Source organism: Watersipora subatra, chromosome 2, assembly GCF_963576615.1.
Source record: "Watersipora subatra chromosome 2, tzWatSuba1.1, whole genome shotgun sequence".
NCBI classification, from domain to species: domain Eukaryota; kingdom Metazoa; phylum Bryozoa; class Gymnolaemata; order Cheilostomatida; family Watersiporidae; genus Watersipora; species Watersipora subatra.
The window spans coordinates 17098149-17170237 of record NC_088709.1 but is presented as its reverse complement, the minus strand read 5'-3'; the positions used below and the strand labels follow the sequence as shown (position 1 = coordinate 17170237).

Here is a 72089-nt window from a genome sequence, read left to right as displayed (position 1 = left end):
GTTTAGGCACCCATGTTCTGGTTTTTATGCTTCACAGGGTTAGCAATTGAGTGAACTTGTCTTAAGTATGTCACGGGTATGTAATGATTGAATATGATGGCTAACTCCAATTGTCTTGGTCATGTCTGGTACAGGTCTGACATCTTTTAATGGTTTTCTGGCATGTCAATCGATGTCTCTTCCCTCATGAGCTACTTCCACAAGAGGTTTGTGTGTGTGGTGTGTGTGGTGTGGTGGTGGTGGTGCGTGTGTGTGTGATTTATTTCATCAAGTACATAGTACATACAATTGCATACATACAAAAAAGAAAACGAAGAAAAGTTTTAAACAATTGTATATCAACAATCAAACAAAAGTAGAGATTATGGGGCCAGTGCGAAATAGCAGAAGTAAACCAGTTGCAGGTCCAAGTTGACAGCATAAGGCGTAGACACTAGTGTTCACCAAGCAGAGCTAAGATGGGACCTTATCTTCATCTTAAACTCACCAATAGGTTTAAGGTTTAATAGGTTTCTAAGCTGTTTGTAGAATAATATATGAAGACTGTCTTTATTGCTGGTCCTCTAATGTTTTAGGTGTCATGTTCGTTGTAATAGTGTGTATGCCTCCGGTGTTTAGTCGTTTCTCCATTGTGCTGTCTGCTTTTGCTAATACTTTTATACAACAATATCATAATTATAAAAAAACTAAAGCCTGTTTTTCCGATTTTTTGATTTTGTAAATATAATCGATAAACCTATACTATTCACTGTTTAGTAATGAAATCAGCAAACGCTATCTTCCTCACTAAATAAGAACATAAATAAAATCATGAAGGCCTACGCTCCTCCATTGATATTGCGCAGTATGCTCACAAGGCCTCATGTTCATCACAGAATATTTGAAATAAACTCAGTAAGGTGTATGTTTCTCATGCAATAATACTACAAAAATAATCATGAGGACCTATATATATCATTGGACGTTGTACAACAGTCTTGCTTGGGCATAAATTCTTCACTCGATATTGTGAATTATGCTCCAAGTGCCTATATTCCTCACTTCATATTGTGCATTATGTTCAGAGGGCCTATGTTCCTCACTTGATAATAATCTAAATATAATCATTAGAGCCTAAGTTTCTCACACAATAGTAATATAAAAATAATCACGAGGACCATGTTTCTCACTCAATCTACTATATAAATGGCAATATTTGTTTCTGTGTATTTGTCCACCTTATAGAGCGGTCTTTTCTTTTTTCGAGTCAGGTCGTACAGTGAAATTTATAAACAATTTATTTCAGCATAAAGGATGTTTAGACCGCCTATTGTTAAACAAAAACAGTCATGTTTTGTCGAAATATTTATGCCGAAATAGATTGTTTATAAATTTCACGGCGGTCGTATGAAGCCAACAGAAGTTCATGTGAACATTTGTCTTTTCCGGCTACCGAGACAATTGTTTTCGCTTCGAAAATTACCTACTAAATTTCTACTTAAAAAAGGTAAGTACTTATCATTCAATGTTGTATTGTCTATGAATTGCCACATCTCCACTACTTAAAAACGTTGCATTTGCCAGTGTTGGTGATAGTAAACATGTTCATTTCCTTCTACGGCTGAGTTACTTTTATTTTCTTCCAGCTATGAGTACTACAGCTAGTACAGAACTTGCACGAGTACTACTACTGCATTTTACCTACTAAATTTCTACTTCAAAAAAGTAAGTACTTATCATTCAATGTTGTATTGTCTATGAATTGCCACATATCCACTACTTAAAACGTTGGATTTGCCACTGTTGGTGATAGTAAACATGTTCATTTCCTTCTGTGGCTGAGTTACTTTTTTTTTCTTCCAGCTACGAGTACTACAGTGACTACAGAACTTGCACGGCAACTCCGAGCGTTGGGATAGGCGACGGTGAGAAGAAAGAGAGCAGCTGGTAGCTGTCACCCTCCATTACGAGTAGCTACATTACGAGAGCTTCTCAAGAGTGCTCTTGTAATGTAGCTTTTCAAGAGCAATCATTGAGGAGCTCTCTTGAGCACTTTTCTCTTGAGCAGTTCTCTCTGGAGCAGTTCTCTCAAGCACTGAGGAGAGCTTGGGAAAAGTGCTCAAGCTATAATGTGTGTAACTTTTGATAATGTTTATGATGTAATGCTATTTCAAGTCTAAAATCAATTAACTTATGGTATTTGTAAAGACTCATTTGTCCAAAATACATGTATATGAAATTAATCCATCAATGAGATATCTAAATAAATGTTTATGAGAACACAAGCTTGGATAGCAACCACTTACAGTGGGTTGTATGCAATTCAAGCGTACTCAAACATTAATACTTGACTCGGCATAGCAAATGTAAATAGGACAGAAATAATGAAAAGAATCCAATTATACACACTACTATGATTTCATTTATCGTTTCTCGCATATTTATTTCCTGTCGATAAAAGTATATAGACATAACTGAATTGAGCTCTAAAAGAGGCTTTTCTAAGTCAACTTGAATGGTTAAGCTAATGTCCTGTAGTATTCTATCCGTTTGTTGAAATATATGAATCGGAAATTGGAGGTTGACAAGTACGTAATTTCAAATCAATAATGGTTAGACTGGTTAGGCTCTGGGCTTAAACCATGTACCATACACTGCCTAGAAGTTTCAGCTTGTTCGAATGCATGAACTTTTAACAATGCTGTCTTCAATCTTTTGTCTAGGTGAGTAGATAATATCTTTATCAATCTTTATCAATATTTTTTCAATCTCTATCAATATCTTTATCAAAATCTATCAATTTCTTTATCAATATCTACTAGTATCTTTATCAATATCTATCCATATCTTTATCAATCTCTATCGATATCTTTATCAATCTCTATCAATATCTTTATCAATATCTATCAATTTCTTTATCAATACCTACTAGTATCTTTATCAATATCTATCCATATCTTTATCAATCTCTATCAATATCTTTATCAATCTCTATCAATATCTTTATCAATATCTATCAATTTCTTTATCAATCCTACTAGTATATTTATCAATATCTATCTATATCTTTATCAATGTCTATCAATATTTTTAATAATCTCTATCAACTTCTTTATCAATGTTTATCAGTATCTTTATCAATTTTTATCAATATTTTTATTAATTTCCAGCGATATCAATCTCAATCAATATCTGTGTCATTTTACATGTATAGCAATATTGTTGCGGTAAAGCGTCGCGACCGGGGCCGTAGAGCCGTCGCCTTCCTGCCATTGAGAAAGTGTGTTCACCGATGAGAGCACTTGGACAACCGAGTAAAACTACAGAAAACTGAGCATAACTAAATAGAAAAGTGGGCGAAGTTTAACAAAAGACGAAATGTTTAAAAGAAGCAAGACGCTAAATCGTTTTGGCAAAGTCGTACTGCACACACACTCTCTGCATGTATGTTCCTGGTTTATTGCTTGAGATTCATGTGTTCCTATATATATTATACAAATACATATGTGATATATATATAACTAGAGTGTTGGAATAAGTTAATGTTACTTTTTTTTTAGATTGGTGTTTTACTCTGGGGTCACTCTGACCACTTATCTATTATATATACATCTATATATATATATATATATCTATATATATATATCTATATATATATATATATATCTATATATATATATATATATATATATATATATATATATATATATATATATATATATATGTATGTATATACATCTATGTATATATATATACTAGCTGTACTACCCGGGGTAGCCTGTGTAATAAAAAAGTATTTGGACAGAAAATTGACTTGTATTTAACATATAACAACATTTACCATTTTAACTTTTAAACTACATATAATGAGAGAAGTGTTTTGTTTAGTTGAAATAAATTAAAATAGAAAATAAAAACAACTGTAAAGGTTTTCAAACTTTGTCAAACAACTGTAACTTTCAAACTTCATCCCATGAGGAAAAAGTTTTGTGCAGGACAACTAGATTAAAATTAAATAAAACGACTGTAATGGTTTTAAAGAACTGTAAACTTAAAATTTCAAACTTGAAAGAAGTGTTTCGTTGAAATAAATTAGAAGGAAAAATAAAAATGTAAAGGTGTTTAAATGTAAATGTGAAATCATTAGCAAGTAATGGCTAAATATAGTCTATCTTACTACGATTACAGTCAAAAATTATTTGGTCTACAATTATTCGATTTCAGTTCGTTTCACTGTTGGCATGCAAAAATTGACATGTAGGCTACTATCATAGGCTATAGGTACTAATCATCATCATTAAAAATAGTGCCAAAATACTATGTTAACCTCAGTAACTATAGGTGCCTACAATGACTTTAGTGCATTTTGTGGTTATGATCTGCATGCCCAAGATAATATAACATTACAATGTATTACGTGGAGAGTTTTTACCTTAGAGACAGACGTGTAACATAAATGCTGAATCTAACTTATATGAATTTAGTTTATTAAACATATAATTGAAAGAAGTTTTAGTATGTATTTTAGTAAACCTTAAACTTTTAACATTAGTTTTATCATTGCGAAATGTTTTTATTTTAACGGATACCGGATATACCATAAAACGGATACGGATAACTCGCCTTGGCAAGTTCAGCGATGTATATCTTTTAATAACGTATATTATCAGTACACAAATCGCCAAATTTTAAGTTTGAGATAATTTATTGTCGATATCGTGGAGCCGAATAAATTTGCCTTAACGAAAAAAAGACGAATAAGCTTCGCGTTGCATATACTTGGGTCCCAAAATATTTCTGAACAGAAGCATCGTAACTCGTGGATGCAAGGCTAAACTTATTGGCGCGCATGGGGTAGGCGGTATATAATAACGTAACTGATCACTATGTCGTTCTGGCTTAGTCGTAGAGCGTCCATCGGAGAAGAACTTTGTCGATGCGTTCGTCGTGAGTTCAAATCCATCAGAAATATCAAAGTTTTATATCAAGATTTTAAGATCTATAGCTGGAGGGACACACATATCCATACACATATCCAAATACTTTTGAGAAATATATATAGACTAGCTGTGCCTCCCGGCTTTGCCCAGGTATTAAAAATAAGCTTATAAACAATGACAAGTGATGAGAGTTGCTTACCACTTGCTATTAGCCTGGCACAATGCCAATGGAAAATTGTATTAAAAATCAACTTATAAACAACGGGAAGTAATAAGAGTTGTCTGCCACTTGCTGGCAGGCAACTCTCCAGCAAGTGGCAGGCCATTGCCAAGTGGCCTGGCAATGGCCTGCCACTAAAAAATGTCCATTGCCAATGGAAAATAAGCTAGTGGGCTTCTAATGACTTTACACCATTACATTGCGTCAGCATTGTCCAGCTATGCTATTCTAATAATAGCTATAGCTGGAGGGACACACATACTTTGAGATATATAGATATATAGAATATAGATATATATTAGTGGCTAACACTTGGTGTGTTTATTGCTTGACTGTCTTGTGAGAAGTAAAGGTAACCAGCAGTTTCCTATAGAGATTGATATACATATCAATCTCTATTAATATCTATATCAATCTCCATCGACATCTTTATCAATTTCTATCAATATTTTTACCGTCTTTATCGATATTCTTGTCCACATCTATCAATATCTTTATAAATCTTTATTAATTTTGTTATCATTCTTTAGTAATATCTATATCAATCTCTATCAATACCTATATCAATTTTGATCGATATATTTATCAATCTAGAGATAACTGTTTTGGTTATAACTGTCTGTCTTTTTTATTTCTCTGTCTATAATCAAATCGCTTAGGCTATGATAAATGTGTTTATATTGCGTATACATTTTGCAAAGCCATTATTTTTGGAGCACAAATCAACATCATTGAACTAAATTAACTTAAAAAAATCTTTTCATTTGCTGCGTTTGTTCATCGCAAATAGTGTGAGCTTGCATACAACATTGAATTGTAGCTGACCAAGTTAAGTACTTACCTTGTCAGTGCATAGCTCTTTGATGCGTTGTGAGGCGAGAAGACGATTGATGAAATAAGTCATGTTACGTGCGCAGCATAGAAACAATTTTGCTTATGGTAGTCAAGCATAAGAAAACACTCCGCAGCTTTGCCAAATGTCTGAACGTCTTCTACCGATATCTAATAAACAAACATGATAAAAAAATTATTTTGGCGATTGCAAATCGTATGATATTAACTCACAAGGAAATCTTATGTGGCGGCAGGAGACAAGCAGGCCTAAAGCCAAAAAAGGCCCATGCATCAGGCCAGCCGAGTTAAGACCAGAGACATGGATAGACATTGCTGGAGAGACTGAGCAGGTTATCAACTTGGCCAAAAATACTGCCTTCAGTAAGGCAACCGAGTCAGCTGCCGAGTCAACCCTAGAGGCCAGAACTATAGCCGAGTCAGGTTTTTGGCAATTAAGGGTGGAGCGTGCCAGAAGAAAAACATACAAGGAGCGTCAAAGGACCAGAGAGCAAAGCACCTAGAACCATCATCTTATGCAGTTTATTGTGTATGCTTTTAGCTGTGCTATATACATTTGTAAAATATATATATCTTTACACCGGTGGCAGCCGTGGGATCTCATAACCCTGAACGATCTCATATCCCTATCTAAATATGTATGTACATTCATGTACATACATAAATACATACACGTATGTACATACCTACATACATATGTACATGTAAATGCATGTATATACATGTATATACATATACACATGTACATACATACACACATACATACATTTACATACATATACACATGTACATACATGCACACATGTACATACATGCACACATGTACATACATGCACACATGTACATACATGCACACATGTACATACATGCACAAGCACACACGCAAGCACATACACTTATCCAAAAAAGATGGCACTTTCTGCAAATATTTTTAGTTATTCATCTTGGGACAACCTCTGGAGATTTTTATTCTCTCTATAATCCGGAACTTTCTCTGTATAACTACTATAATGCTCTAATGACCCTGCCAGCTTACAACATGTCGATGTGTTTTTGGTGGAAAGCGGAAGTGTACGAATTGACTTCATCAACTGAGCCATTCGTCAGCATTGCTGCTTCAAGTAAGTTCACATAAGCCCTGAGAAGTTTGCTAGAAGGTAGAACATTAGTGTTACACAGGTTGAAGGACAATATGGATTAGTTTTAAGCTGAGCTGAGGCTGTTGCATACCGCATAAAAATAATCATCAAAGGTGATGATCAGTGAAGCCTTGTTCAAGTAGGTCATCACCCATGAAAAGTCACGTATTGCATTTGTCAATAGATAGCCTATTGATTGAGGTTGTAGATAGTTATGTTGTGATTTACCATGTTAATATGTTGTCAATAACTTGACAACTATGAGAGAGATGTTGATCTCTCTCATAGTTGACTTCTCTATCTCGCTCTCTTTATTATACCTCTCTCACTCTCCTCCATCTTACTCTCCTCTCTCAAAATTTTCTCTCTTTCATTCTTTTCTCTCCCAGACTCACTCACTGCTCTTCTCTCTCTCTCTCGTCTTTCACATTCTCTCCTTTATTACCCCTCAATCTCCCTATTTTTTTAACTTTTTGTCTTCCCTCTCTTTCTCTCTATATTTCTCTTTTCTCTTATCTTTTCCCTCACTTTCTACTGATCCTCTCCTTATCTCATCATTTTCTCTATCTCTCTTTCTCCCCCCCCCCCTTTCTTTCTTTTTTCCTTCCTCCCTCTCCCTCTCCATCTTTCACTCTCCTACTTTATCTTACTCTTTCTCAAAGGTTACATGCAGATAGCTAAGTATCTTCTGTAGTGTCTGGCCAAGTGATCAAATCAAAAAAAGTTCAAGTTCAATGCCTTGTCTATAATTATTATACAACTTATTCAATCACATGTCATGACAATAAAAGTTAACTAATTATTTATCCAGCACTGACCTGGTGATCCTGACCTGGTTTGGCTGGTTGTGACCTGACCGTGACCTGATCGTGGCCTCACCATGACCTGAAATACTTGTAGTCACTTTATTGTTTCAGCCCCCCTCCCCGCTATTGAAGCAACAACTTAATGCTTGATCATCCTAATTTAAATATTTAAATCATTTTGTAAAATAAAAACATACATATTTATGTAATCAGTTTTCTAATGATAATGGATAATGATAGACAGAATAATTACTCGCCCACCACTGCAGCAGTATGAAAATGACTGTTAGAAAACATGTTCAGACTGCTTAGAGAATGACCTTGACAATGTAAAACTCAACTATCACCTAAGTAAACTCATAATAATAGCCAGCAAGACTATTGAATCAATTGGGCACATACTTATCACACATGCCAATCTTTAATGGCTTCACGCTTAAAGGTTGACTTGCAACAAAATTCACATTACAGTTATTTGGTATCATAAGATTCACCATGTCTTACTCTGTTGTGTTGTAGGTGCAAAGTATATGGGAATGTGATTACAAGCTCTTAAAAGCTCAAAAACGAACAGTTAATCGCAGCCACACGAGACCGCCGTAGTTTGGATTCGCTTTCCAAAACGGCTCAAATGGGACGTAGTTATTACATGATGGTTTCTGTTTACACTTTCATGCAACTTCATTCGTCGAAATATTTTCACAAATATACTTCACGCATTCAATAAAACCATGTCTATTGTTCTTACGCGTCTGTTTTATCATCATTGTAATGCTGTCACTTTTAGCACTGATATCTTCTAACTTACCGTAAAAATTCATTTAATTTTTAGCCTTAGCTTGAAGGATTACATATCATTGTCTGATAATCATGACAAGCCTGTTGGTCACCTGTGATAATCGAAAAGTGCTGCAGAAATTATTTGCGAAGTATTGGGTCACATGATCAGATTACGACTTGCCGATTAGACCAAACCGAAACAAAACTGTAAAGTAGCGAGCATCTATATTTGATACGGGTTCTTCAGTAAAACCCAAAGTGTTTGTCATAAACTAGTGCTACGATAATTTTTATATTGAGCCTTTTATTGGCCTTTCAATTCACGTGAGAACATTACGTGACAAGGCAATAACGAAATTTCATGATTATGTCAGAGAAATAAAGAGATTCCAATCTTTGGCGGCTTTTCGTTTTTGAGCTTTTAAAAGCTTGCAATCACATTTCCACATATTTGGCACCTACAACACAACAGAGTAAGACATGGTGAATCTTTTGATACCAAATAACTGTAATGTGAATTTTGTTGCAAGTCAACCTTTAACAGATGTCATGGAGGGCTGCCATTAAGCCAAAACCATAGCACAGTTTTACTCAAGTCGACTGGTTGTGTGAGCGAGAAAGAAATAATGATATCATAAAGTCATATCATCTCTCTCTTGCAGTGGTGGTAGTACGAGAGATGACAACTTCAATTGAGTTAACAATTCCCTTGATTTACTATTCTGTAGGATATAGATTAAGGTGTGTTAAGATTTAATTGTTAAGTATTTACTAACAGACTAAATTACAGACTGAGTCTCCTTATATACTGGTTTTGCTCCAGCCTATTTCAGGCTGTTTAGTCATCTTTTCCGAAATCCAATCATTTAGCCCAAGTCAAGAAGAGCCGAGAGTCGCCCTGGACGCAGCACTGACTGGGCTAAATTGTATCATGTCTATTGTTTAATATTTATTGCAGGTCATCACAACGCAATGGTGCTAGAAAGGAAAACTGACAGCTTAAGAATGAGAGTCCTACGACGTGGCGCAGTTTTTGATCTTTTTAACCTTTCATCCAGCTTTGAATGGCAGCACCATTGCTGTCAGTTGATATATAATGACTCATCATTTTGGATTCAGGTATGACTTGTTCTTAGCAGGCTTCTTTTTCTTAAGTTCTCACATAGCTCACTGATGTAATTTGGAAATATTGCCCACAGCCACTATGATACATGGCATAAAAAATATTATCTTTGCAAGAGGTGACTGTGGTTTATTAGAGCAATCACAAAATGTACGCCTTGACACTATGCATGTATTCTCATTAATGCTGGCTTGAGGGATTAGTTCTAGCTACATGACAAAGAGGGTGTTACATAATACATTACATAATATGATGCAAACTACATCACCCCTTGATTTGTAAATCACAACCAGGGTAATCAGAAAATATTAATAGTTTACATAATAGCATAACATACATGTATATCTGAACTGACAATACAAATCATCACAACCCAAACATGGCTCTAGTGTTCATAAAATTCTCCATATCTTTCTGGAGGTCGTCTGTCTCTAATAGGTCTGGTATTGCCCACTTCAGTATTTTCGCTGTCATGATCACTGTCACTCTCAGTATCTGAGTCTACGGAACTATTGTCATTTTTACAGATGTTGAGATTATCAAAATCAAATTCAACTTCCACAGCATCGTCACTTGACACCCTATCACTGCTCGTATCCTCGCCATTACAATCAGCTAACCGTATTTCTGAAATGTGCCTGTTTGTGCCATCAACCTCTAAGACTACATCAGATACCAACGCAGTTACTGTTCCTTTTGCCCATACAGTAGTACATTTAGCATGCACTGGCTTAACATATACTGTGTCACCAATTTTGTACGGGTTTCTTAACGCTCCACGTGAAAATCTTTGTGGCTCTGCAACAACGTCAGGATTTCTTACTGCGTAGGAGTATAGCATTTGCGAAGGTACAATACCTCGCCTGTTTGGGGTATTGTTGTACCAAAATACCATTCTGTTAACCTCGTTTCCTGAACGCGCAGCCATTCTTTTAATTGTCCTATGGTTACGTTCGACAATGCCATTACCAGATGGCCTGTAAGCGCAACTTAACAAATGATTTACGTTCCATGTTTTAAGGATGCTAGACAACTGCGCGCTTTTGAAGCATGGACCGTTGTCAGAAAGCAACTCTTGTGGGGGACCCCGCTCCTCAAATATGCGTACCAACTGTGCTATTACAGAGTTGGCAGTCTCATCTCTCAGTTTTAACCATATTGCAAATCTGCTAGGGCCGCAATCCAAGATGGTCAAATAAGGTATTCGGCCCACATGTGTGATGTCAACAGCAAGTCTATGCCACACCTTTTCGACTTCCAAATTTCCTCTCTCCCATCTCACAGGTGAAGGATCAATTTGTTTGCAGATTTGACACTCTTTCACAACCCTTTCAATCACATCTTTTGAGGCTCTGTCACCAAACCTCTGATTAGCTAAGTAACTCATCTTGTCAACTCCTAAATGGTGAACTTGATGCATGTTATATATTTCTTCATCAATACTTGAAACTTCCTCCGCTGCTACGCCCACACATGATACTAGTGGTTTCAGCCACTTTTTGTTCACCCTCGTTAAAACATCAGCACGATTGTCCGCTGACTTGACTAAGGACATTTGTAGAGTGATGCCATATTCTTCTACCAATTGCGCAATAACCCCAAGCCGCCTTTTGACTATCATTTCTGAAAATCCACTGACTTTGGGGCGATGGCTTTCTGTGATAATGGAATTAACCCAGTTATACACTGATAATGAGTCAGTGACAATCGTAGCTTGTTTTACTGATTGTCACGCGAAGCCCTAGAACACGCGCTTCACGTAAATCGACAGGCTCTTTTGTGACTAGACCAAACTTTAACAAATGGCTGCGCACAACTTCGACTGGCACTACTGACTTATTTACTAAAATATCATCGATATAATGATCAGTACCAGCAGCAACCGTAGGATCAAGTGACAACACTGTTGACAATATTTTTGACATAATCTTAGGCGCTGCATTGAGACCAAAACCTAGTCTAGTCATGACATACAATGTTCCATGAAACATAACAGCTTGAAATCTCTGCAAACTACCATCAACATGCAGTTGTAAATATGCTTTCTTTAAGTCTAACATGCAAGCATCACTGCCTAACTTACGCCACTTGCGGAGTTTGTCTTGGCATACTGCGGTGTCCAAACCAGGATGACTGCTGACATACCCATTCAGTTCTCTGCTATAATTCATTACAGGTCGTACCTTTGTCTCTTTATTAGGTTGTGTAGCTGCCAACAATGGAATAATGCCAGTTACAGGTCCATGAAGCGCTTCTCGGTGTGGCTGCAGCCATCCGTTTTCTATCCATTGCATTACCTGTTTTTCATATTCTTCTCTGACGGCATCATTTATAGCGTATTCTCCACATGTATTGGACAATATAGGCTCTCTACTTAACCACTTCCAAGCAACTGTCCACTTGTGACCATCAAATTGTGCTTTAAAGTCTCTATCATCTATAACTATCGGCGGCTGCTGGTCATCATTATGACTGACAGGACTAGCTTTGTTACGTAGCATCACGCCAACTGTTCTTAACTGTCTTGCTCCAAAGAGTACACCTCTATTTTTATCTATAGATACCCCGCCTAGCTTTGCAATGCCATCCATTCCCAGTATCATCTGGCAACCGCTTACTAGCTTCGGAGCAATCATACACTGAACTGTAATTTTACAAGAGTGATCCAGTTCTATATCAAGAGTTGTCTCACCCTTGCATGTAGTGATATGTCCATTTAACATCATTATTTGTCGCTGAGGACCTTTCGGCAGCAATCCTAACTGCTGTGCCCACTGTTGTTGTATAATTGATTGCTCACATCCACTATCCACCAATGCTTTTATCTTTGTGCCTTTTATCCATACATAAACAAAGGGTAGCACCGAGTTTTTTACATTGGGGGAAGAGCCGGTGCATACACTTCCCCACTGGCATTTCCCTGCATCTGGAAACAGTTTTTCTGGATGTGACCAAGTTTATTACACCGGTAGCACCTGACCTCACGGCGCTGCCAATGCTGCCTCCTTTTCCCAGCAGCACATGAGGTCGTTTCGCCATTTCCTGCAGTTATCATCATGCGGGCCCTGTTCACTAACTCCGAAAGACCCATGTCTTCTACAGAAGCAATAGATTTTAGTTGTGTAGCCACTTCTGTAGGTAATCCTGCCATGAATGCACATTTAAGCAATGGGTCAGGTTCTGATTGTCCCATCAAAGTTGTTAAACGTTTGAGATCTGCCAGATATACATCTACAGCTTCACCATCTCTTAAAGCTCGGTTTTGCAACTGAATATAAGCACTGAACCTGTCTACACTAAAAGCTGTCAACAAAGCTGCCTTTAGTTTAGGGTAGTCTTCCTTGATATCATCTTCTAAATGTTTATACACGGCAAATGCTGCTCCTGACAAGAATAATGGTAAGAAGGTTGTGAGGTCGTCCACTTTTTGAAGCTTGGCCACTAACTCTAGCTTGTCCACCCAGACACTGAAGTCACCGCTTTTACCATCCTCATATGTCTTGATAAGCTCGGATACCTTCACTGACATTTCTAGTGTAGTTTAGAGCCGAAATAGCTTGTGGTTTATTAGAGCAATCACAAAATGTACGCCTTGACACTATGCATGTATTCTCATTAATGCTGGCTTGAGGGATTAGTTCTAGCTACATGACAAAGAGGGTGTTACATAATACATTACATAATATGATGCAAACTACAGTGACAACCTTGATTGAATTAACAATTCCCTTGGTTTACTATCCTATAGATAAGATTCTATTCTATAGAATGTAGATTACGATGTGTTAAGAAAAGAAGGAGAAAAAAGAAAGAGAGAAGGGAGAGGAAGGAAGAGAGAGAGGGAGAGAGAGAAAGGGAGAGAGAAGAGGAGAGGGAGAGAGAGAGAGAGAGAGAGAAAGAGAGAGAAAGAGAGAGGGGAAGAGAGGGAAAGAGAGGAAAAAAGGGGAGGGGAGGAGAGAGAGAGAGAGAGAGAGAGAGAGAGAGAGAGAGAGAGAGGAAGAGAGGGGGAAAGAGGGAGAGAGGGAGAGAGGGAGAGAGAGGGAAAGAATTAGTGCACTATGGCGTGTGTTTTCAGATTTGGTTGCTTCTGGACTGCAACTGATAGTTTCAGTTTCACAATATTAACTATAACTTTTATTTCTTGATACAGAATGCTCAGCTTACAGCTGTGTAGGTTTCATCAAGTTCAGAGTGTTAGTGCAGGTTTGTAGAAGATTTTCAGTGTTAGAACCTTCTCAATGAGCTATATTGTGTAAAATTGTACTTTTTGAAAGATATAAAAACTAGCCTGCTATTACAATATTTTTTATAAGTCAAATAAAAATGAAGCGTCATCAGTGAAGAAAGTAAGGAATGTGTAACTTCTTTGGCCAGTACACTGTCAGAGAAAGTGTTTTTAAAAATTAATGATTTCATACAATGCATCAAGAACATTTGCTTGGCTACGACGCGTTACCTCTTTCCAAAAAAGCAAGACTTTAAAACAATGTTTTATGTACCCATGGCTCAACCTCATACTTTGCTCTTTCTCCTCTCATTACATTACTTTTTTACCAGGAATCATCAAAAATATGTTGACATTTATGGTGATGTACATACAGAAAAACTTTGGCATTCTTTCAGTGAATTCTCAGTAAATATATTTTTTGTTAACTTAAATGAGAGATTACTACAAGCCCTACAAGTATCACAAAAATATTTTCAGCTCAGAATTGAGAAAAGTAACATACATGTAGGCAGCGTTTGAGGAAGAGCAGACAACTCTCTTCATATTAGTCATGCCTCATTGCTATTTGATAGACTTAGTTGAATGCTTATGTAAAACCACACTCATATGTTTGATGAACAAGTCATGAATTTATCTATACCTGGTAAAAGGTAGTTGTTATTGTTGATAGTACTACCTACGAAGTGTGAATGATACAGCATGGAGTATAGAGTTCACTAGTGAGGTCAAGACCTACAATAGCCTCAGGTCTGATGAACCAGCAAGTCTTGTTCTCTACAATGAGCAGGACGGTTTTGGAGGTATTCATGTAGTATCTATACTCTACAATGAAAAGGGCAGTTTTAGAGGTATTTATGTGATATCGATATGAACAGGGCAGTTTTAAGAGTATTTATGTGATATCGATATGAACAGGGCAGTTTTAGAAGTACTAGCTGAATGTCCAGCGTTGCATGGGTAATAAAAATGTTTTTGGTACGGAAAATTTACTTTCAATCAACATATACAACATTCATGTATATTGAGGTATTCATGTGATTTCTAATATACATGTAGTCTACTTTAACTATGACTATATAGTCATATTCTATTCGATCCTTTATTAGAACCAAAAGCTCTCAGCTCTTGTTAGTTTAATGTTGAGCTGCAATATGCTAGCATAAAGCATTAGACATCCTGCTGTTTAGGCAGCTCTAAAAACTGGATATGTTATGAAAAAAAGGTTTTTCTTCCAATATACATAAGTTTACTAAACTATTATTTATTTTGCTTTTTTCTCATAGTCTAGTTTCTTGTGTATAGCATTTGCTGGTAATAATAATAATAATAATCACCAGTAAATGCAAACTGCAATAATAGTGAGTTCAAATCCAGCAGAGATGTGAGATTTTAGTTTCAAAATTTTAATTGCTATAGCTGAACAGACAGATATCCAAACAGATGATGACAGATGGACAGACAACAAACTTTGAGATTTATATATATAGATTATACTAGTATATATTGATTATACTAGGTAAATGCCTGGTGTTGCACGAGCATTAAAACAACTTGACAACAGTGGCAGGTCATGTAGTTGCCATGCATTGGCTAATTGGAGTATGCTAGTATCCGTATTGCTAAACTTACTAATAACATTTATGAGAGCAAGCTTTAGTGACGTTGCGCGAGACACAGAGTGGTTATGTGTATTTTAGCCCAGATAGCCACTCATATCTCCCCAATGAATCCATTGCATCCCGTGTGTGTAGCTTAATGGGTTGGCTTGTTACCTTGTGGACGGGAGGCTCCGAGATCGAATCTTCTGCAACACGGATTTTTTATTGCTAAATGTTAATCTCTAGCTAGAACGATGACGACCGACCAACGACCGATGGACAACTGACGGATGATGACGGCCAACGAAGACTGACTACGACGACTGACTGACAACAACCAATAAAGACTGTCGATGACAGATGATCGACCGACGATGACAGACGATTGATTGATGATGAACGGCAACGGACGATGGCCGACAACAGACAATCGGTGACAGCTGACAACAGACGATGGACAATCAACCGACAACGATAGACGACGTCAGATGACAATTAATGCAAAACGGCTGCATGGTCTGTAATATATATAAAAGAAGGGAAGATGGTCAGTACATATGGTGGCATGTAAACCGGACAGAGGTAAGTGTAGCTGGACAGAAAATGAACTGCAAGTGAAAACAAAACAGCTCAAACCAGTTAATAATTTTTAAGAGTGATCAGCTTTTAACCAAGATTATTTTAAAAGAAGTCTTTGCTATAATAAAAGTCGTGTCTGTCCATCTGTTTGAAGCCACCCTAAAAGCATTTAGGAAAAAATATTGCCCCATGCGGGAATTGAACCTAAGTATTTACAACCAAGCGCACCTCTATTCTACTTATCTGAAAATAATTGTACACATAGTTATTACACCTGATGATCTCTCACTGCTCATGGGACTGCCAGTGTACTAGCCTTTACTCTACTATGAGCCATGTCCGTCTGAAGCCACGCTAACAGTATTAAGAAAAAAGATACCACCGGATTGGATCGAACATAGAGCCTCAGCTAAGCACAGCCAAGCACAATACTATCAATGCCACTCAACTATCTTGCTGTACTTTGTAATAATTGTGCAGATTTTATTACACCTGAGGATCTCTCAGGACTGTCAGCGTACTAGTTTAATAAAAAGACAAAAATAATTGATAAAACAAATGTGGTAGTGTCTAGAAATTTTAGAACTTGATTAGAACAAACAATGTTGGATGTCAAACATTGCAAAATATAACTTTAAGATGGCTAAAGCTAAATCATACAACTGCGCTTTGGTTCAACTCAGATGTCTCAAACCTAAAAATTAACATAATATTGGTTGAAATTATTACAAATAGAGTCAACAAGCTTTACCAGACCATCATCATCCTTATCATCATGTATATACACTTTGGCAAATTGCACCACGGCTACTTGATTTGGCTAAAAAATATATGTATTATTTTAGCCAAATATTATTAAACTACTTAAATTATCAAACAATTTACTTCTTTCAATTTTCTGCATAACAAGTATCGATATGGTAGCCATTATTTAAAGGTTTTTCATTTTATGTAGATTAACATTAGGCCTATAATTATTACAACCCAACAACTATTTTTTCTGATGTAAATAAAATGAATCTTCTTTTGGAGTTGTCTGTCTTTAACGTATTTCGACTGCTTTGTGAACTTTAGTTGGAGCAAAAAATATATATTTAGCATATGGTCTTAATATTTTAATAGATCAGAGATAAAAAAAACCAAACTCGCGTTCCTTTTTCAAACGAAAATATGACAATACAGTATTATCTGCCTAATGAATATTCTTTCAAATATTTACAGGTGGTTTTGTCAGCTCTCAGTTGTCATCTGGCTGGATGGCATGCCTGAATATATATAGTCAAATCTTTACTTCAGAAGAACTGTTTGGTTTCTCCTCTTGCAACCAACTAGGAGATGTCTTCTCTCTTCAGCCTGGTGTTGGAGAGATACATGGAGATGTTACTTGGTATAAAGAGTTGCTTTATGGTAGGTGCTGCTATTGCCACTACATGTATTTATATTTATTGTACATTTTCTTTATTAAAAATTTCAAGTTTAGAGACATTAAATCCATCTGAATTTCACCTCATTTGAGTCTGTTTGCCAAGTTAATTTATATTTCATGGTTAAACACGGTGGAAGAACAAACAACTTGTGAACCATTACAATACCACACAGTTAAGCTGCTTGTCAGATATAAGGAAAAGGTTTGGTAAAAACAGTCTCTATCAATTTGTGACTCAACTTTAAGAGTTAAACATTAAGTTCTTAAAACAGATTCAGCATGCTTAATAGATATATATAAGTATTTAGTCGATAGCAACATGATGATTATTTCCTACTAGAAAATGCCAAGAAATAAAAGAAGTCTGATAGTTCTCACAGTTTGATAAGCCTGATTAACGTTCGGCACAATCATTACTAGCTGATGTTTGTTGTTTGTGTACTATTATACAGGTAAACAAGCTGACACTTCTGTCTACCTCTGCACCTTCAAGAATCAAGCAATGGCTAGTCTCACACTATCTACTCATACTACCAGGAACCAGTTAGACTGCATCACTCTATGCATGGATACCGACAGCTGTAGCTCCGTCAACTTTCAGACAGACACAAGAGTGTGTGAATTTGGTTCATTTGAACAATCTAAATCTTTAGCTGATCTAGAAGCTAAAGAGGGTTGGGTGCATGTGTCGCACACACTCTGCGCTTACAAACAGCTGACCTAAAGTCCAAATCAGATAGCATACACTAGCTTTTCACAACTCTCTTCACACAATGCCATGATAATCAGTGTTAGCAAAACTCACAGCCTTTCCTGATCAAGTTATATGCTATTCTTTTCTATAATCCAATTTTTCAAAACTGCCAGCCATGTGATTAGTTTAGATTGTACTCTTGTGACAGAACTTGCAACACTTTGTGACAGACCTTGTGACACCTTGTGAAAACTTGCAACACCTTGTGACATACCTTGTGACACCTTGTGAAAACTTGCAACACTCTGTGACAGACCTTGTGACACCTTGTGACACCCTTTGAAAACTTGCGAAACCTTGTGACAGACCTTGTGACGCCTTGTGACAACTTGTGAAAACTTGCAGCACTCTGTGACAGACCTTGTGACACCTTGTGAAAACTTGCGACACCTTGTACTGTGAGATTGGAATAAATTGTGGCAAAAATAAAGATCCAACTTTATCAAACGATGAAGCAAAATATATGTTAATGACTAACTATTAATCTCATTACTAACAGCCATGTTGAAAGCGGCAAACTTAATGCTAGATTTATTGAGCACACATATAGTTTACGTCAGAGAGAAGTGCAAAGAGATTCATGCTCCAAAAGGTATTAGGGGCTTCCTCAGTTATATCACTGTCTCTTGAAAGCTGGTTAACACTATATCGCCGTAAGACGGCGTTTTCCTTTCGGCGTTCATCATCAATTATGTAAACCGCAAACCGATGGCATCGATGAAGCAACGCAGATATGTCAGGAAAGTTTGCAGCTGTCAAATTTCTCAATAATTTGCTGAGCCTCAATGACCGCTTGTACAATGGAAACCATTTTGGCGATAGTAATTCGCGATGGCTGATAGTGTGATTTATTTATCTTCATTTATGATAGTTGCAGCAGGACTAGTAGTTGATTCAAGCATGCGAAAACAAAGATGTTTGTTCGGAAAAAATTGTAAAGAAAAAATGAGGTAGTCTACACTACGCCACGGAGTATTTCCTGATGTACATGCGCATGGGTTTGAGATAGTGTGAATATTGTTATCATCGACGATTACAGAAGTATTGTGGCGTCAATGCCGAGATACAATAATATAGCCTCAACCAGCCTTTACAATGCTCTACTCCTTATGAGCTTGTGATGAACACCTGAACACTGCTTCGAATGGGCTCTCACAAAGTCATAGAAATGTAATTTTTACCAAAGATGTGTTAAAAGGTGTAGAATGATCATTTGTTCAGCATAAACTATCTGAACTATTTGTATTGCTGATAGCATGGTGTTTGGTACTTCTACAAAATTCTTCTCCAATCTTTTTGCTTTTTTGGTTAGTAAATCTAAAGTACAGAGCAAAAATTGGAGAGGTTGAGTAGTTGAAAACAGAGACAGAATAGAGAGATAGAGATGTAGAGATTAGGGAAAAACAGAAGTAGGGAGAAGGAAGAGAGAAAAATCGAAAAGTGAAAATATGGAGTATGAAAAATAGAGATGTAGAAAACGGAGAAGTAGAAAGGTGCAAAATATAGCAGACCGCAACAGACCACAGTAGACTACAGCAGACCACAACAGACTACAGCAGACCATAGTAGACCACAGTAGACTACATCAGACCACAGTAAACTACATCAGACCACAGTAGACCACAACAGACCACAGTAAACTACATCAGACTACAGTACACCACAGTAGACCACAACAGACCACAGTAGACTACATCAGACCACAGTAGACCACAACAGACCACAGTAAACTACATCAGACCACAGTACACCACAATAGACCACAACAGACCACATTAGACTACAGCAGACCACAGTAGATCACAGTAGACTGTGACAAGCTGCAATCAACTATGATAGTATACACTGATATGGAGAAAAGAGCTTGTAGAACCTTCAATTGTGACAATACCCAAATTTTAAACACAGGTGCCAATACAATGTTGGTGCAATTATCAATTGTGTTCTTTCTGTCTCAAAATGCTTTCATTCAAATCAAAGTTAAAGTTTCATTTACAAGTAGATTGATTTTGAAGTCTCAAGATGAACATGCTTATATGCAGTTGTGATATGTATATGTTAGTAGCTCAGCTGACTGTAAGAGTTTTCTCTTAAAATTTAAAAATAGTGACGATTCCTTCGCAAGGAAAAAGAAAGGTTAAATTAGTGACATATGGACAGCTCTCTGTTGTAGCATGAAAGCACAATGTCGTTCATTGCAAAACTGTTTATGTTACATTGTGAACAAAGCTATGTGTAAATTACTATTGAATTCTTCTTAAACAGACAACGCCTATTAAAACATGAGCACAGCACATTCATGAGAAAGCTGCCTTTGCAACAATTTGAATCTCAAAGAAAATGATTCATCTTATGGTGAACAGACAACTTCTAAAGTAAAAATGAAAAAGTGGTGTTCATGGCAAAACTTACCTTATAAAAATGTGAACAGAATAATTTGTAGAAAAATATTAATTTGATAATGAGCAGACAACTTCTAGCTTGAAAATGAATGAAAAGTGGCGTTCATGATAAAACCACTGGTGATACAATGGAGGTAAAGTAATGTATAGAAAATATTAGGTTGATGTTGAACAAGGCAAATAAAGACTACAAAAGTAATTTTCATTAATTAAATTTTCTAATTGACATCTGGTTGCGCTCTGAAGAATAAATTACCTATGGAACAGCTGTGATCTGGGGGTCTCACACATCTCACCCGCAAACAACAGGTTAGAGTTGAATTCCTAATCAGTTCCCAACAAAGACCACCGGTGATAACAGAAATGATATCTAGCCTTAAAATTCTTCCCGCACAGCCTCTGTTCTGCAGAAGACTAAGTGGACATAACACTCGATCCTCGAGTAATTCTTCATACATTAGCCAAGTAACTGGCTTAGCATATTTTGTTTTAAAACCAAAACTACGCTTACAAACCTAGTCGAATATGTGGATAGAATAAAATTTGGCATATTTTAGGTTAGCCAGTATAAGATAAAGGATGGTTAGGGAGATAACTCAGGAAATCAAATTACATGTATATTAGGGGCATTACTATTTCCATTGTAATTTGATCTATGTAAGATTGCAGAACTCACAGATTTGTTGTTAATAAAAGGTGATCTTTGAATCAGTGTTAAACTGCCACAAATTAGAATGCGTAATATGATATTCAAAGCCTTTTATTGTTGTGTTAAAATAGCAGTTGTTTTGTATGTAGGCCTACCAACTTTTCCGCAATTGCAAAATTGTATACAATAAATTAGATGACTAAAATGTTGATAAATGCGGACTTAAATCTATAGAATTCAGCTTATTAGACTGACACTTTAACCAACAGAGCTAATGAGTTAATTTATAACACTTTTTGAAGCCTCCAAATAATTGGAAATCATCATTCTTTGGGCTTTTATGACTAAAAACGCGCAGAGGGAACAGGCGGATAGAAAAAGGCCAATAATAATAAAGATTCAGTATTTGCTGAAATTATTTCTAGATAGCATTTGTATTTTTATTATGAGTCTCATTATGGTGTATGGTAGGTATATAATGACATTAGGATCAAGTAAACTAAACATGTTGATACATCAGCGAGGAATAGATTACAGGGTGTTAAAGTGATAACGTATGTCTGAACTAATAAGTTTATGTCAGTTACTCCACAACTAACTAAAAGTGCTTGTAAATGCAGAGAGTGTGTGATGCATGGATCCAGCCTTCTCTCGATTCTAATGCAGCCATAGCTACAGATTGTCCAGTTGACCCGAGTTCACATTGCTTTGCCTCTGGATGAAAATTGATAGAGGTACAACTCTCTGTTTCCATGCATAAGGTAAGGCAGTTCAGTTGGCTTCTAGCATTGTGGACAGAAATTGTTAAATTAGCGACTGCTTTGTTCTGGAAAGTACAGAAGCTGGCTGATTCTTCAGTTGTCTTACCTGAATGATGAAGGGAATAGCACAATATGAGGTCCATTTTATACACATCTAGTATTGCTTCGCAACAGTGATAGTTGAATCTAATACGCATCTAGTGCTGTATCACCACAGTGAGAGGTCAATTTTGTATACATCGAGTAATGTATCACCCCAGTAAAAGGTCAGTGTTTCATACATCTAGTAATGTATCACCACAGCGATAGGTCAATGTTACACACATCTAGTATTGTATTACTACAGTCAAAGGTCAATCTTACACACATGTAGCAGTGTACCACTTTATGGGAGAAATCAGTTTTACATACATCTAGCAATATATCACCACAGTGAAAAATCAATGTTACGTACATCTAGTGTTGTTTCACCACAGTTCGAGGTCAAATCTACACGCATCTAATAATGTATCACCACAGTTAAAGGTCAATATTGAACCTAAGCAGATACATACATGTAAAATAAGCTTAACCTACCATGTTAAGACCAACTAGGTCACTTACACAAACAGTAAATTTCTTGATTTAGAATAACTCAGCTATCCTACCACTAAACAAGTTAATATCTTTGTAAACTGTGACATCTCCATGCATATCTCCAGCACCAGGCTGCAAAGAAAAAATATCTCCTGAATAGCTGCATGAAGAGAGATCTAGTAGCTTGTCCTCAGTGAATGTTTGACTGTATATATTCAGACAGATAATCCATCCTGCAGCTACCTGATGACTTTCAAATGTTCCTGGAATCAAAAACAATATAATTATTTGTCTCTTTTTTGTCAAGAGATGTTCATGACGGAAGATAGACTAGATCACTAGTAGATAGACTCGTAGATAGACTAGTAGATAAACTAGTAGATAGACTAGTAGATAAACTAGTAGATAGACTAGTTGATAAACTAGTAGATAGACTATGAGATAGACTAGTAGATAAACTAGTAGATAGACTAGTAGATAGAATAGTAGATAGACTAGTAGATTGACTAGTAGATTGACTAGTAGATAGACTAGTAGATAGACTACTAGATAGACTAGTCGATAGACTAGTAGATTGACTAGTAGATAGACTAGTAGATATACTTGTAGATGGACTAGTAGGTAAACTAGTAGATAGACTAGTAGATAGACTAGTCGATAGACTAGTAAGTAGAGTGGTAGATATCCTAGTACATGTAGATAGATTAGTAGATATACTAGTAGATAGACTAGTAGATTGGCTAGTAGATAGACTAGTAGATAGACTAGTAGATAGACTAGTAGAAAGACTAGTATATAGACTAGTAGATTGACTAGTAGATAGACTAGTAGATAGACTAGTAGATAGACTAGTAGATAGACTAGTAGATATACTAGTAGATAGACTAGTAGATTGACTAGTATATAGACTAGAAGCTGGACAAGTTGGCAGAATAACAGATTAAAATTGCATAAAACTCAGTAGGTATTTTGAAGTCTTTTACATCATATATTGATCTCGAATCACATCACAGGCCAAGTATCTACATTTAAAGCTCTATGGTACCATCAGCTTAATTTTGCAGTAAATTTAGCTTTCGAAACTTGTATTACTGTTTAACTCTAGCATGCAATCAATGTCGCAGTGAGTACAAACTTTAGATTATTGTTTGACTGTTATATACTTAGCGCCTTCATTGATATCAGAATGCCAATAGATGGGTAGTTGTATTACTACTACAACCATCTTATTCAATTCTTGTTAGTTCTAGTGGTTCAAAAACCACTGTAAAATAATTGTTGACAAATAACAAATAAGTTGCAACAAATAAGTTGTTAACAAGTTGTTAGCAAGTTGTTAACAAATAAGTTGCAAAGTTTTTGAAACCAATATTTTTACAGATAAAAATTAGGAAGGTGAGATTAATACGAGGGCTAATTTGATAAAAACATGTTGAATAAGTTGTTAGTAACAAATAATTGAATAATTAATTCACAGTTAAATCGTCAGTCTTACAGTCTAAACCTGAGTTATTCTGCTCCTCGAGACAGCAGCAGTGGTATTTTAGTAAAAACAGAAGATATGATAACATTATTTTTTAGAAACAACATTTGTCTGCAAGCCGAATCTTTACCAATGTCACATTAAAACTAATTCTAAAATGGTAGGGTTTGTAAAGTTTACACTACTATATGCTTACATGTTGCAGGTTATATATTATTTGTTATACGCTATATGTTATGTGTTATAAGGTAGATGTTATATGATAAATCCTGCCTAATCTGTTATATGTTATGTGCTATGCGCATGGTAAAAGGTACAGGAACCAATTTAAACAAGTTGAGAGTGGTAGCCAAGGATGAGAATATACTGTGATTGAACACATAATGCGATCTTACTAAGATAAAAGAAACAACACCGGTCAGTTTATTTTTTAATAAATATTAGGGCAAACTCATATGTTCAAAGCTTTGGATCCTACTTCATGAAGCGATGTTTTAGGTAACTGTTTGTGCCTACCCTAACCAAATAGACTGTGAATATTTGCTAAGAAACAGCACACACAAACTTTACAATTAAAGTACTATGTAAGCCGATTTTAATTTATACCAAAGCCTCAGAGCCAATGGTTCACAGCTTAAGGGAGTATGTTGGTACCTGAGTCAACAGTTTTCGTGCTAAATGATTTGCTAACTTACCACAACCAAAGCGCTATACTACTAGCAACAAGATGCATAATTCCTGTAAAAAAAAATACAAGTCCTTTCAAACTGAATTCATTAGAAGATCATCTGACCTCCAAACTGTCTTGGTCATTGTAGAGTACTAAACTGGCTCTCTCATAGCTCCATGATGAAAGAATAGACTTGGGAGAACTCAAGGCCTTAGTACTCCAACCAGTTTCCGTTATCTTCCTAGCGTTAAGCTGTACGATACAAAACATAATCCAACTAATATTCCATGAGTTTGTTTACCTATGACTCAGTAAGACAGAAGGATGGCAAGCTGAGAAGGTACACGCATGCTATAGTGAACTTTGTTGCTAGACTATGTACCAGCATCAGCCATACCCGATCCACTTATTTAATGAGGAACTTACACAAAACTTTAGTATGATTCATCAGAGAGTATGGGCATTTTTCTATCATTTGCAATTGTTTTTGACATTTGAAGTGATCTGACTGCTAAGATGTTTCAAGATTAAACTCAATAAAACTTGATTAAATTGGTTAAAACACTCAGATCAAGTTAAAGTGTGATTATAACGTTTATAGTTGTGAAGAGACCGACAGAATAGAGACACAATACTTCCATTGGAACGCAATAGTCAATATCAATAATAGCAAAAGAGCAACTAGTGATGTCATTTTGGCACATATTTTCTTCTGAACGTTTTAAATTTTTTAATTCGTGATTAATTTTGATTCGTAATTAATTGTTGTCCAGCTTTATCTTGAAACATCCTGACAGTCAGACTACCTCAAACATCAACAACATATTCAAATGCTAAAAAAATACCGATACTTACTAGTAAAATCTATTAAGATTTTATTAGAAAGTATTTGTATTAAAGTATTAATTAAAGTATTAAACTTTTATTAAACCTTTGCTGCCGTGTTAAAGCTAAACTTGCACAAAAATTTAGTAGATTTTATTTAAAAGTATTGATATTTTTGTATTATTTGCGTTGTTTTTGATGTTTGACTGTCAGAATATTTCCAGATTAAGATCGGCAAAACTTGATCGCTGTAAAATGCTCAGATTAAGGGAAAACGATTATGAAGTCTATAGTTGCAAATATACCAACGGAATAGAGATGCTTAGCTTGAACGTAGTACAAGCACTGTGTTCATTTTTGTGTACCGTATTTATTTCTGTGTAATTCATATTGTACTGGATGCAGTGCCTACTACAGATCTATGCTGATTGCAATAGTCTTGCTGGCCACATAGAGTTTAAGCATTTTTTTCACGTGTGGGTACTATTTTTCTTCTAGTAGTTTAATTTTGCTGGGTAAAGAGTTAAGCGTGAAGCTATGAAAGATTACCAGGAGTAATAAATATGTGCACAATTTATTCCATACTATGACAAGGACAGTGTAGTGTATTGGATAGCACGCCTGTCTGCAGAACTGATAGTTCGATGATCAAATCCAGTGCAAAGCAGGTTTTTTGTTTCTATATTTTAATTGCTATAATTGGACACACAACAAACACAACAGAATAATTCAAATTTATTGGTCAGCTGCCCGAAACGATAACACACAATCTTTTTATACTTCATTAAATAACTGGTCCGCAATGTAGTAGTTTCTCAAGCGACAGCAAAATATGCATGTAGATTTCCATCAGCTACAAAAACTGATTCATTAAATAACCTGAAACTTGATGATTTTACAATAAGACTCTGCTTAGAACACGGTGTTAACAAATGGTTTCACTTTAAGATGGTCCAACATGGTTTCACTTTAACATGGTCCAACATGGTTTCACTTTAACATGGTCCAACATGGTTTCATTTTAACATGGTCCAACATGGTTTCACTTTAACATGGTCCAAAAAGGTTTCACTTTAATATGGTCCAACATGGTTTCACTTTAACATGGTCCAACATGGTTTCACTTTAACATGGTCCAACAAGTTTTCACTTTAACATGATCCAACATGGTTTTACCTTAACATGGTCCAACATGGTTTCCCTTTAACATGGTCCAACATGGTTTCACTTTAACATGGTCCAACATGGTTTCACTTTAACATGGTCCAACATGGTTTCACTTTAACATGGTCCAACATGGTTTCACTTTAACATTGTTCAACAAGGTTTTACTTTAAGGTGCTCTGCATTAGCGTTGAAGTACATGGAGAAACTAAAGTTTTCAAGTAAGGTATAAGGAAAGTGGCACAACCATAGATTAGCTGTCACAAAATAATTCGCTGTAAAGCCATATTCCTCATTGTTTTACAATGTCCTCTTTCCATAAGGTTGGCTGCACTAAGAACTAGCTGATGTTGCATATACCAATGTATGTTTTTATCAATTCAGTAGTCTAGTAATCTGGAACACGTGACCTGCAAACAACAGGTTTGGATTCAACTCCCAACAAAACCCACTCGTGGTGGCAGAAACGATATTCTACCTTGAATTGCATTCTATGCATGTCTCCAGTCCAAGAGGTTACCTTGCCACTGGATTCAGACATGTTCAGCCAAGATCACTGGGCCATTCTTTGTGCAACAATATTCTTAAGAAACCTGCAAACAGCCTCTGCTCGCAGATGTAATACGTGGTCTTTGAGAACTTGACACACACACACACACATATGCACACGCACACACATACGCACACGAATACATGCACCCACGCACGCACCCACGCGCATTCGTACATGCACGCACACACACACACGCACACATAAATTCAGTAGTAAACTCAACCCTTGTACATAATCTTATTTAAAGTTTTACTACCAGCCATCTAATAAAATTTTCACAGCGATTCTAAAAATCTTCTAGTATTAGGCTTTTAAAAGTTAGTGCACTCGTATGTTTGTAAAAGTCAGAAAGAAACATGGAGGTAGCAAACCTGGATGTAGAAGTCTTGATCAACAATTATTTGTAGGCAGATGTGCTGAAAGACCTCTATATCAAACCCGCTCACTCTCAGGAGCTTTTTATTAGAGATGGTCACACGCAGTTTGCCATCCTTCCACTCAATAAGTTGTCTATTGTCTTCCTCTGCATTATTATAGAAATAACATAGTGATAACTCTATGTTAGTCATGGATTTTACTACATATTTCAATAAGATTTTCAAAAGTTAATAGCAGCAGTCATGGTCACCATTAAGTCATGGCACTGACAGTTCTACCAATCAGCTTTCTATGCTGTGAAGGATTTGAAATTTTCCTCAGGATCTTCTTTGCAAGTATATAGTGTATAAACTCCTATGTTCATTGGTCTTCTATATGCCTATTCAGCCCATTCAAATTGACTAAATAAGCCGTAGCTAGCCTAGGAGCTGATGCAGATACCGGGAAACATCAGCGTTGGTGATTAAAATCAGTTTATACTGAAATTTTAAAACCAATAAAATGTCTGTCAAAAAATTAGTTAGCTGATAAAAGTAATTCGACAAATCAAATATGTAAGTGTTATAGCCACACAAAGTGTTTGGTTGTGTGCTTTGAAATGCCTTCGTCTGCATTTTTTTGCATTACATTATTGGCAATAGTTTTATTTCAAATAGAGATGTATTCCAGATTATGCCATACACAATAATATAAAAAAGGCAACAGTTAGCCACTAACATCAAATAAATAGTTTGATATATACGGTATAGTGTTTGACATATCTTTCTCTGTTAAGAGAACGAATATTAGGTGGAAAATTGTTAAAGCAGCTAGCAATGACATTTTCTAAATAATTGGTAGTGGTTGTATGCAATTTGTTCATATCATGTAAGTTGACATGAGTTGAAAACCTGTAACTGTCCTGTAAAAGACAAGGACAAAAATCATGAAAAATCTTTTAATAAAAATTTTGGAGCAAAAATTGTTTGTAAAGTATTGTGAAGGAACTGATAGAGTTCCTCTACTTATTCCCACAAGTAGAGGAGTGGGAATCAAACCACTTGAGTACAAGTCAATGAGAATATATATTTTGTCTATGTACATGTATATATATTTTTTAAACATATATATATATATATATATATATATATATAAATGTTTAAAAAATATATATACATGTACATAGACAAAATATATATTCTCATTTACTTGTACTCAAGTGGTTTGATTCCCACTTGAGTATATATAATTTGTACTATATATATATATATATATGGGTACAAATTAAATACATGTATGCAATAAACATATAAGCAACTGCACAGTGTAAGACTTTCAGGCTCTCTGCCTTCCTCTGCTAATCTTGGCTCCTCATATATTCCCTGGCTGGTTAAGCTCCGCCCCTTCAAGCTCAGCTGGTCACGAGTAGGTGACTCAGTAATATAAGCGGCTAGCGGAATGGCTGGTGTTGCATGGGTATTAAAAACCAGCTTATAATGTAGTTGCCTGTCACTTGCCATTAGCCTGGCACGTTGCCAATGGCTAATTTAAGTAAGCTAGCTATCTATGGCTTTCGCTAATACATACAATTACATTGCGCCGTAACGAAGAGCGGTAGCGTATTTTCAGCCATATTGCGACATATGTCGCCCAAAGTATCCAGTATCTCGTGTAGCCAAATTGGTAAGGCATTTGTCTAGTAAACAGGAGGTTCTGAGATCAAATCTTCTGCAATAGGCCTACAGATTCTTCAGTCCAACATTTTAATAGCTATAGCTGGACCAACTGAGCTACAGACTTTGAGATTGATGTATATAGATAATAGATAATGTGCCTGGCTTCAGCCTTGTTAGTAGAGCCAACTTTTTCCCTAATAGCCGAGGTTGCCAAAGCCGTGCCTACTATTACCCTACTAGACCTCACATAGCTCAGCTGATGATGCATGCAGTTATAGTTAGTGGCATCTTAGCTAGAACACTAGGTGCTAGTGTGCTGCTGGCTTCCACCACAGTATGTTATGCTTGTGTATTTACTGTTTACAGTGTGTTCATAAATTTAAGAGCCAAAGATATAATAGCAAAAAAAATTGAACTAAATTTTTTAAAACATTTCCAGTTTCTGTTGACACAAAACGCAAATGATCTGTGATACTTTGATCACAATATCTGCTTGCAAGTGTTTTGGATCTGACAATTCAAAACATTTGCAAGCAGATAGTCATAAATAACCTTATTAAAAATTTAACTAAAACATAACATAGTAATACAAACATGGAAAAAAGTAATAGCAGTTCTGTTGCCTTCAATGTATGACTCACCAAAAAATTATTACTATTAAAGGCTAATATTGGAAACTCTTGCTGTTAGACTAGGATGGTATACTTTAAAAATTGCATGAGATACAATACTAACTCATGTCATATATTTCATTACTATTGAAAACCAAAGAAAAAGAGATCAAAAAAACTTGATCTGATGGTCCGTGAGTGACAGCAGAATAATCGGGTTCATGGCTTGATATACAGAAGGAGAGAAGGTAGAGGGGTAGTGGGAGTGTTACTGTTACTACGACTATGACTGTGAATATGACTATGACTATGAATATGACTATGAATATGGCCATGACTATGAATATGACTGAATATGACTTTGAACGTGACTAGGACTAAGTTTAATGCTATGAATATGACTATGAATATGACTTTGAACGTGACTAGGACTAAGTTTAATACTATAACTATGACTGTCACAAGTGCTATCACTATTATCAATATCGTTGATATTGTATAGCTCTTGCTGTTGTAATTCTTATTAGTCCCACGAGCAAACGAGCGGAGCGAAGTGTGGGAGTTTTCATGATAAATGCATGTGCACACAACTTACGAAAATTACTCATCAACAATGAGACGAACCCTTGGCTAGAAATTTCATCAACAAATTTAAGCATCGGAATGTAAAGTCGTTAAAGTATAATAACGAGACAAAACACATTTAAACCTATTTGAATATGTTACCAAGTCTTTGTAAACCGTTGGTATTATCTTTAAACTTACACATCTGATCGGATTATACACAAATATACAGATTAATTTGAACGAAAATTGCCACAAAAAGCTTGAAAAGCTCGGTTTAATAAAAGTTTAGACCGAAAATTGAAACGCCAATAAAGCCGTGCGACAGATAGTAGAACTATTTAGCAGTGCGCATTTCACAAGAAAACCGTGCTCATTTCATCAGTCTATGGCATTTTTCACTTGTAATCGAATTTATTCGAAGGGTTCTGTAATAAACGTAGACCGTTTGAGGCGTAGACCGATTTACAGGTACGAAATTGTGGTACACAGTTTATCAGCCTGTGTTTTTTGTCCAATCACCGAAGGTTTCATTATTTAAAACGTTAGCCGAAATTCTTTACAACTTATGTACAAGCTAGTTTTATACGCGTGAATGCTCCTACTGCTTTCTGTTAAAGATCGCTTATCAAAACCATTCTACATTCAACGCAACAAACTTTCAAACTGTGTATAGCTTGCCATTTTACTTCTAATTTTGCATTTCAGAGTTATAATAAACATATTTCTTTATTGTTGTTGAATTACATACATTACAGTAAATTAGGCCTACAGCTTTATAACACTTTTGTAACAGCTTTTATTTTGCTCCAGTTTGCAGAAATCTTCGAGACGCGTGAACGCTCATAGGTTTTCTATTATTGCTGTATTACTATATTAACAATATTGGTTATTTTAATAATATCAGTGCATTCTACTTATAATATTGGCCAACATTGCATTTCTCCTATTGCAAGGGAGAGACATAAACGTGTAATATTTTCCTTTCATTGTTGTTGTTTGTCATGACCAAACACTTTTTAAATAAATTTTCTAAAAACCTATATAAATACCACAACTTCTCGATATTGCTACCTATGACGTTTTGAATTGTAAACAAAATTGTGTATTGGTTTTCTATTATTACTATATTAATAAAATTGATTATTCTAAGAATATCAGTGCATTTTACTTCTAATATTGGCCAATATTGCATTTCTCCTATTGCAGGGGGAAAATATAAACATCTTTTCCATTCATTATTGCTTATTGTTGTATATAATAACACCCACACCCAGTACATTACAGCTACCATTGCAGTTATCCTATTGCACTGCAGAGCCATTTGATTGCTAATATTGCATTTCTCAACCATCAGTACCCTTTATTTTTTTGCCAATATCTCTGGCCATCTCTTTGGTCGTGGGCTGTATGACAGTGGAATTTCTAGTTATTACTATCACTATCGCTATCACTGCCGTGCTGTCGTTGTCGCTATCACTGTCGATACTGCTTTTACTATTAGTTTCAATTAACTTATTACTACAATAACAACTTTGATTTAAACCCCAAGACTACACATATCAATTAATACATAGAACAAATACTAAGTGACTTCTGGTGTTTTGTAAACTAATAGTTGTCAAGACATTTATCAATCAGATATCAGGAAAGTTTTACAATTATTCATTCTGAACAATATAGATATTCAATGTTGAAAAGTGCCCAGCTTTCCATAATACTGCTACACAACTGCTGAACTACAAAAGGTTATATACCCATTTTAAATTATTTCATTATTCAATTGACAAGTTTGCGAAAATTTCAAACTTGTGAATTGAATAACATCATGTTTTAGATTTAGTAATGAGTTCCAGTAGCTATACTGATGGTACCTACCCGTAGTGGCTATACTGATAGTACCTACCCGTAGTGGCTATACTGATGGTGTCTACCTGTAGTAGCTATACTGATGGTACCTACCCAAAGTGGCTATACTGATAGTACCTACCTGTTGTGGCTATACTGATGGTGCCTACCTGTAGTGGCTATACTGATGGTACCTACCTGTTGTGGCTATACTGATCAGAGCCGTGATCAGTAATGGTAATGGTAAGGGTAATTTTATCAACAACCACATTACTGCTGCACAGTTTGTATATACCATGCCAAAACACAGGCTATAGACGAAGAACTGGTAAATCATGAATAGTGTTTCAAGCATGTAGAAGTCTCAATTCAATAAATGTTGGCGATAGCTTAGCAGTGCAATAGCAAAATATTTTCAAGAATTTCTTAAAATATGTAAAGTTAAAATATGTAAAACTTTTCAATACTGCCAGCTTGAAGAACTTCAGTTTGCCTAGCAATGTCAATTTCATTATCAGTTCTGTGTACAAAATTAGGACAATTCCGATTTGAGTGGTTCGAGACTGATGCAATGTAGACTAGCTGTAAAACACATTGCATATTTCCATTGGTCTCTCCAACATTATTGACGTGTACAACTGCAAATGTGTATGCAGTCAGATCAGCACAGAAATTTCAGTAGATTGCATATTTGGAGTTGTTTTGCAGTATGAAAGACAACTCTCAATAAAACTATTGCTTTACATAAATCTGTTCCCGAACACGGGTAATGCAGCTAGTTGTATATAAAGGAGCGCGCTCACTCAGTTGAGCGGAGCAGATAGCCGTACGCGTAGCCGTATGCTCCTCGGCTAGTGTAATTTCCTTCTATAATAAAATTGAAAGAAACTACACGCATTCTCTTCTCTTTATGTAATAATCTAGATTGTGCCAAGTAAAGGCCGGCAAATTCCTTTACAATACCAGTCGTTGTACTACATGTATGCTGCAGTGATAAAAGTACACAATGTATTTATACTGCATCAGTTTATTTAAAATTGAATACAATTTGAAATAAAACGGAAATTATGTATGATGTGCCGATAATAATATAATACATTTTGCAATAAAAATTAAATCATAATGATGACCTGTTTACTTCATAGTAGAGGAAGTGAAATAGTAACTTAAATGATTGTATCACACTGTTATCTACATTTCATGTAGATATATCTCATGTATCTCATGATCTATATTTCATGTAGATACACAGTTTCAAATACTTTATCAACAAGAAATACATGTAGATCACAGCCAAGAGGTGAAAGCAGTTGAAAAGTGCAGGTCAGTGCTATAGATCAAGGAGCAGATCCATGGCAGATCAACACGTGAAGTAAATTGTATTAGAAAAGGATAGACGACACCCAACTCAAGAGCGAGTTCATGCAAACTCGATGAGTCGATGAACAGGCTCGTGGGAAAGCCGATAAACAGATTCGAGGGTGAGCCGATAAACAGACTTGAGGGTGAGCCGATGAACAGACTGGATGGTGAGCCAATGAACAGACTCGTGGGTGAGCCGATAAACAGACTCGAGAGTGAGCCGATAAACAGACTCGTGGGTGAGCCGATAAACAAACTCGTGGGTGAGCCGATAAACAGACTCGAGGGTGAGCTGATGAACAGACTCGTGGGTGAGCTGATAAACAGACTCAAAAGTGAGCTGATAAACAGACTCGTAGGTGAGCCGACAAAGAGACTCGAGAGTGAGCCGATAAACAGACTCGATAGTGAGCCGATAAACAGACTCGAAGGTGAGCCGATAAACAAACTCGTGGGTGAGCCGATAAACAGACTCGAGGGTGAGCTGATAAACAGACTCGTGGGTGAGCCGACAAAAAGACTCGAGAGTGAGCCGATAAACAGACTCGATGGTGAGCCGATAAACATACTCAAGGGCGACCCGATAAACAGACTCGATGGTGTCTTTTCTCAACTGTTACACCCTAGTAAGCCAAGCGCAATAATTCTTGATGTTCGGTCAATAGCACTTATAGTGAATGCAGCTATGACACTCTGGCTAATATCACAATGCTAAAGTCAGAAACAGTGACAAGAATTGTATACACTATTTGCTTTTGAAAATCAAACAGAGCTATTGTAAAGAACGCAGTATCTTTATTGGTATTATATCTCGCAGCACCAAGCAGTAACACAACAGCAATGACAAAACTGAAAGGTTATATAGCAAACCAAGGGAAAAAAAATCTACAGTTGATTGGCTGCACAATTATTAGGTCAACCATTGCCACAATAAAATATTTTGAATACAAAAACGATAATATTTGTCACTAACTAATCACGCAATACGAGTATTAATAATTTTTTTAGTATTTATATAGTAACATGCAAATCTTAAAACAATATGGTAATAAATGGTTAACATAAAAGTTTGCTAATATAAAACATACATATAATATTATACTACAACGAACATGTATTAAGCGAGCGCATTATAATTGACTGCTCAGATTTGAATAAACGGCGATGAGTTCAGAGAACTCTATTACGCACGCTAGCAGTCTATAAATACGATTACCGACTGATAGTCACTTCATTAGTTCCCCTCTCCCATCTCAGCTCTCCTCGGGGCCACCATTCCATCTAAAAAGCTCTATCCCGTGGTGACAATGGTGGGAATTCCGTGTCATAATTACCGCCAACCTTTTTTATTACACAGCCCCTCCTAAGATAGAATTATGTCCTAGAATACATAGTTGATGGCTTATCAGTGTCTGTTTGTATTTTGTTGAGCCAATAATTTTGTAGATGCATCAGCTTCTTGGTTACCCTAAGGGGTCACTGCTTTACATCAGTGTTTGTTGGCTTGGCCGACGTTTCCTCCGCCGGGGGTTTGGGCTCAAAACAAGTTGCCCCATCTTCTGTACTTCCCGCAAAGCTTTGTCTGCGGGCCCAAGCATTTTCCCCCCGGGGGAGTGCTTTCACTAGCTCCCTAGTATAGTTTAATTCTGCCTTCGTGCTGCACCGACAATTTTCTGTTTCGCTTCATTTTGTATGTTTGGTAGGGCAGAAATTTGGTAATGCGGTAAGGCCCAACATACTTTGGTTGAAGTTTTGTTCCTCTACCTTTTGTCTTGAAGTATGATTTGAGCCAGATTTGATCACCTTTGACAAATCTTGGCTCTTCTTCACAGCCATTCATTCGGGGTTTGCGTTTTTGATGTTGTTGTAGTCTTATGTATGCGGTCTGCATGTCTTTTTGTAGTTGTGCTGCATACTCGTCCTCTGTACAATACATCCCGGTGGGGTAGTTGACCAGGAGGTCATGCGGCAGTCGGACATCTCACCCTAGCATTAATGAGTTTGGCGTCTCTCCAGTGCTTCGATGCGGTGTAGCCCATATGATCCGCATGATTTGGGGCACTAGATGATCCCATTCCTGGTGTTCTGATTCAGCCAGAATAGCCCTCAAGGAATTTCCCAATGTCCGGTTCAATCTCTCCACTATTGAATTTTCCTGTGGATGATAGTGAGCACAACGAGTTGTCTTGGAGTTCCACAGTTCACAGCAGGCCCTAAATAGAGCTGACTCAAACTGTGTTCATTGGTTAGTGTGTATTATTTCAGGCATCCCAAAGTAGCTGAACACTCGCTCATCTAGAACCTTAGCTACTGTTGAGGCCTGCCCATCACGAATTGGAATGACGCCGTACCATCTGGTGAAGTGGTCTGCTAGGACAAAAATCTGGGTGTTACCTTTGGTAGTCTCTGGCAAGGGTCCACATAAATTTACCGCTATAACCTGCCATGGTCTTCCAGCCCTCAGCTTGTTTTGCGAATCGGAGTGTCGGTGGCGTGCTGGTTTTGCTTTCTGACAAGCAACACATCCATTCACCCATTTCCTGACATAACTCGTCATGCCAGGCCAAAACCAATTTTGGCAGATTATGGCCAGGGTCTTATTAAAACCGAGATTTGCAGCTTGGTGCGCGGTCTGTGTTACCTCTTCTTGTTTAACACGGGGGCATATTGCCCTTGAGACTTGTCTACCTTGATAAGGCAACTCTACGTGCAACACTCCAGATTTATCTAATTTTAGGTGCTCCCATAATTTAACCAGCTTTTCTGCCTGCCATCCTAGGTACCAGTCTGAGGGGGGTTTCTGTTCTCGAACTCCTTGATACACATTCTCAAAGTGCTCATCCAATTCCTGAGCTTTGGTCAACTCAATTTGGCGTCTCGCTGGACGAGTGGATAATGCATCTATGGGCACTGGCTGCACTTGAGATGCTTCAGGGGCAAGGTAGCATTGGCATTGCTTGCAATCTTGGCAGATCTGCCGACTTAGTCTGTCTGCATTGTTATGTTTCAGGCTCTTGCGGTGCTTCAAGGTAAATTCAAATTCCGAGAGTATTTTGAACCATCGGGCTAGCTGACCTGTCGGCGTTGAAGCTCGGAGTAACCACAGCAAGCTGGCATGGTCGGTGCGTATCTCAAATTTCCGTTCATACAGTTGCGGACAGAAATGTTTTAGGGTCTTCACAATAGCAAGTAGCTCCAGCCACGTCACACAATAGTTCGCTTCTTCCGGCGAGTGCATCTTAAAATCGTACGCAATTACTCTCTCTTGACCATCTTGTTCTTGTGACAAGACCACTCCGGAAGCCACTTGGCTAGCGTCCGTATCTAGAATAAATGGTTTCGAGTAGTCCGGATAGGCCAGCACTGGCGCAATTATCAAGTGATTCTTGAGAGTCTGCAAGGCATTCTGACACTCGTTGTCCCAGCAGAATCCTGCTCGAGTAGAACACAACTGGCTCAACGATCGAGATAGCTCAGCATAGTTTGCAATGAACCTGCGGTAATACCTACAAGTGCCCAGAAAGGCTCTGACATCAGATTCATGCTTGGACAAGGGCCATTCACTGACAGCTTCAACTTTGGTTGCATCTGTTTCCACCCTATCGGCGCTAACCACATGCCCCAGGTAATGCACTCTCTCCCCAAAAATCGTGCATTTAGATGCCTTCAGCTTTAATCCGGCCGCCTTGAGTCTGTAAAAGACTTCTTTTAAGCGTTCTAAGTGAGCGCCAATGCAAGCCCCGTAGAACTGTTTCCATTAACCGTTCGAAGGTAGATGGTGCTGAGGTAAGGCCGAAAGGAAGGACTTGCCACTCCCAAAGACCCGATCTGGTAGTAAAAGTGGCAGCTTCTTTGGCAGAATTTTTTAGCTCCACTTGCCAATAACCACTGGCAAGATCTAGAGTACTGAACCACTTGCTACCACCCAAGGCATCCAAGCTGTCATCAATTCTAGGGAGGGGGTATGCATCCTTGGTGGTGAGTTCGTTCAGCTTACGGTAGTCTACACAGAAATGCCAGCTGCCATCTTTCTTTTTCACCAACTCAACTGGGGAGCTCCAAACACCATGGCCTTCCTTGACTGAACCATGTTCCTTGAGTTCTTGCAATTGCTTTTCTATTTCTGCCTCTTGAACAGGGCCATGCCGGTAAGGCCTTTGTTTGATGGGTTGTGCATCTCTAACCAAAGGAATGGTATGCTGGACAACAGCTGTTCTTCCAAGATCATACTTGTCTGTACTGAAAGTTGACTGATTTTTCTGCAGTAACCCCGTTGCCCTTTTTACTTGGTCATTGTCCAACTTATGACACGACTGTCGAAAAGCATTCTCAAGGTCTTCCGGAAATGTTTCGTTGGAGGTCCCCATGTTTGGGTTATCTTCCACCGCCCCGACCATGGAACAGCTTGCAATGACCTGTCCTGACTTCAGCTCTAATTCCGCCTCTGAATAGTTCATTATGCGTATACAGACATCTTGATTTTTAGGTTGATGTATGGACGAGGCCACTACTAGCCCTGGCAGCCCTCCAGTGTGCTCTATACATGCTGCCTCATGTCTCCAAATGCGATTCAACCTACACCTACACGTGTAGCTTGAACGAGCTTCTCACTCCGGGGTGGCATGGATATAGTGTATTTGGCCTGGACCTTGACCTGCAAGGGCTCTCTATTGGCAGCACAGCAGTCGATATTCCGCTCTTGGCAGACCAGCTGATTGTTCTTGAAATCCATCTGGCAGTTAAAGTTCTTGAAGGAGTCAAAACCCAGCAGGATATGGTTATCTATTTTGGCAATGATGAAGTTCGTTACAAATACTTCATTGCCTATCTTCAATGTGACTTTCGTTGTCCCTTCTAATGGAATTCGTTGGCTATCTGCAAGCACACCCTAGCCTTTAACTGGGAGGGGGTGGGTAAAGGAAGACGGGGGTAGCTGTTGCAAGACCTTTTTAGAAATTATGGATCAGGAACAACCACTATCGAGAAGAAGCGTAAATTTTGTCTTTCCTACCTGAGCCTGAACATAAGATGATGTGGCCTTGGAAGGTTAACAGAAACTAACTAGTGTGTCACCACTTAGGTTTGGTTCAGCTCGCCCGGGGTCTATGACTGCTGAACTGATTCGTTTCCCACCTTCTTTTGCCTGCAGTCACGAGAAATATATCCTAAACCTGGGAATTGTAGCAGCGTATGTCCTTGGTGGTTCGAGGCTTCCGGTTGACTGCCACTCCATTTAACAGCTCACGCTGAGAGGTTGCCAACTGCCTTTGTGATTCCACCATTTTTTGGGTTAGCTCTATTTGCATGGAAGCAAAGTTATCCAGCATTTCCTTCTGAGAGTTGCGAAACTCTTCAGCCTGCAGCTTCTATTTGCTTCTTCAGGTCTTGGACATCCTCTGTCTCTAACCGGTGGATCCCTACATCATCAGTCGTCATTGAGCAATATTTATGGATGATATCTACTGCCTCTGCAAGAGAACTTGGTGGTGACAACCGTAATGTTGATGTCAATTGTAGCATTGTTGACACTGCACACAAAATGTCCTGTTTCGTTTGCTGGTCTTGTTGATCGGTCGTTAAATTCAGGTACGCTTTTTCACCAATGTCATTACTTTTTCCCCAAATTTGTGAACGCTTTCTTTAGGTTTTAACTTCAAAAGAGTATTTGCCAGATCTGTAGTGAGTCCATACTGTGATTGTAGCTTATCGTACACTTCCTCACATGAGTCGCCAGTAGTTCCCATTGTAGCAGGGCCCTTTAGGGATAGCCGCAAACGTAGCTTTTTCTCAACATCACTCCATCTGTTATGTTTAGCAATGGCTTTATAGCTAGTGGTGAATGTGTCCTTCTGTTCTTCTGAATCTTCTGTTCCATCAAATGTGGGTGCAGGGATGGGATGATGTGGTGGGACAGCTGCTTTAGTGTGCCGTCTGTAGTGTGACCTAGTGCTTTAGTGTAACCTTGTCTGTCATCGAGTGTGTGCAGACATTCTGGGTTCGTCTAGATTGCTCTAACAGAAAAAATCCTACTGCTGCCACCAGTGAAGTAAATTGTACTAGACAAGGATAGACGACTCCCAAATCAAGAGCGAGTTCACGCAAACTCGATGAGTCGATGAACAGGCTCATGGATGAGCCGATAAACAGACTCATGGGTGAGCCAATAAACAGACTCGATAGTGAGCCGATAAACAGACTCAGGGGTGAGCCGATAAACAGACTCATGGGTGAGCCGATAAACAGACTCGACGGTGAGCCGATAAACAGACTCGTGGGTGAGCCGATAAACAGACTCGAAGGTGTTGTATAAATCGATGTACTCACATGTACTGATGTGAAGATGAAGAAGAGCCTCTGTCTTTCGTTACACTTCCTTATATCCTCCCCTATACTGCCTTACACTAGCTAATCTACTAGCTTTACCCACTAGCTTTATCCAGCTTTATGCACTCACCGTAATTACCAAGACCACCTGTACTGCCTTGAGCTCAGACACCAATATAGCCTGAGCCTAACAAATCCCATAATACAACAGAAGGTAAGCCGATAAACAGACAAGGGCGAGCCGATAAACAGACTCGATGGTGTCTTTTCTCAACTGTTACACCCTAGTAAGCCAATTGCAATAATTCTTGATGTACGGTCAATAGCACTTATAGTGAATGCAGCTATGATACGCTGGCTAATATCATAATGCTAAAGTCAGAAACAGTGATAAGAATTTTATACACTAATTGCTTTTGAAAATCAAGCAGAGCTATTGTAAAGAACGCAGTATCTTTATTGGTATTATATCTCGCAGCACCAAGCAGTAACACAACAGCAATGACAAAACTGAAAGGTTATATAGCAAACCAAGGGAAAAATCTACAGTTGATTGGCTGCACAATAATTAGGTCAACCGTTGCCACAATAAAATATTTCAAATACAAAAACGATAATATTTGTCACTAACTAATCACGCAATACGAGTATTAATAATTTTTTTAGTATTTATATAGTAACATGCAAATCTTAAAACAATATGGTAATAAATGGTTAACATAAAAGTTTGCTAATATAAAACATACATATAATATTATACTACAACTAACATGTATTAAGTGAGTGCATTATAATTGACTGCTCAGATTTGAATAAACGGCGATGAGTTCAGAGAACTCTATTACGCACGCTAGCAGTCTATAAATATGAGTACCGACTGATAGTCACTTCATTAGTTCCTCTCTCCCATCTCAGCTCTCCTCGGGGCCACCATTCCATCTAAAAAGCTCTATCCCGTGGTGACAATGGTGGGAGTTCCGTGTCATAATAACTACCAAACTTTTTTATTACACGCTATAAATCTAAAAGTAGAAGTACACCACATAGAAAGTATCCGTTTCTTTCATGACATGAAGTTGAGCCATAAAAGTGTAAACACATCGATGTAAAAAATCTGATTTTTAGCGAAAGTTATACATTAATTTTAAAGTTGAAGATGAAAATCTGTTAATGAAGTTATTAAGCATAACTCTTTCATAATTATTAATACACGTATTGATAGCACTGCATACGATATGATAATATTATTTTGTTTAAAACGGGTCAAATTCCTGGTCGTCAATCATGCAACTTGATCCAGGACCAGATGACTTCAACAACAGTGACATTGATGATAAGTTAGTCTAGATAAGCGTAAATATTATTAGCAACAACCATACAATAAACATAACCAGAAAACTATCACTTCTTTAACAAATCATCATTATGACAATAAATAGTTTTTATACACTAACTACACAATAATGTCTGTGGGATTCACTCACCAATTGTAGGCAAAAGAAAACACAAATTTGATGTCAAAATTTTGATATCAAATTTTGACAGAAATTTCAGGTACAAAATTTCTAGATCGATTCAAGTAATGGAATTATTGACCAACATCGATTGAGATGAACATCTATGCAGTCATGTTATCAGGTGGTACAAAAAACATCTGAGACATCAACTGAGAGCAGAACTGAAAAAGAAATAAAAACTCCATGTACCATTCACATGTGTTATATATGTTCATGGTGGTAATGTAATGCAGTTTTCCCGTCTCACATGTTTGAGAATCTGCCGGTGGTTTATAGAAAGATAACCATAACTAAAATCTATTTTTCTAGTGCCGTGAAGTATGAGATTTATCCAGCCGGGACCAAGGAGATTTACTTGTGGCATCAAATGGGTACAGCTATGTCATCAATAAAACTTACAAAAAATGGATGGTAGAAATACAGTCTAATAGATTTGTTGCTAACTGCCTTAAACTGAGCAACATTGATGTGCTGATGGTCAGACTCCTTTCATAGCCATGAAGCATTTTCTACAATATTGCCCGTGACCTCTAAGGCCACGATCATTCGAAGGGTGCTTGCATCAGTCCACACTGTAACGGAACCGCGAGGGTTTATGTTCCAAATTTTTTTGACTGAGTCCTTGCAGCAGGCTCCTGCCAAGAGCTCACCAGCCAGACTGCTGAGTATCTTCCCAACAAGAGAGTCCTAAGCTCCACTGCAGCCTAGCCACTTTAAAAAACTGCAGTGTGGGCAAAGCCACCCTGCCACGGGTAGTGGCCAACCAGTCATCAACATATCGAAAACAGCTCATTCTTTGTGAGCGTTGATGGCTCAAAATTGTGCTCAGAAAGAGCTGTTCCCCTCGACATTTGTAGATGCCAACTGAAATCTTTCTGCAAAGCAACACCCAGCAACCGGCTTCCATCTAAGTCCTCAGGCTCCTTTTTTTGGGCTTATACCTAGCCAAAAGGTTTTTCAACTCTTTAGCACTCAGTACAGACTCCTAAACCACTATATCATCAATATAGTGATCAGTACCACGACGAACACATTAGTCTAATGACAGAACCTTTTTAAGAATTGAGGTCATGATTCTTGGTTTACATGACAGGTTAAACCCAGTCGAGTTAAGGCATAGTGCACACCCTTGCACCTCACGACCTGATACTTCCACAGGTCCTTAGAAATGTGAATCTGCAGGTATGCGAACTTAAGGTCTAACAGCTTTAGCGCGCTTTGCAGCTGTCGCCATTTTCTAATCTTATCAGCGCACACCACCACCATGTCATCACCAGTACACCAAACACTCGACAAATGCATTCAGCTCTATGGTAATCCATGACTGAGCGCACTTTGTTTTTTGCCGGCTGAACCACTGCCAGCAGTGAAATGGTGCCTTCTACATGCCCATGCCACCACTTCAGTCAGCCTTTCGAGATCCAACTCTTTAGTTTGGCGCAATAGCGCTCTCATAACTGAGGTGCCTAAGCACATTTATACTTGGAGATCCTGATCTGTAGCCCATTAGGTAGCTCTCCAGACCACCGCCAACTAACGGTCCAGTGACCTTTGGCAAACTCGATGACGACATCTTGGTCCTCAACCTGCAGAAACCCATACTGCCAGAGGCTAATTGCGCAAAGTCATCCACAGCCTTGATGGCTGCACTAACATTGGGCTGTCCTCGAAAAAAACTGCAACATCCATCTCAATGGGGTTTTCCCCACCGGACATTGTATTTTGAATCTCAACCTCTCCTAACAGTGACACCAACCACATGATCGATGACATCATTGCCAAGAAGGCAGTCGACCCCGAGATTTCTCAACTCACTCACTACTGGCGCAGTAACACAAACGCAGTGTTTCTGCAAATCGATAATGACTCCACATCGGCCTCTCATGCGAGAAACTTTGCCATTACTATTTTTAATGATGATGATTTGGATGGTTTTAACCAGGAGGTGACTGCATTAGATAATTACTATAGGTTTCTATACCTCTCTATGTATGTCTATAGCCTACGATATTTTTGCATGCCAGTGTTGCCATGCGATTTGGTACGCCGATTTTTGCATGCCAACACTGAAACGAATTAAAATCATATAATGGTATGCCAAATCATTTTTCATTGTAATCGTAGCAAATCAGACTATAGTTGGCCATTACTTGCTAGTGATTTCACATGTACTTCTAAACACCTTTAAATTTTTATTTTTCATCCTAATTTATTTCACTGAAACACTTCTTTCAAGTTAGGAAGTTTGAAAGTTACAGTTGTTTGTCAAAGTTTGAAAACCTTTACAGTTATTTTTATTTTCTCTCTTAACTTATTTCAACTACACAAAACACTTTTCTCGTGATATGTAACTTGAAAGCTAGAATGGCAATTGTTGGTATATGTTAAATACAAATAAAAAATTTTCAAAGCATTTTTTATTACCCGGGCAACGCCGGGTATTACAGCAAGTTAATAATATTTTTGTCTAGTATTATTATTTTTGACTAAACCACTTGAGTTTTTGACCAATAGCCTAAATTCTTGACCAAAACTACACTTTTTGGCGAAAAGCTTCAATTTCGACAAATGACCTTTAGGCAAATGTGTGTTTAGTCCAATAAAATTTCGGCCAAACCACCATAAACCGTTATGGGTGAATGTGGAGAAATTATATTATGCATAACTAATCCAAACCCAAACATAACATCAGTGTTTAATTTGCTTTGTCATTTCATTCTATTTTGACTATGTTCAGTTTGTGTACTTTTGCTTTGTCATGTGGCAACTAATTTGATTATTGCTGGTTCAGGTAGGTACAAGTGGAGGTGTTAAGCTATTGTAAGCATTACTGATATTTATCAGTAAAAGGTACTTCTTTATTCTGTAAGTCCAACAATTAAAGTACACAACTAACAAAATTCTGAATAATTATATTACTGACATAAGGTTAAAATAGCCAATAAAAGTTACAACCTTACTCGAAAAGTCATCTATGTTTGCACGCTTGGTCTATACAGCTGCGAGTTTTAACAGTCAACTGAGAGTCATGCCAGTCCTTATACATCTATATAGAGGCTTGGGACTTGAGATAGGGAAGCAGAAGAGAATCAGCTGATGGTGGAGAAAGAGGCTCTATAGGTAGCACAAATATAAAGGCTCAAGAGGCAGATGGAAGAGAGGGAGGCTCCCAAAGCAGAGAAACGCTCCTCAGCAAGCGGAGGGAGCCTCAGCAGGTCCTTGAGAAGGAGAGAGATAGATCGATTGATAGACAGACCCTGAGTCGTTGGAGCTGTTCTGTGTTATAGATGTCTCTGTTAGCCTGTGAGAAGGTGTTTAGGCACCCATGTTCTGGTTTTTATGCTGCACACGGTTAGCGATTGAGTGAACTAGTTTTAAGTGTCACGGGTGTGTAATGGTTGAATATGATGACTAACTCCAATTGTCTTGGTCATGTCTGGTACAGGTCTGACATCTTTTAATGGTTTTCTGGCATGTCAATCAATGTCTCTTCTCTCATGAGCTACTTCCACAAGAGGTTTGTGTGTGTGTGGTGTATGTGTGTGATTTATTTCATCAAGTACATAGTACATACAATTGCATACATACAAAAAGGAAAACAAAGAAAAGTTTTAAGCAATTGTATATCAACAATCAAACAAAAGTAGAGACGATGGGGCCAGTGCGAAATAGCAGAGGTAAACCAGTTGCAGGTCCAAGTCGACAGCATAAGGCGTAGACACTAGTGTTCACCAAGCAGAGCTAAGATGGGACCTTATCTTCATCTTAAACTCACCAATAGGTTTAAGGTTTAATAGGTTTCTAAGCTGTGTGTAGAATAGTATATATGAAAACTGTCTCTATTGCTGGTCCTCTAATGTTTTAGGTTTCATGTTCGTTGTAATAGTGTGTATGCCTCCGGTGTTTAGTCGTTTCTCCATTGTGCTGTCTGCTTTTGCTAATACTTTTATACAACAATATCATAATTATAAAAAAACTAAAGCCTGTTTTTCTGATTATTTGATTTTGTAAATATAATCGATAAACCTATACTATTCACTGTTTAGTAATGAAATCATCAAAAGCTATCTTCCTCACTAAATAAGAACATAAATAAAATCATGAAGGCCTACGCTCCTCCATTGATATTGCGCAGTATGCTCACAAGGCCTCATGTTCATCACAGAATAGTTTGAAATACACTCAGTAAGGTGTATGTTTCTCACGCAATAATACTACAAAACAATCATGAGGACCTATATTATATATCACTGGACGCTGTACAACAGTTTTGCTTGGGCATAAATTCTTCACTCGATATTGTGCATTATGCTCAGAGGGCCTATGTTCCTCACCTGATAATAATGTAAATATAATCATTACAGCCTAAGTTTCTCACACAATAGTAATATAAAAATAATCATGAGGACCATGTTTCTCACTAAATCTACTATATAAATGGCAATATTTGTTTCTGTGTATTTGTCCAACTTATAGAGCAGTCTTTTCTTTTCTCGATTCAGTCATACGGTTAAATTTATAAACAATCTATTTCAGCATAGAGGCAGTTTAGACCGCCTATTGTTAAACAGATACAGTCATGTTTTGTCGAAATATCTATGCCGAAATAGATTGTTTATAAATTTCACCGAGGTTGTATGAAGCCAACAGAAGTTCATGTGAACATTTGTCTTTTCCGGCTACTGAGACAATTGTTTTCGCTTCGAAAATTACCTACTAAATTTCTACTTCAAAAAAGTAAGTACTTATCATTCAATGTTGTATTGTCTATGAATTGCCACATATCCACTACTCAAAAGCGTTGCATTTGCCACTGTTGGTGATAGTAAACATGTTCATTTCCTTCTGTGGCTGATTTACTTTCATTTTCTTCCAGCTATGAGTACTGTAACTTACTACTACAGAACTTGCACGGGTACTCCGAGCGTTGGGATAGGCGACGGTGAGAAGAAAGAGAGCAGCTGGTAGCTGTCACCCTCCATTACGAGTACCTACATTACCTGTCACCCTACATTACGAGAGCTTCTCAAGAGCAATCATTGAGGAGTTCTCTTGAGCAGTTCTCTCTGGAGCAGTTCTCTCTGGAGCAGTTCTCTCAAGCACTGAAGAGAGCTTGAGAGAAGTGCTCAAGCTATAATGTGTAACTTTTGATAATGTTTATGATGTAATGCTATTTCAAGTCTAAAATCAATTAACTTACGGTATTTGTAAAGACTTTCATTTGTCCGAAATACACGTATATGAAATTAATCCATCAATGAGATATCTGAATAAATGTTTATGAGAACACAAGCTTGGATAGCAACCACTTACAGTGGGTTGTATGCATTTCAAGCGTACTCAAACATTAATATTTGACTCGGCATAGCAACTGTAAATAGGACAGAAATAATGAAAAGAATCCAATTATACACACTAGAATGATTTCATTTATCGTTTCGCGCATATTTATTTCCTGTCGATAAAAGTATATAGACATAACTGAATTGAGCTCTAAAAGAAGCTTTTCTAAGTCAACTTGAATGGTTAAGCTAATGTCCTGTAGTATTCTATCCGTTTGTTGAAATATATGAATCGGAAATTGGAGGTTGACAAGTACGTAATTTCAAATCAATAATCGTTAGACTGGTTAGGCTCTGGGCTTAAACCATGTACCATACACTGCCTAGAAGTTTCAGTACCATACACTGCCTAGAAGTTTCAGTACCATACACTGCCTAGAAGTTTCAGTACCATACACTGCCTAGAAGTTTTAGTACCATACACTGCCTAGAAGTTTCAGCGTGTTCGAATGCATGAACTTTTAACAATGCTGTCTTCAATCTTTTGTCTAGGTGAGTAGATAATATCTTTATCAATCTTTATCAATATCTTTGTCAATATCTATCAATATCTATCAATTTCTTTATCAGTATCTACTAGTATCTTTATCAATTTCTATCCATATCTTTATAGATCTCTATCACTATCTTTATAATTCTCTATCAATATCTTTATTAATCTTTATCAATGTCTATCAATACTTTTAATAATCTTTATCAACTTCTTTGTCATTGTTTATCAGTATCTTTATTAATTTCTATCAATATTTTTATTAATTTTTATTGATATCAATCTATCAATATCTTTGTCATTTTACATGTATAGCAATATGGTTGCGGTAGAGCGTTGTGACCGGGGCGGTAGAGCCATAGCCTTCCTGCCATTGAGAAAGTTTGTTCACCGATGAGAGCACTTGGACAACCGAGTAAAACTACAGAAAACTGAGCATAACTAAATAGAAAAGTGGGCGAAGTTTAACAAAAGACGAAATGTTTAAAAGAAGCAAGACGCTAAATCGTTTTGGCAAAGTCGTACTGCACACACACTCTCTGCATGTATGTTCCTGGTTTATTGCTTGAGATTCATGGGTTCCTATATATATTATACAAATATGTATATATATTTATATATATATATACATATATATATATAAATATATATATATATATATATATATATATATATATATATATATATATATATATTTATATATATATATTTACTAGCTGTACTGCCCGTGTAATAGAAGAGTATTTGGACAGAAAATTGATTTGTATTTAACATATAACAGCATTTGCCATTCTTACTTTCAAACTACATATCATGAGAGAAGTGTTTTGTTTAGAAATAAATTAAGAGAGAAAATAAAAACAACTGTAAAAGTTTTAAAAATTGGTCAAACAACTGTAACTTTCAAACTTCATGCCATGACAAAAAAGTTTTGTGCAGGACAACTAAATTAAAATCAAATAAAACAACTACAAGTAAAGGTTTTCAGATTTCTGAACAGAAGCATCGTAACTCGTGGATGCAAGGCTAAAATAATTGGCGCGCGCATAGGGTAGGCGGTATATGATAACGTAACTGATCACTATGATGTTCTGGCTTAGTGGTAGAGCACCCATCTGGAGAAGAACCTTGTCGATGCGTTCGTCGTGAGTTCAAATCCATCAGAAATACCAAATTTAATATCAAGATTTTAAGATCTATAGCTGGAGGGACACACATATCCATACACATATCCATACACATATCCAAATGCTTTGAGAAATATATATAGACTGGCTGTGTCTCTCGGCATTGTCTGGGTATTAAAAACTAGCTTATAAACAATGAGAAGTGATGAGAGTTGCTTACCACTTGCTATTAGCCTGGCGCAATGCCAATGGAAAATGGTACTAAAAGTCAACTTATAAACAATGAGAAATAATGAGAGTTGTCTGCCACTTGCTGGCAAGCAACTCTCCAGCAAGTGGTAGGCCATTGCCAAGTGGCCTTGTACACTGCCAATGGAAAATTCCAGTAAGCTAGTCGGCTTCTAATGACTTTACGCCATTACAATCTCTATCAATATCTATATCAATTTTGATCGATATATTTATCAATCTAGGGATAACTGTTTTGGTTATAACTGTCTGTCCTTTTTATTTCTCTGTCTATAATCAAATCGCTTAGGCTATGATAAATGTGGTTGCATTGCATATACATTTTGCAAAGCCATTATTTTTGGAGCACAAATCGGCATCATTGAACTGAATTAACTTAAAAAAATCTTTTCTTTTGCTGCGTTTGTTCATCGCAAATAGTGTGAGCTTGCATACAACATTGAATTGTAGCTGACCAAGTTAAGTACTTACCTTGTCAGTGCATAGCTCTTTGATGCGTTGTGAGGCAAGAAGACGATTGATGAAATAAGTCATGTTACGTGTGCAGCATAGAAGCAATTTTGCTTATGATAGTCAAGCATAAGAAAACACTCCGCAGCTTTGCCAAGTGTCTGAACGTCTTCTACCGATATCTAATAAACAAACATGATAAAAAAATTATTTTGGCGATTGCAAATCGTATGATATTAACTCACAAGGGAATCTTATGTGGCGGCAGGAGACAAGCAGGCCTAAAGCCAAAAAAGGCCCATGCATCAGGCCAGCCGAGTTGAAACCAGAGACATGGATAGACATCGCTGGAGAGACTGAGCAGGTTATCGACTTGGCCAAAAATACTGCCTTCAGTAAGGCAACCGAGTCAGCTGCCGAGTCAACCCTAGAGGCCAGAACTATAGTCGAGTCCAGTTTTTGGCAATTAAGGGTGGAGCGTGCCAGAAGAAAAACATACAAGGAGTGTCAAAGGACCAGAGAGCAAAGCACCTGGAAACATCATGTTATGCGGTTGATTTTGTATGCTTTTAGCTGTGCTATATACATTTGTAAAATATATATATCTTTACACCGGTGGCAGCCGTGGGATCTCATATCCCTGAACGATCTCATATCCCTATGTAAATATGTATGTACATTCATAAATGCATACACGTATGTACATACCTACATACATACGTACATGTAAATACATGTATATACATACACACATGTACATACGTACACACATACATACATACATGCAGACATACATACATTTACATACATATACACATGTACATACATGCACACATGTACATACATACAAACATACATACATGTACATACATGCACACATGTACATACATGCACAAGCACACACGCAAGCACATACACTTATCCAAAAAAGATGGCACTTTCTGCAAATATTTTTAGTTATTCATCTCGGGACAACCTCTGGAGATTTCTATTCTCTCTATAATCCGGAACTTTCTCAGTATAACTACTATAATGCTCTAATGACCCTGCCAGCTTACAACATGTCGATGTGTTTTTGGTGGAAAGCTGAAGTGTATGAGTTGACTTCTCTCACTGAGCCATTCGTCAGCATCGCTGCTTCAAGTAAGTTCACATAAGCCCTGAGATGTTTGCTAGAAGGTAGAACATTAGTGTTACACAGGTCGAAGGACAATATAGGTTAGTTTTAAGCTGAGCTTAGGCTGTTGCATACCGCATAAAAATAATCATCAAAGGTGATGATCAGTGAAGCCTTGTTCAAGTAGTTCATCACTCATGAAAAGTCACGTATTGCATTTGTCAATAGATAGCCTATTGATTGAGGTTGTAGATAGTTATGTTGTGATTTACCATTTTAATATGTTGTCAATAACTTGGCAACTATGAGAGAGATGTTGATCTCATAGTTGACTTCTCTATCTCGCTCTCTTTATTATACCTATCTCACTCTCCTCCATCTTACTCTCCTTTCTCAAAATTTCCTCTCTCTCATTCTTCTCTCTCCCAGACTCTCTCACTGCCCTTCTCTCTCTCTCTCTCTCTCTCTCTCTCTCTCTCTCTCTCTCTCTCACTGTCCTTCTCTCTCTCTCTCTCACTGCCCTTCTCTCTCACTGCCCTTCTCTCTCTCTCACTCTCACTCTCACTCTCACTCTCTCTCTCTCTCTCTCTCTCTCTCTCTCTCTTTATTACCCCTCAATCTCCCTATTTTGTTAACTTTCTGTCTTTCCTCTCTTTCTCTCTATTTTTCTCTTTTCTCTTGTCTCCTCTCTCATTTTCTACTGATCCTCTCCTTATCTCATCATTTTATCTATCTCTCTTCCTCCCCCTCTTCCTTTCTTTCTTGTTTCCTCCCTCTCTTTTTTCCTTCCTCCCTTTCCCTCTCCATCTTTCACTCTCCTACTTTATCTTACTCTTTTTCAAAGGTTACATGCAGATAGCTAGGTATCTTCTGTAGTGTCTGGCCAAGTGATCAAATCAAAAAAGTCTAAGTTCAATGCCTTGGCTATTATTATACAACTTATTCAATCACATGTCATGGCAATAAAAGTTAACTAATTATTTATCCAGCACTGACCTGGTGATCCTGACCTGGTTTGGCTGGTTGTGACCTGACCGTGACCTGATCGTGACCTGGTCGTGACCTGAAATACATGTAGTCACTTTATTGTTTCAGCCCTCCCTCCCTGCTATTGTGGTCAACTAAATGTCTGATCATCGTAATTTAAATCTTTTTGTAAAATAAAAACTTACATATTTATGTAATAAGTTTTCTAATGATAATGGACAATGATAGACAGAATAATTACCCGCCGAACCACTGCAGCAGTATGAAAATGCCTGCTGGAAAACATGCTCAGACTGCTTAGAGAATGACCTTGACAATGCAAAACTCAACTATCACCTAGGTATTTGCATGCAGTTCTACGGATCATGGCAAGTATGAAAGAATTCCATATCATCTCAGTTGTCGCCCGAGTTGCCAAAGTTCACTCTAGCTCTTTCCTGCTCTGGCAGCCTGTGACAAATAAACTAGGAGGCAAGCAGAAACAAAAGTGTCCAAGAATAGTAGAATGAAATGTGTGCAGAATGAAAAGACCAAGGATGGTCTAGCCCAAAATTCAAAACTGTAGCCAAATAGAATATGGAGTAGCTGAACATCCATCTTAATTCCTTGCAGACGTCAGATGTCATGTCAGATGTCTTAACAGATGTCATGAAGGGCTGTCATCAAGCCAAAACCATAGTACAGTCTTACTCAAGTCGACTAGTTGTGTGAGAGAGAAAGAAATAAGGATATCATAAAGTCATATCATATCTCTCTTGCAGAGGTGGTTGTACGAGAGGTGACAACTTCAATTGAGTTAACAATTCCCTTGGTTTAATATTCTATAAGATATCATACCAGTATCTCTTTTGCAGTGGTGGTGGTACGAGAGGTGACAACTTCAATTGAGTTACAACTTTCTTGGTTTACTATTCTATAGGATGTAGATTAAAGTGTGTTAAGATTTAAATATTAATTATTTACTAACAAGACTAATGTACATGATTGAGCCTCCTTATATACTAGTTTTGCTCCAGCCTATTTCAAGCTGTTTAGTCATCTTTTTCGAAATCCAATCATTTAGCCCGAGTCAAGAAGAGCCGAGAGTCGCCCTGGACACAGCACTGGCTGAGCTAATTTGTATTATGTCTATTGTTTAATATTTATTGCAGGTCATCAAAACGCAATGGTGCTAGAAAGGAAAACTGACAGCTTAAGCATGAGAGTTCAACGACGTGGCGCAGTTTTTGATCTTTTTAACCTTTCATCCAGCTTTGAATGGCAGCACCATTGCTGTCAGTTGATATATGATGACTCATCATTTTGGATTCAGGTATGACTTGTTCTTAGCAGGCTTCTTTTTTCTTAAGTTCTCACATAGCTCACTGATGTACTTTGGAAATATTGCCCACAGCCACTATGATACATGGCATAGAAAAGTTATCTTTGCAAGAGGTGACAACCTCGATTGAGTTAGCAACTCCCTTGGTTTACTATCCTAAAGATAAGATCCTATTCTATAGAATATAGATTACGATGTGTTAAGAAAAGAAGGAGAAAAAAAGGAAGAGAGAGAGGGAGAGAGAGAGAGGGAGAGAGAGAGAGAGAGGGAGAGAGAGAGAGGGAGAGGGAGAGGGAGAGAGAGAGAGAGAGAGAGAGAGAGAGAGAGAGAGAGAGAGAGAGAGAGAGAGAGAGAGAGAGAGAGAGAGAGAGAGAGAGAGAGAGAGAGAGCGAGAGCGAGGGGGAGGGAGAGGGAGAGGGAGAGGGAGAGGGAGAGGGAGAGGGAGAGGGAGAGGGAGAGGGAGAGGGAGAGGGAGAGGGAGAGGGAGAGAGGGAGAAGGAGAAGGAGAGGGAGAGGGAGAGAGGGAGAGAGGGAGAGGGAGAGGGAGAGAGAGAGAGGGAGAGAGAAGGAAAAAATTAGTACACTATGGTGTGTGTGTTTTCAGATTGGTTTGTTTCTGGGCTGCAAGTTATAGTTTCAGTTTCACCATACTAGCTGTAACTTTTATTTCTTAATACATAACACTCAGCCCACAGTTGTGTAGGTTTTATCAAGTTCAGAGTGTTAGCGCATGTTTGTAGGAGATTTTCGGTGTTAGAACCTTCTCAATGAGCTATATTGTGCAAAATTGTACTTTTTGAAAGACATAAAAACTTGCCTGCTATTACAATATTTTTTATAAGTCAAATAAAGAGCCATCAGTGAAAAAAGTAAGGAATGTGTAACTTCTTTGGCCAGTACACAGCCAGGGAAAGTTTTTTTGAAAATTAATGATTTCATACAATGCATCAAGAACATTTGCTTGGCTACGACGCGTTACCTCTTTCCACAAAAGCTAGACTTTAAAACAATGTTTTATGTACCCATGGCTCAACTTCATACTTTGATCTTTCTCCTCTCATTACATTAATTTTTTACCAGGAGTCATCAAAAATATGTTGATATTTATGGTGATGTACATGCAGAAAAACTTTGGCATTCTTTTAGCGAACTCTCAATAAATATATTTTTCGTTAACTTGAATGAGGGATTACTACAAGACCTACAAGTATCACAAAAAATATTTTCAGCTCAGAATTGAGAAAAATAACATACATGTAGGCAGCATTTGAAGGAGAGCAGATAACTCTTTTCATATCAGTCATGCCTCATTGCTATTTGATAGACTTAGTTGAATGCATATGTAAAACCACGCTCATATGTTTGATGAACAAGTCATGAATTTATCTATGCCTGGTATAAAACTATGTTGTTGTTGTTGATAGTACTACCTACGAAGTGTGAATGATTCAGCATGGGGTACAGAGCTCACTAGCGAGGCCAAGACTGACAATAGCCTCAAGTCTGATGAACCAGCAAGTCTTGTTCTCTACAATGAACAGGACAGCTTTGGAGGTATTCATGTGATATTTAATATAGTCTCCTTTAACTATGACTATAATAGTCATCTTCAACCCTTCATTAGAACCAAATGCTTTCAGCTCTTGTTAGTTTAATGTTGAGCTACGCCATGCTAGCGCAAAGCATTAGACACCCTACTGTTTATGGAGCTCTGAAAACTGCGCATGTTATGAAAAAAGATCTTTTACTTCCAATACACATCAATTTACTTTACTACTACTTATTTCGTTTTTCCCCATTGTCTAGTTTCTTGTGAATAGCATTTACTGGCAATAATAATCACTAGTAAATGCAAATTGCAATAATTGTGAGTTCAAATCCAGGAAAAATGCGAGATTAATTCTAAGATTTTAATAGCTATAGCTGGACAGGCAGATATCCAAACAGATGACGACAGACGGACAGACAACAAACTTTGAGATTTATATATATTATACTAGTTGAATGCCGGTGGCATTGCACAGGCATTAAAACAGCTTAAAAACAGTGGCAGGCCATGTAGTTGCCATGCATTGACTAATTTGAGTAAGTTAGTATCCATATTACTAAACTTACTAATAAAAACCATAAGAGCAAGCTTTAGTGACGTTGCGCGTGCCGCAGAATAGTTATGCAAGATAATGAATCATATCATCTACTAAATCCATTGCACTCGTGTAGCTTAATGGGTTAGCTTGTCGCCTCGTGGATGGGAGACTCTGAGATCAAATCTTCTGCAACGCGGATTTTTCATTGGCTAAAATTTAATCTCTATAGCTGGAATGATGATGACCAACCAACGACCGATGTACCTCTGATGGATGATGATGGCTGATGATGTCATTGTTGGTCGTTGCTGTTGTACACTGACAGCAACGACCGACAATGACCAAAAATAACTGGTGATGGACGACAACGGACGACGATGGCCGACAACAAACAATCGATGACTGCTGACAATGGATAGACGATCGAACGACGAACGACGTCAGATGACAAACAATGCAACGCGGCATGTACAAAACAGTGGCATGTACACCAGGCAGAGGTAAGTGTAGCTGGACAGAAAATGAACTGCAAGTGAAAACAAAACAGCTCAAAACCAGTTAACAATTTTATAAGAGTGATCAACTTTTAACCAAGATTGTTTTAAAAGCAGTCTTTACTATAATAAGAGTTGTGTCTGTCCATCTGTCTGAAGGCATCCTAACAGCATTAGGAAAAAATATTGCCTCATGCGGGAATTGAACCCAAGTATATACAACCAAGCGTACTACTATTGTACCTCTGCTGCACTACTCGACCCCTTTTTCTCATGAAAAAATAATTCTGCACATAGTTATTACACTTGATGATCTCTCACTGCTCATGAGACTGTCAGGGTACTAGCCTTTACTCTACTGAGTAAGTGTCTATCTAAAGCCACGCTAACAGTATTAAGAAAAAAGATACCACCGGATTGGATCGAACATAGAGCCTCAGCTAAGCACAGCCAAGCACAATACTATCAGTACCACTCAACTATCTTGCTGTACTTTGTAATAATTGTGCAGATATTTATTACACCTGAGGATCTCTCAGGACTGTCAGCGTACTAGTTTGATAAAAAGACAAAAATAATTGATAAAACAAACTGTGGTAGTGTCTAGAAATTTTTAGAACTTGATTAGAACAAACAATGTTGGATGTCAAACATTGCAAAACATAACTTTAAGATGACTAAGGCTAAATTGAACAACTGCAGTTTGGCTTAACTCAGATGTCTCAAACCTAAAAATTAACATATTGGTAAAATTATTACAAATAGATTCAACTAGCTTTACCATGCCATCATCATCCTTATCATCATCTATATACACATTGGCACATTGCACCACGGCTACTTGATTTGGCTAAAAAATATATGTATTATTTTAGCTAAATATTGTTAAGCTACTTAAATTATCAAACAATTTACTTCTTTCAATTTTCTGCATAACAAGTATTGATATGGTAGCCATTATTTAAAGGTTTTTCATTTTATGTAGATTAACATTAGGCTTATAATTATTACAACCCAACAACTATTTTTTCTAATATAAATAAAATGAATCTTCTTTTGGAGTTGTCTGTCTTTAACATATTTCGACTGATTTGTAAACTGTAGTTGAAGCGAAAAATATATATTTAGCTTATGGTCTTAATATTTTAATAGATCATAGATAAAAAAAAAACTCGCGTTCCTTTTTTAAACGAAAATACGACGATACAGTATTATTTGCCTAATGAATATTCTTTCAAATATTTACAGGTGGTTTTGCTAGCTCTCAGTTGTCTGCTGGCTGGATGGCATGCCTAAATATATACAGTCAGATCTTTACTTCAGAAGAACTGTTTGGTCTCTCCTCTTGCAACCAACCAGGAGATGTCTTCTCTCTTCAGCCTGGTGTTGGAGAGATACATGGAGATGTTACTTGGTATAAAGAGTTGCTTTATGGTAGGTGCTGCTATTGCTAGAGATGCCCCGATTCTAAATTCACCAGCCGATTCAGATACCGATCCGATGTATCGATCCTAATTGAAAAATAATCCGATTCAGATACCGATTCAGATATTTTGTGTTGCATAGATAGTAGCTCATTTTATTATGCAAATACAAACATAATGCAAAGAAAACATGAATATTATTGTATTTATTTGTTTGCATTTATGGAAAAAAATATATACATATTCACATACTGACATACCGTGCATGTAGTAACAAAACAGTCCATGTTTCTTGTAATTTGTAAATAAAGGTAATTACTGTTAGTGGTACAGTTCTATCTGTGATAACGAAGTCCCTCTTCTATTGTTGGATGAACTGCTGAGCCTGTACAAGTTTAGAGCAAATCGATGTTTCTTTTAAAAACCGTTAGTGATTCAATTATCTCAGTAAGACGTCTCTTTTCTTCCATCATTATCAATGTAGCCAAGCGTACTGAAGGGGGATTCCCTTGCAACAGATGTTGGAGGACAGGCTACATACCGATACGCCACTGGGGTTACCGTTTTTTGTACAATACAAACGATCCATTGTATCGTCAGGATCAAGAGAGTGATAGATAACTTTATGCGTCGACTGTTTAAATTACTTTCGTAATGCTAGTAAATAGAAATATTACACTGCGTTCTTGTTTCCCATTTTTGTTATCTTGTTCGTGATTGCTTGCAATAAAACCTATCGCTGTAATTGGGAAATACCAAACTTTTTGTTTACGTTCTGGCTAAAAAGTTTCCTTCGCTGTGTTGATCAGGCTATAGACATGAAATAAATTGTGTGGCAGGCCTGAAATTCATTAAGTAAAAGTAAGAAGCTTACAGCTGATGATTTTTATTAGTATAGCAGGCTAAAATACAGTTTTCTGCTAAATGGTTGATCTGTAAAAAGTATCGGAAGGTTCAGATTTTTTAAGAAAAGATCGGCCGATACCGATTCAGATACTTGACACTCATATCGGCACCGATACCGATTCCGATACCAAAATCGGGGCAACTCTAGCTATTGCCACTACATGTATTTATACTTATTGTACATTTTCTATATTAAAAATTTTAAGTTTAGAGACATTAAATCCATCTAAATTTCACCTCATTTGAGTCTGTTTGCCAAGTTAATTTATATTTCATGGTTAAACACGGTGGAAGAACAAACAACTTGTGAACCATTACAATACCGCACAGATAAGCTGCTTGTCAGATATAAGGGAAAGGTTTGGTAAAAACAGTCTCCATCAATTTGTGACTCGACTTTAAGAGTTAAACATTAAGTTCTTAAAACAGATTCAGCATGCTTAATAGATATCTATAAGTATTTAGTCGATAGCAACATGATGATTATTTCCTACTAGAAAATGCCAAGAAATAAAAGAAGTCTGATAGTTCTCACAGTTTGATAAGCCTGATTAACGTTCAGCACAATCATTACTAGCTGATGTTTGTTGTTTGTGTACTATTATACAGGTAAACAAGCTGACACTTCTGTCTACGTCTGCACCTTCAAGAATCGAGCAATGGCTAGTCTCACACTGTCTACTCATACTACCAGGAACCAGTTAGACTGCATCACTCTATGCATGGATACCGACAGCTGTAGCTCCGTCAACTTTCAGACAGACACAAGAGTGTGTGAATTTGGTTCGTTTGAACAATCTAGATCTCTAGCTGATCTAGAAGCTAAAGAGGGTTGGGTGCATGTGTCGCACACACTCTGCGCTTACAAGCAGCTAACCTAAATTCCAAACCAGATCGCATACACTACCTTTTCGAACCTATCTTTTCACAATGCCTTGACAATCAGTGTTAACAAATCTCACCGTCTTTGCTGAACAAGTTATTTGCTATTCTTTTCTATTATCCAATTTTATAAAACTTGCTAGCTGTGTGCTTAGTTTAGATTGTACTCATAGCTCTATTACACAGTAATTCACAGAGAGAACAATGTCACTGACTGATTCTGAAGGAACCAATTATGGCCCCTTCAACGCCTTGTGACAGAAATTGCAACACCTTGTGACAGACCTTGTGACACCCTGTGAAAACTTGCAACACCTTGTGACAGACCTTGTGACGCCTTGTGACAACTTGTACTGTGAGATTGGAATATATTGTGACAAAGATAAAAATCCAACTTTATCAAATGATGAAGCAAAATATATGTTAATGACTAACTATTAATCACATTACTAACAGCCATGTTGAAAGCGGCAAACTCAATGCTAGATTTATTGAGCACACATATAGTTTACGTCAGAGAGAAGTGCAAAGAGATTCATGCTCCAAAAGGTATTAGGGGCTTCCTCAGTTATATCACTATCTCTTTAAAGCTGGTTAACACTATATCGCCGTAAGACGGCGTTTTCCTTTCGGCGTTCATCATCAATTATGTAAACCGCAAACCGATGGCATCGATGAAGCAACGCGGATATGTCAGGAAAGTTTGCAGCTGTCAAATTTTCTGATATTTTGCTGAGCCTCGACGAACACCTCTACAATGGGTACCAATTGGCGATAGTAATTCGCGGTTGATGATAGGGTGATTTATTTATCTTCATTTATGATAGTTGCAGCAGGACTAGTAGTTGATTTAAGCATGCGAAAACAAAGATGTTTATTCGGGAAAAGTTGTAAAGAAAAATGAGGTAGGCTACACTACGTCACAGAGTAATTCCTGATTCAAACGCGCATGAGTTTGAGATAGTGTGAACATTGTTATCATCGATGATTACGGAAGAATTGTGACGTCAATGCCGAGATACGACAATATAGCGTCAACCAGCCTTCAGAGTGCTCTACTCCTTATAAGCTTGAGATTAACATCTGAACACTGCCTTGAATGGGCTCTCACAAAGTCATAGAAATGTCATTTTTACTAAAGGCGTGTTAAAAGGTGTAGAATGACCATTTGTTCTATTTATAAACTATCAGAATTAGTTTAATCACTGATAGCATAGTGTTTGGTACACTTTTGATTGTAGCTTAATCTAGAACTTCTACAAAGTTGTTTTCCAATGTTTTTGCTTTTTTGGTTAAGAAAATGTAGGATATAAAAATAAACAAATCTAAAGAGCAGAGCAAAAATTGGAGAGATTGAGTAGTTGAAAACAGAGACAGAAATGTGGAGAATAGAGAGATAGAGATGTGGAGAATAGAGAGAAAGAGACGTAGGGAGAAGGAAGAGAGAAAAATTGAAAAGTGAAAATATGGAGTATGAAAAATAGAGATGTAAAAACCGGAGAGGTAGAAAAGTGCAAAATGTAGCAGATTACAGTAGACCGCAGCAGACTACAGCAGACGACAGTAAACTGCAGCAGACCACAGCAGACTACATCAGACCACGTTAGACCACAGTAGGCCACAACAGACTACAGTAAACTACAGCAGACCACAGCAAACCATGGCAGACCACAGCAAACCACCGCAGACAACAGTAGACCACAGCAGACCACAAAAGACTACAGCAGACCCCAGCAGACCACAATAGACCACAGCAAAGCACAGTAGACCACAGTAGACTGTGATAACCTGCAATCGACTATGATAGTATACACTGATATGGAGAAAAGAGCTTGCAGAACCCTCAATTGTGACAATAGCCTAATTTTAGCCAAAAGGTGCCAATACAATGTTGGTGTAATTATCAATTGTGTTCTTTCTTTCTCAAATTGCTTTCATTCAAATCAAAGTTGAGGTTTCATGTACCAGTAGTCTGACTGAAGTCTGAAGATGAACAAGCTTATATGCAGTTGTGATGTGTATATGTTAGTAGCTCAGGTGACTGTAGGAGTTTTCTCTTAAAATTTAAAAATAGTGACGATTCCTTCGCAAGGAAAAAGAAAGGTTAAATTAGTGACAAATGGACAGCTCTATATTGTAGCATGAAAGCACAATGTCGTTCATTGCAAAACTGTTTCTGTTACATTGTGAACAAAGCTATGTGTAAATTACTATTGAATTCTTCTTAAACAGACAACGCCTATTAAAACATGAGCACAGCACATTCATGAGAAAGCTGCCTTTGCAACAATTTGAATCTCAAAGAAAATGATTCATCTTATGGTGAACAGACAACTTCTAAAGTAAAAATGAAAAAGTGGTGTTCATGGCAAAACTTACCTTATAAAAATGTGAACAGAATAATTTGTAGAAAAATATTAATTTGATAATGAGCAGACAACTTCTAGCTTGAAAATGAATGAAAAGTGGCGTTCATGATAAAACCACTGGTGATACAATGGAGGTAAAGTAATGTATAGAAAATATTAGGTTGATGTTGAACAAGGCAAATAAAGACTACAAAAGTAATTTTCATTAATTAAATTTTCTAATTGACATCTGGTTGCGCTCTGAAGAATAAATTACCTATGGAACAGCTGTGATCTGGGGGTCTCACACATCTCACCCGCAAACAACAGGTTAGAGTTGAATTCCTAATCAGTTCCCAACAAAGACCACCGGTGATAACAGAAATGATATCTAGCCTTAAAATTCTTCCCGCACAGCCTCTGTTCTGCAGAAGACTAAGTGGACATAACACTCGATCCTCGAGTAATTCTTCATACATTAGCCAAGTAACTGGCTTAGCATATTTTGTTTTAAAACCAAAACTACGCTTACAAACCTAGTCGAATATGTGGATAGAATAAAATTTGGCATATTTTAGGTTAGCCAGTATAAGATAAAGGATGGTTAGGGAGATAACTCAGGAAATCAAATTACATGTATATTAGGGGCATTACTATTTCCATTGTAATTTGATCTATGTAAGATTGCAGAACTCACAGATTTGTTGTTAATAAAAGGTGATCTTTGAATCAGTGTTAAACTGCCACAAATTAGAATGCGTAATATGATATTCAAAGCCTTTTATTGTTGCGTTAAAATAGCCGTTGTTTTGTATGTAGGCCTACCAATTTTTCCGCAATTGCAAAATTGTATGCAATAAATTAGATGACTAAAATGTTGATAAATTCGGACTTAAATCTATAAAATTCAGTTTATTAGACTGACAATTTAACCAACGGAGCTAATGAGTCAATTTATAACACTTTTTGAAGCCTCTAAATAATTGGAAATCATCATTCTTTGTGTTTTTATGACGAGCTTTAAAAAGCGAATAGGGGACAGGCGGATAGAAAAAGGCCAATAATAATAAAGATTTAGTATTTGCTGAAATTATATTTAGATAGCATTTGTATTTTTATTATGAGTCTCATTATGGTGTATGGTAGGTATATAATGACATTAGAATCAGGTAAACTAAACATGTTGATACATCAGCAAGGAATAGATTACAGGGTGTTAAGGTGATAACGTATGTCTGAACTAATAAGTTTATGTCAGTTACTCCACAACTAACTAAAGGTGCTTGTAAATGCAGAGAGTGAGTGATGCATGGATCCAGCCTTCTCTCGATTCTAATGCAGCCATAGCTACAGATTGTCCAGTTGACCCGAGTTCACATTGCTTTGCCTCTGGATGAAAATTGATAGAGGTACAACTCTCTGTTTCCATGCATAAGCTAAGGCAGTTCAGTTGGCTTCTAGCATTGTGGACAGAAATTGTTAAATTAGCGACTGCTTTGTTCTGGAAAGTACAGAAGCTGGCTGATTCTTCAGTTGTCCTACCTGAATGATGAAGGGAATAGCACAATATGAGGTCCATTTTATACACATCTAGTATTGCTTCGCAACAGTGACAGTTGAATCTAATACGCATCTAGTGCTGTATCACCACAGTGAGAGGTCAATTTTGTATACATCGAGTAATGTATCACCCCAGTAAAAGGTTAGTGTTTCATACATCTAGTAATGTATCACCACAGCGATAGGTCAATGCTACACACATCTAATATTGTATTACTACAGTCAAAGGTCAATCTTACACACATGTAGCAGTGTACCACTCTATGGGAGAAATCAGTTTTACATACATCTAGCAATATATCACCACAGTGAAAAATCAATGTTACGTACATCTAGTGTTGTTTCACCACAGTTCGAGGTCAAATCTACACGCATCTAGTAATGTATCACCACAGTTAAAGGTCAATATTGAACCTAAGCAGATACATAGAACAAGCTTAACCTACCATGTTAAGACCAACTAGGTCACTTACACAAACAGTAAATTTCTTGATTTAGAATAACTCAGGAATCCTACCACTAAACAAGTTAATATCTTTGTAAACTGTGACATCTCCATGCATATCTCCAGCACCAGGCTGCAAAGAAAAAATATCTCCTGGATAGCTGCATGAAGAGAGATCTAGTAGCTTGTCCTCAGTGAATGTTTGACTGTATATATTCAGACAGATAATCCATCCTGCAGCTACCTGATTACTTTCAAATGTTCCTGGAATCAAAAACAATATAATTATTTGTTTCTTTTTTTGTCAAGAGATGTTCATGACGGAAGATAGACTAGATCACTAGTAGATAGACTAGTAGATAGACTTGTAGATAAACTAGTAAATAGACTATTAGATAGACTAGTAGATAAACTAGTAGATAGACTAGTAGATAGAATAGTAGATAGACTAGTAGATAGACTAGTAGATTGACTAGTAGATGGATTAGTAGATAGACTAGTAGATAGACTAGTAGATAGACTAGTAGATAAACTAGTAGATAGACTATTAGATAGACTAGTAGATAAACTAGTAGATAGACTAGTAGATAGAATAGTAGATAGACTAGTAGATAGACTAGTAGATAAACTAGTAGATAGACTAGTAGATTGAATAGTAGATAGACTAGTAAGTAGAGTGGTAGATATCCTAGTACATGTAGATAGATTAGTAGATATACTAGTAGATAGACTAGTAGATTGGCTAGTAGATAGACTAGTAGATAGACTAGTAGATAGACTAGTAGATAGACTAGTAGAAAGACTAGTATATAGACTAGTAGATAGACTAGTAGATAGACTAGTAGATAAACTAGTAGATAGACTATTAAGTAGACTAGTAGATAAACTAGTAGATAGACTATTAGATAGACTAGTAAATAAACTAGTAGATAGACTAGTAGATAGAATAGTAGATAGACTAGTAGATAGACTAGTAGATAAACTAGTAGATAGACTAGTAGATAGAATAGTAGATAGACTAGTAGATAGACTAGTAAATTGACTAGTAGATAGACTAGTAGATAGACTACTAGATAGACTAGTCGATAGACTAGTAGATTGACTAGTAGATAGACTAGTCGATTGACTAGTAAGTAGAGTGGTAGATATCCTAGTACATGTAGATAGATTAGTATATAGACTAGTAGATAGACTAGTAGATAGACTAGTAGATAAACTAGTAGATAGACTAGTAGATAGAATAGTAGATAGACTAGTAGATAGACTAGTAGATAGACTAGTAGATGGATTAGTAGATAGACTAGTAGATAGACTAGTAGAAAGACTAGTATATAGACTAGTAGATAGACTAGTAGATAGACTAGTAGATAAACTAGTAGATAGACTATTAGATAGAGTAGTAGATAAACTAGTAGATAGACTAGTAGATAGACTAGTATATAGACTAGTAGATAGACTACTAGATAGACTAGTAGATAGACTAGTAGTCATACTAGTAGATAGACTAGTAGATATACTAGTAGAAAGACTAGTAGATAGACAAGTAGATAGAATAGTAGATAGACTAGTAGATAGAATAGTAGATAGACTAGTAGATAGACTAGTATATAGACTAGTAGATAGACTAGTAGATAGACTAGTAGACTACTAGATAGACTAGTAGATAGACTAGTAGTCATACTAGTAGATAGACTAGTAGATTGACTAGTAGATAGACTAGTAGTCATACTAGTAGATAGACTAGTAGATAGACTAGTAGATATACTAGTAGATAGACTACTAGATAGACTAGTAGATAGACTAGTAGATAGACTAGGAGATAGACTAGTAGATATACTAGTAGATAGACTACTAGATAGACTAGTAGATAGACTAGTAGATATACTAGTAGATAGACTAGTAGATATACTAGTAGATAGAATAGTAGATAGAATAGTAGATTGACTAGTAGATAGACTAGAAGCTGGACAAGTTGGCAGAATAACAGATGAAAATTGCATAAAACTCTTTGAAGTCTTTGAAGCATATTTTGAAGTCTTTTACATCATATATTGATCTCGCATCACATCACAGGCCAAGTACCTACATTTAAAGCTCTCTGCTACCATCAGTTTAATTTTGCAGTAAATTTAGCTTTCGAAACTTGTATTACTGTTTAACTCTAGCATGCAATCAATGTCGCAGTGAGTACATACTTTAGATTATTGTTTGACTGTTATATACTCAGTGCCTTCATTGATATCAGAATGCCAATAGATGGGTAGTTGTATTACTACTACAACCATCTTATTCAATTCTTGTTAGTTCTAGTGGTTCAACTAGCTTGTTCAAAAACCACTGTAAAATAATTGTTGACAAATAGCAAATGAGTTGCAACAAATAAGTTGTTAACAAGTTGTTAGCAAGTTGTTAACAACAGCAGCAGCAGTGGTATTTTAGTAACAACAGAAGATATGATAACACTATTCTTTAGAAACAACATTTGTCTGCAAGCCGAATCTTTAACAATGTCACATTAAAACTAATTCTAAAATGGTAGGGTTTGTAAAGTTCACACTACTATATGCTTACATGTTGCAGGTTATATGTTATGTGTTATTTGTTATACGCTATATGTTATATGTTATAAGGTAGATGTTATATGATAAATCCTGCCTAATCTGTTATATGTTATGTGCTATGCGCATGGTAAAAGGTACAGGAACCAATTTAAACAAGTTGAGAGTGGTAGCCAAGGATGAGAATATGCTGTGATTGAACACATAATGCGATCTTACTAAGATAAAAGAAACAACACCGGTCAGTTTATTTTTTAATAAATATTACGGCAAACTCATATGTTCAAAGCTTTGGATCCTACTTCATGAAGCGATGTTTTAGGTAACTGTTTGTGCCTACCCTAACCAAATAGACTTTGTAAATATTTGCTAAGAAACAGCACACACAAACTTTACAATTAAAGTACTATGTAAGCCAATTTTAATTTATGCCAAAGCCTCAGAGCCAATGGTTCACAGCTTAAGGGAGTATGTTGGTACCTGAGTCAACAGTTTTCGTGCTAAATGATTTGCTAAATTACCACAACCAAAGCGCTATACTACTAGCAACAAGATGCATAACTCCTGTAAAAAATACAAGTCTTTTCAAACTGAATTCATTAGAAGATCATCTGACCTCCAAAACTGTCTTGGTCATTGTAGAGTACTAAACTGGCTCTCTCATAGCTCCATGATGAAGGAATAGACTTGGGAGAACTCAAGGCCTTAGTACTCCAACCAGTTTCCGTTATCTTTCTAGCGTTAAGCTGTACGATACAAAACATAATCCAACTAATAGTCCATGAGTTTGTTTACCTATGACTCAGTAAGACAGAAGGATGGCAAGCTGAGAAGGTACACGCATGCTATAGTGAACTTTGTCGCTAGACTATGTACCAGAATCAGCCATACCCGATCCACTCATTTAATGAGGAACTTACACAAAACTTTAGTATGATTCATCAGAGAGTATGGGTATTTTTCTATCATTTGCAATTGTTTTTGATGTTTGAGATGATCTGGCTGCCAGGATATTTCAAGATTAAACTCAATAAAACTTGATTAAATTGGTTAAAACACTCAGATCAAGTAAAAGTGTGATTATAACGTCTATAGTAGTAAAGAGACCGACAGAATAGAGACACAATACTTCAATTGGAACGCAATAGTCAATATCAATAATAGCAAAAGAGCAACTAGTGATGTCATTTTGGCACATATTTTCTTCCGAACGTTTTAAATTTTTTAATTCGTGATTAATTTTGATTCGTAATTAATTTTTGTCCAGCTTTATCTTGAAACATCCTAACAGTCAGACTACCTCAAACATCAACAACAATTTCAAATGCTAAAAAAATACCGATACTTACTAGTAAAATCTATTAAGATTTTATTAGAAAGTATTTGTATTAAAGTATTTGTATTAAAGTATTTGTATTAAAGTATTTGTATTAAAGTATTAATTAAAGTATTAAACTTTTATTAAACCTTTGCTGCCGTGTTAAAGCTGAACTTGCACAAAAATTTAGTAGATTTTATTTAAAAGTATCGATATTTTTTATATTATTTGCGTTGTTTTTGATGTTTGACTGCCAGAATATTTCAAGATTAAGATCGGCAAAACTTGATCGCTGTAAAATGCTTAGATTAAGAGAAAACGATTATGAAATCTATAGTTGCAAATATACCAACGGAATAGAGATGCACAACTTGAACGTAGTAGCCAATGTAACAATAGCAACTAGTGATGTAGCATGTTTTTTTCTTCTGAGTGTTTTAACCGCGATCAAGTTTTGTCGAACTTAATCTTGAAATATCCTGGCAGCAAGATCATCTCAAACATAAAAAACATTTGCAAATGATAGAAAAATACCGATACTTTCTGATAAAATCTAGTAATATTTTGCGTAAGACTTTTAAGGTGTTATTTTCTGTTGTGTGCACCAAGGCTATACAATGAAGGAGTTGTTAAGATGTCCTGTTGGCCAATGTTTAAGTGAAATGATCTTGTAACACCATGTTTTACGCAAAGACATTTACAGTATGTAGAAACTTAAAAATCCGGGTCACTTAAAGCATTTCTTGTAACTGGCTAAAATGTACATACATGTTTAGCAATGGCTTAAAAACTGACTAGTGTCAACCAGACATTTGGTGGCCTATAAAAGGAATTACGAGTTACTGTTTACAAAACACTCATCCGAGTTACTAAATGTTTCAACTCATTATAACCTATTTCCAGACCAAACATCTTTTGCGAGTAGATGCCAAACATTTCAGTAATGGTCTCATTCAGGCATTGATATCGTTTAGTAGAAATAGCACGAGATTTGATTTTGATATATCAATACCCTGTATACCAATATACAGAATATTCTACCTTTTAGAAAGCTAGAAACTCAGTGAAAGAAATCAAAAAAGATAGAAATGGAGCGGTCCTTTATCTGCCTTGACAATGGTTTAATTTTACAAAATATGATAACTAAGAATTTAGCAATCAGATTTTACACAATCATGCTATTTGTAAAACTAAATGAATGCCTGGCGTTGCATGGGTAATGCAACTGGGTGCAGAAAATTCATTTTTAATCAACATACATATACCATTCTAATTTTTAAATAAAGGTGTTTGCTTGCGAGCACAAAATGCACTGTGTTAATTTTTGTGTACCGTATTTATTTCTGTGTAATTCATATTGTACTGGATGCAGTGCCTACTACAGATCTGTGCTGATTGCAATAGTCTTGCTGGCCACATAGAGTTTAAGCATTTTTTTCACGTGTGGGTACTATTTTTCTTCTAGTAGTTTAATTGTGCTGGGTAAAGAATTAAGCATGAAGCTATGAAAGATTAGCAGGAGTAATAAGTATGTGCACAATTTATTCCATAGTATGACAAGGACAGCGTAGCTTATTGGATAGCACGCCTGTCTGCAGAACTGATGGTTTGATGATCAAATCCAGTGCAAACCAGGTTTTTTGTTTCTATATTTTAATTGCTATAATTGGACACACAACAAACCCACTAGAATAATTTAAATTTATTAGTCAGCTGCCCGAAACGATAACACACAAATTTTTCATACTTCATTAAATGACTGGTCGAGTCTGCAGTTGTGTTCCAAGGAGCGGCCAACTATGGGTGTAAATTTTTATCAGCTACAAAAACTGATTCTTTAAATAACCTGAAACTTGTTGATTTTACAATAAGACTCCGCTTAACAACATGATGTTAACAAATTGTTTCACTTTAACATGGTCCAACAAGGTTTCACTTTAACATGGTCTAGCATGGTTTCACTTTAACATGGTTCAACAGGGTTTCACTTTAACATGGTTCAACAGGGTTTCACTTTAACATGGTCCAGCAAGGTTTCACTTTAACATGGTCTAGCATGGTTTCACTTTAACATGGTCCAACAGGGTTTCACTTTAACATGGTCCAACAAGGTTTCACTTTTGCATGGTTCAAATAGGTTTCACTTTAACATGGCTCAACATGGTTTCACTTTAACATGGTCCAACAAGGTTTCACTTTAAGGTGCTTTGCATTTGCTTTGAAGTACATGGAGAAACTAAAGTTTTCAAGTAAGGTATAAGGAAAGTGGCACAACCATAGATTAGCTGTCACAAAATAATTTGCTGTAAAGCCATATTCCTCATTGTTTTACAATATCCTCTTTTCATAAGGTTGGCTGCACTAAGAACTAGTTGATGTTGCATATACCAATGTATGTTTTTATCAATTCAGTTGTCTAGTAATATAAAATGCTTGAACTGCAAACAGCAGGTTAGCATTCCACTCCCAACAAAACCCACTGGTGGTGGCAGGAAAGACATCCTACCTTTGAATTGCTCTCTGCAGCTAGGCATGTCTCCAGTCCAGGAGGTTACCTTGCCACTGGATTCAGATATGTTCAGCGGAGATCACAGAGCCGTTTTTTGTGCAACAATATTCTTAAGAAACCTGCACACAGCCTCTGCTTGCAGATGTAATACTTGGTCGTTGAGAACTTGACACACACACAGATGCACACGCACACACACGCACACATACGCACACACACGCACACACACACGCACACATAAATTCAGTAGTAAACTTAACCCTTGTACATAATCTTATTTAAAGTTTTACGATCAGCTATCTAATAAAATTCCCACTGCGATTCTAAAAATCTTCTAGCAATACGTTTTTAAAAGTTAGTGCACTCATATCTTTGTAAAAGTCAGAAAGAAACATGGAGGTAGCAAACCTGAATGTAGAAGTCTTGATCAACAATTATTTGGAGGCAGATGTGCTGAAAGACCTCTATATCAAACCCGCTCACTCCCAGGAGCTTGCTATTAGAGATGGTCACACGCAGTTTGCCATCCTTCCACTCAATAAGTTGTCTATTGTCTTCCTCTGCATTATCATAGAAATAACATAGTGATAACTCTATGTTAGTCATGGATTTAACTACATATCTTAATAAAATTTTCTAAAATTGCTAGTAGCAGTCACGGTCACCATTAAGTCATGGCACTGACAGTTCTACCAATCAGCTTTCTATGCTGTGAAGGATTTAAAAGTTTTCCTCAAGATCTTCTTTGCAAGTATATAGTGTATAAACTCCTATGTTAATTGGTCTTCTATATGCCTATTCAGCGGATTCAAATTGACTAAATAAACCGTAGCTAGGCTAGGAGCTGATGCAGATACTGGGAAACATCAGCGTTGGTGATTAAAATCAGTTTATATTAATATTTTAAAACCAATAAAATGTCTGTCAAAACATTAGTTAGCTGATAAAAATAATTCGACAAATCAAATATGTACATGTAGGTGTTATAGCCATACACCAAGTGTTTGTTTGTGTATGGCTATACACAAACAAAGCCGTTTTGAAAGGGATTCCAATCTACTGCGTTTTTGTGATGGCTGCGATTAACTGTTCATCTTTGAGCCTGTAAAAGCTTGTAATCACATTTCCACATATTTTGCACCTACAACACAGCAGAGTAGGACATCGTGAATCCTTTGATACCAAATAACTGTAATGTGAATTTTGTTGCAAGTCAACCTTTAATAACTGTAGCTGGACAAACTGAACTACAGACTTTGAGATTTAGAGATAATAGATAATAATGTGCTGGGTTTTAGCCTTGTCAATGATAGCCTTGTTAGTAGAGCCAACTTTGGTGGCCGAGATGGTCACAGCTGTGCCTGCTTTGGTCTTGTTAGCCGAGGTTGCCAAAGCCTGCCAAGTGGACTAGGCCTCATATAGCTCAGCTGATGATGCATGCAGCTATAGTTAGGGACCTCTTAGCCAGGACACTACGTGCTGGTGTGCTGCTGGCTTCCACCACAGTATGTTATACTTGTTTATTTACTGTTTACAGTGTGTTCATAAATTTAAAAGAGCCAAAGATATATTACAAAAAATTTGAACTAAATTTTTTAAAACATTTCCAGTTTCTGTTGATACAAAACGCAAGTGATCTGTGATACTGTGATCACAATATCTGCTTGCAAGTGTTTGGATCTGACAACTCAAAACAATTGCAAGCAGATAGTCATAAATAACCTCATTAAAAAGTTAACTAAAAGACATAACATAATAATACAAATAAGCTAATATTGGAAACTCTTGCTGTTAGACTAGGACGGTATACTTTAAAAATTGCATTAGATACAATACTAATTCATGTCATATATTTCATTACTATTGTAAACCAAACAAAAAGTGATTTAAAAAAACTTGATCCGATGGTACGTGAGTGACCGCAGAATAATCGGGTTCATGGCTTGATATGTAGGAGAGCAGGTAGAGGAGTAGTGGGGGTGTTACTGTTACTATTACTATGAATATGACTATGAATATTACTATGACTATGACTATGAATATGAATATGAATATGAATATGAATATGAATATGAATATGAATATGAATATGAATATGAATATGAATATGAATATGAATATGAATATGAATATGAATATGAATATGAATATGAATATGAATATGAATATGAATATGAATATGAATATGAATATGAATATGAATATGAATATGAATATGAATATGAATATGAATATGAATATGAATATGAATATGAATATGAATATGAATATGAATATGAATATGAATATGAATATGAATATGAATATGAATATGAATATGAATATGAATATGAATATGAATATGAATATGAATATGAATATGAATATGAATATGAATATGAATATGAATATGAATATGAATATGAATATGAATATGAATATGAATATGAATATGAATATGAATATGAATATGAATATGAATATGAATATGAATATGAATATGAATATGAATATGAATATGAATATGAATATGAATATGAATATGAATATGAATATGAATATGAATATGAATATGAATATGAATATGAATATGAATATGAATATGAATATGAATATGAATATGAATATGAATATGAATATGAATATGAATATGAATATGAATATGAATATGAATATGAATATGAATATGAATATGAATATGAATATGAATATGAATATGAATATGAATAT

General features: G+C 36.7%; 2 protein-coding genes across 2 annotated transcripts in view; one reads left to right on the top strand and one right to left on the bottom strand.

The window, feature by feature from the left end:
* Nucleotides 1-23125: 23125 nt before the first annotated feature.
* Nucleotides 23126-35761, bottom strand: LOC137388006 (serine-rich adhesin for platelets-like). The gene is made up of 4 exons (XM_068074526.1): nucleotides 35665-35761; nucleotides 27879-28030; nucleotides 25097-25217; nucleotides 23126-23727 (listed from the first exon to the last, which is right to left on the bottom strand). The coding sequence occupies exons 1-4, from the start codon at nucleotides 35759-35761 to the stop codon at nucleotides 23126-23128; spliced, it is 972 nt and encodes a 323-aa protein (XP_067930627.1).
* A 35052-nt stretch (nucleotides 35762-70813) lies between these two features.
* LOC137388005 (putative stoned B-like protein) overlaps nucleotides 70814-72089 on the top strand; it is a 2842-nt gene continuing 1566 nt past the window's right edge. The window contains exon 1 of the mRNA XM_068074523.1: nucleotides 70814-70885. Within this exon, the coding sequence (XP_067930624.1) occupies nucleotides 70814-70885 (72 nt within the window). The remainder of the gene's footprint in view (nucleotides 70886-72089) is intronic.

Coding starts and splice junctions, on each gene's coding strand:
- LOC137388006 (XM_068074526.1), bottom strand. CDS start 35,761: ATGGCTGTGAAGAAGAGCCAAGATTTGTCAAAGGTGATCAAATCTGGC. Junction 28,031..35,664: donor GGAACAAAACTTCAACCAAA/GTATGTTGGGCC, acceptor ATAATAATGCAG/AGGAAGACAATAGACAACTT. Junction 25,218..27,878: donor ATCAAGACTTCTACATCCAG/GTTTGCTACCTC, acceptor TGTATCGTACAG/CTTAACGCTAGGAAGATAAC.